The sequence below is a fragment of the Pistacia vera genome, unplaced genomic scaffold, assembly GCF_008641045.1.
Source record: "Pistacia vera cultivar Batoury unplaced genomic scaffold, PisVer_v2 Contig312, whole genome shotgun sequence".
NCBI classification, from domain to species: domain Eukaryota; kingdom Viridiplantae; phylum Streptophyta; class Magnoliopsida; order Sapindales; family Anacardiaceae; genus Pistacia; species Pistacia vera.
Genome location: NW_022196127.1, coordinates 340722 through 410397, shown reverse-complemented (window position 1 = coordinate 410397; position 69676 = coordinate 340722). Strand labels below are relative to the sequence as shown.

The 69676-nt window shown below is 34.7% G+C and overlaps 8 protein-coding genes across 11 annotated transcripts; 3 read left to right on the top strand and 5 right to left on the bottom strand.

The window, feature by feature from the left end:
• Window positions 1-4277: 4277 nt before the first annotated feature.
• On the top strand, window positions 4278-9768 carry LOC116136366. Its single transcript, XM_031422073.1, has 5 exons — window positions 4278-4763; window positions 5584-6474; window positions 7384-7469; window positions 8166-8306; window positions 8615-9768. The coding sequence occupies exons 1-5, from the start codon at window positions 4434-4436 to the stop codon at window positions 8718-8720; spliced, it is 1554 nt and encodes a 517-aa protein (XP_031277933.1). The 5' UTR covers window positions 4278-4433; the 3' UTR covers window positions 8721-9768.
• A 28-nt stretch (window positions 9769-9796) lies between these two features.
• Window positions 9797-14394, bottom strand: LOC116136367 (protein CONSERVED IN THE GREEN LINEAGE AND DIATOMS 27, chloroplastic). Its single transcript, XM_031422075.1, has 7 exons — window positions 14013-14394; window positions 13406-13558; window positions 12906-12983; window positions 12099-12194; window positions 10691-10726; window positions 10198-10379; window positions 9797-10111 (listed from the first exon to the last, which is right to left on the bottom strand). The coding sequence occupies exons 1-7, from the start codon at window positions 14235-14237 to the stop codon at window positions 9949-9951; spliced, it is 933 nt and encodes a 310-aa protein (XP_031277935.1). The 5' UTR covers window positions 14238-14394; the 3' UTR covers window positions 9797-9948.
• A 3705-nt stretch (window positions 14395-18099) lies between these two features.
• On the top strand, window positions 18100-22267 carry LOC116136376 (probable prolyl 4-hydroxylase 9). Of its 2 annotated transcripts, none has more exons than XM_031422093.1 (8): window positions 18100-18508; window positions 18590-18709; window positions 19731-19888; window positions 20334-20436; window positions 20723-20818; window positions 21215-21280; window positions 21372-21491; window positions 21957-22267. In XM_031422093.1, exons 1-8 carry the CDS (start codon window positions 18389-18391, stop codon window positions 21972-21974), a joined length of 801 nt encoding a protein of 266 aa, XP_031277953.1. In that variant the 5' UTR covers window positions 18100-18388; the 3' UTR covers window positions 21975-22267. The 2 variants fall into 2 exon arrangements, with proteins under 2 accessions (XP_031277953.1, XP_031277952.1); XM_031422092.1 differs by having other exon boundaries at window positions 18103-18508; window positions 22062-22267.
• Window positions 22268-22756: 489 nt separating this feature from the next.
• LOC116136391 (molybdate-anion transporter) lies at window positions 22757-29621 on the bottom strand. 2 transcript variants are annotated; one of them, XM_031422108.1, is made up of 10 exons: window positions 29143-29621; window positions 28902-29046; window positions 28258-28426; window positions 27788-28043; window positions 26708-26796; window positions 25006-25188; window positions 24819-24904; window positions 24637-24721; window positions 24476-24523; window positions 22757-23601 (listed from the first exon to the last, which is right to left on the bottom strand). In XM_031422108.1, the coding sequence occupies exons 1-10, from the start codon at window positions 29336-29338 to the stop codon at window positions 23467-23469; spliced, it is 1392 nt and encodes a 463-aa protein (XP_031277968.1). In that variant the 5' UTR covers window positions 29339-29621; the 3' UTR covers window positions 22757-23466. The 2 variants fall into 2 exon arrangements, with proteins under 2 accessions (XP_031277968.1, XP_031277969.1); XM_031422109.1 differs by lacking the exon at window positions 24476-24523 and having other exon boundaries at window positions 29143-29619.
• A 1404-nt stretch (window positions 29622-31025) lies between these two features.
• LOC116136392 (acyl-CoA-binding domain-containing protein 3-like) lies at window positions 31026-34590 on the bottom strand. 2 transcript variants are annotated; one of them, XM_031422112.1, is made up of 6 exons: window positions 33845-34590; window positions 33349-33808; window positions 32013-32118; window positions 31819-31919; window positions 31649-31724; window positions 31026-31230 (listed from the first exon to the last, which is right to left on the bottom strand). In XM_031422112.1, exons 1-5 carry the CDS (start codon window positions 34317-34319, stop codon window positions 31655-31657), a joined length of 1212 nt encoding a protein of 403 aa, XP_031277972.1. In that variant the 5' UTR covers window positions 34320-34590; the 3' UTR covers window positions 31026-31230; window positions 31649-31654. The 2 variants fall into 2 exon arrangements, with proteins under 2 accessions (XP_031277972.1, XP_031277971.1); XM_031422111.1 differs by having other exon boundaries at window positions 33349-34590.
• Window positions 34591-52780: 18190 nt separating this feature from the next.
• On the bottom strand, window positions 52781-53713 carry LOC116136410. The gene is made up of 3 exons (XM_031422128.1): window positions 53566-53713; window positions 53024-53461; window positions 52781-52980 (listed from the first exon to the last, which is right to left on the bottom strand). Exons 1-3 carry the CDS (start codon window positions 53711-53713, stop codon window positions 52781-52783), a joined length of 786 nt encoding a protein of 261 aa, XP_031277988.1.
• Window positions 53714-54776: 1063 nt separating this feature from the next.
• Window positions 54777-56043, top strand: LOC116136384 (uncharacterized protein At2g23090-like). The gene is made up of 3 exons (XM_031422101.1): window positions 54777-54932; window positions 55035-55075; window positions 55908-56043. Exons 1-3 carry the CDS (start codon window positions 54857-54859, stop codon window positions 56025-56027), a joined length of 237 nt encoding a protein of 78 aa, XP_031277961.1. The 5' UTR covers window positions 54777-54856; the 3' UTR covers window positions 56028-56043.
• A 1303-nt stretch (window positions 56044-57346) lies between these two features.
• Window positions 57347-60622, bottom strand: LOC116136409 (casein kinase II subunit alpha-2-like). The gene is made up of 7 exons (XM_031422127.1): window positions 60569-60622; window positions 60331-60450; window positions 60082-60147; window positions 58697-58779; window positions 58416-58479; window positions 58253-58321; window positions 57347-57592 (listed from the first exon to the last, which is right to left on the bottom strand). Exons 1-7 carry the CDS (start codon window positions 60620-60622, stop codon window positions 57533-57535), a joined length of 516 nt encoding a protein of 171 aa, XP_031277987.1. The 3' UTR covers window positions 57347-57532.
• Between the last annotated feature and the right edge of the window lie 9054 nt (window positions 60623-69676).

The following is a 69676-nucleotide window of genomic DNA, read 5'->3' as shown; positions in this document are numbered from 1 at the left end:
TAGGCACCCATACCCACTTGTTTTACCTGGGTACCCCTAGAGCCGTAGGTAGGGATCAAAGTTTGCTAAGTCTAAGTAAGTCACAAATGTGATAGGTGACTATTTGGTGGCACTCAAACACAAGACCTCATAGATAACCTAAGGTCTTATCATCCGGTCACAAACTAAGTGGTTTTGGAGGTAAATTTAAACTCAGGCTTATGTGTCAGCCATTTTTCATTTCTAAAATCAAGTAGGAATAAACCAAATTGAAAATGTGTAAATAAATGGTATTAATTTGAATCTAATAGTTTAATTAGGTTTGATATATATACATATTATTTTTTCACTAGAATTGTCAATCATAAATGTTGACAAGTGTTTTGAAATTAATGGATTTAATTATGTTGGTTGTGGAAGGATTGTGTTGCACCTGGTCTAAATCGTCAATCATAAATATAAAATATCATTTCTTATTTTCGGATAACAAATTTCTCAATGAGATTTAGATATCATCTATATATCTATATAATCTTGAAGCCAACCCTTGCTATTGATCGCCATTTGGATTCTACATAGAATTCCAGTAGGATACACGTGGAATTCCATGTAGGATGTGTGATGTGGATATATATTAATTATTGTATTGGTATTCCAAAGGTTTAATAAAAAGATATAATGATTAATTGCTGATATTCTAAAAGTTTAATAAAAAGATACAATGATTAATTGTATGCAAGATGCCATAGATTCTATTGAACAACAACAGGTATTGAGTTTTCTGTTGATACATTTTTCCTGTTAAAGAATGTGTACTATGTTCTGCATAACATATACAGGAAAGTACTTGGAACACTAACCATGGACATAAACATTTACCTTGCAGACTTCAAGTTTATTGATTGTCACTTCTGATTTTTTTTTTTCGTTTGACAACTGGAGAAAATGCATTCGGTGTTCCACATCCTCCGTTTGACTATGATTCAAGAGTACTACACTGGACTTTTGATTAGATAAATGTTCTAACTCAAGATACATTGATGTTGAAGCACCTTTAAATCTCATGGTTCTCTAAACTTCTCATGGTTTAGTAGTGTATTTTAGTCCCATGAGACAAAAGAGATCGTTGCTCTAATTGTCTTACTACAAGTTCAGCATATGATTTTTAAAAGTTTTGATTTTTTTTAAACCTTTTGGGTTTTGGGTACTTGATATATTAGTGTTTTTTTTTTTTTTTTTTTTTGGGTATGCTTAATGTGTGAATTTTATTTATTATTTTGAAGGTAACTGAGATGAAAGCAGAGTATTTTCCTCCTAGAGAAGATGTAATTTTGCAGAATGAAGCACCCTCTAACTTCTATATTTTTTGTCACTGGTGCTGTAGTAAGAATTCAATTTGATCTAGCAGATCCTAACATCAAAGGTTTGTTCTAGCACAGTAGTATAGAAGTCGTGTATACTGCTGTGACAAAATGATGTGATGATTTTACTAGACTATTTTTATGTGAACATGGTTTTTCTGCTATTAAAGGCAGATGTAATGATTTGTGGCTTTTCTTTTTACAGATTTAGAAGTGTTCCTTTATGGGAAGCGATATTAGCGAAGCATGAATCTGTGGTTAAAATTCTTGAGCAGAAAGTGGTGCAATTATATCTTCTGGAGATGTTGGTTAGTTTACTGCAATTGAGCAAACAGTTTGGTTTTACTCAAGGACATTGTTTGTCATGGAGGATATTTAACACAACCGAATAGCAAAGGAATGACTCCACTTCATAATGCAATCAGTGAAAGAAATGTTGAAATAGTTAATAAAGTTTCTCATAGATCAAAGAGTTGACATCGATAAGCCAAATATACATGGTTGGACTCCAACAGCTTTGGTAGATCACCAAGGCCTTGAAGATATACAGATTTTGTTGCAAACTAGGCAACAAACCAAGATTTATAGGATGAAGGCATCATCTTGATTACACTATAAATAAATAAAGCTGTATAATACTTTTTTAAACCGTATGTATATAAATATTTAATATAAAAGTTTGCTTCAGGATTGATTTCAAAGATTCATCATTCAAGGTAAACATAGGCATCTTATTCCTATTACTAACAGGATTGTTGAGTTAACCGTATATATCCTCAAAATTTATTAATTGCTACAACAATTTTTTACAAGGTTGAAGGCATAATTGCACAAGAAAGGGGACCAGTGTGATTTTATGCAAAAATAAAGATTGTAATTTTGTAACTTTCCGGTAGAGTTTGCACAAAAATGTAATTTTGTAACTTTCCGGTAGAGTTTGCACAAGAATACGAGGAATTGTAGACAAAAAAAAAAAAAAAAAAAAAAGGTACATGCCAAATTCTAAAACATCGGTGCAATGAATTGTTACAATCTCTCATTGTAGTTCAACGGTTTTGACATAAATAAAAAATTAAAAAAAGGGGAATAGCATTGAGAACTAAATCTCAAACAAAATGAGTTATAAAAAAAGCATAAAAAAAGCATAGACAAACGACAAGTTGAAACGTTCAATTATTCAAACAAATATGGTATCAGAGTCATTTTCATAAACAACCCGCCCAAACATGCAATGAGAATCATTGAGTTAATTTTCCGTCCCTGAGGTTTGGAGCGACTTGAGGTGCATCCAGTGAAATCAGAAAATCTCACAATAGTCCCTGTCAGACAATTGACGTTACCTATTATTAAACAGCGTAAGGTTTTTTTAGTTCTTTAACAATAAATGAATCTTATAAATTAAAAAAACTAAAATATCTACTAAAAACCAAATTATATTAAACAAACTAACAAGCGACGGGTTGGGCCGTTGGGGGTGAAGGTGAGGGTGAGATGGCATGATGGTAAGGGCTTGCTGGTCGAAGTGGGGGTTCCTGGGAGTTAGTGTCTGTTTGCGTCCTTTCATTTTTTTCCTTTTAAACTTTAATTTTATTTGTTTTACAGATTTTTTTTTTTTTTGGTAACTTCGGGTCAGTTTACGTGATCCTTAACTAAACTTTGGGATTTATTGAACATCTTACAAGTCTAAAAAATTAAGTAAATTATAATATTACTGTAGTAAATATCCTTAAAGTTTGAACCTAAGACAGATTTATTAATATACTAATTAAATTAATATATATTTTCAAATAAAAATAGGTTAAATGAGATTAAAGATTAAATTAATAATAAATTAAAAGGGCAATATAGTCTTTTAATATAAAAGATTATTACAAAGTTAGATCTGGATAACATTAGTTGTCTGAAGGGGATTATTCTGATATTTTTCGATTTTTTTTTTTTTTTTTTTTTATGAACTTACTTTCTCCAAACCTCAGGGACAAAAATGTCATTTACGAGAATTATTAGGCTTGTGTTTATGGCTTCCTCAGTTCCCACCGTTAGATTTTATAAGACACCACCTAGTGCTTTAGTATCATTAATTTATATATTGCATATGGATCAAATATTCAAATGAATTGATGATTTTTATTTTACTTCTTCACCAAAATCACCAATGTTTTAGCACAAAGTTTGACTTGGATAAGTAGTTAGATGAAACCCAATTGCATTAATGGAAGAAATAGAAAGTTAAATAAACAAAATCAAGATAAAGCATGTTGCTCAACAACTAGTTTGCAGGAAATCTTGGAAATGCTTTCAACTCCCGGAAAGAGTCAACAAAGAAAAATATGTAAATAACCCATTTAAGTAGTGTATATTTCTGACGAGGAATAAGTACTAGTCTAAGTGATGTTTTGATTAGAGTTATTAGATATTTTTTTTTCTCTTTTATGCATCACCAGTTCTTCGTGCACCTCTTCGCTCTTTTGTTTGTTCATGGATCAAGCTTGTGTTCATGGCTGTTTTCTAAAGTTGAGACTTGAGATGCTATTCACACTCCACCAATTATATAATAAGACTTAGATTAAAAAATAATATCAAATTATAAAGTTTGTATTTAAAATAAAATAAATTTATTTAAAGGGGTTAAAACAAGTTTAGAAAAACACTATATTTTGAAGATATCATTTATTTATTTTTATGAGTTTAAGGTATTTCAATATTTTTTTTTGTAATTTTTATAAATTCTGTACATTTTCAGGACATTTTTGAAAAAAATATATCAAAATCATTAAAAGGATTTTTTTTTGGGTACGTTTAAAAATTATGTACATTTTTGGGACGTTTTTGAAAAATTATACCAAAATCATTCAAACTCCTAAAAGGTCCATCAACAGTCCAAATAAGTACCTTTGGCCCAAAGGCTCAAGGCCTCGCAACCAGGCATCGCCACGATCAAAAGTATCAGATGCTACGTGTCACACTGTGCAATGGACACGTCTTTCCGTCACGTATCACCGGCCCAATTCCAAAATCTCGCACAATTAGCATCATCATCAGTTCAGTTGCATCTTATTGCAGAATCCTAATTAAATTATAAAATAATAAGTCATGGCATTTCTCGCCGGACTCTTTCGTCACCGGCAACTTCTATCTTTTCAAGTTCGGCCGAATTGTAGCTACTCTTGTAGTTGGCGATATCTCTTCTTATATCCGAGTTCTAAAACTAGGTGGTTCAGTAGCGGAAGCACTGAGTCGACTCAGTCAGAATTTCCCTTAGAAAATGCGTATAATATCTTAGGAGTACCGGAGACCAGCTCATTTTCTGAAATCAAAACTTCGTTTCGAAAATTAGCCAAGGAAACTCACCCGGACCTTGCTGATTCAAAGAACCACTTGTCTGCTTCAAAACGTTTCATTCAAATCCTTGCAGCTTATGAGGTACTATATGTATATGTTTACATATTTTTTAAAATTTGAGTAGTCTGATCATGTGATACGAATGGGGAATTAGTGCTAATATCTGGAGTTTGAACTTATTAAAGTTTTAGTTAGTATAGTAAGGGACTAGAATTAGTAATAAAACTTGGAATCTCTAAAGTTAGTAATAAAACTTGGAAAACTTTAGAGATTGATTTTGAGGGTTGAATTCTGGAATATTAAGTTCTGATTGCCTTTTGATATTATGATTGATTAGACTCATTGCAAATAACAAATGTTGATGGGAGATGCTTTGTTAAGAATCTTGCTATTGATATCAAGACTTTTAGGTTATTTTTGGAACTTCATTGGGACTGGGACTGCATTTTGATCGGATTTTATAGAAATGTCCTATGTTTTGTTGGGTGTAAATAAATAAGTGCGGGACTAAATTGAATTGTTTTTGGAGAATGAGTGCAAACTCCGCCTATGAACCTATTGAAATCAGTTTAAATGAAAAGCAATTATATTTTGAGTTTTAAATCAAAGTATTTTTTTAATATCATTGAATAATTTATGTTTAATTAGTTAGATTCTATTTAAAATATTTATTTGTGAAAAGAATATAATTTGGATTATATACAACCAAAATTTGTTCTCCAATTCGTAGGTAGTTGTACATTTGCTGCAGTTGATAGTTAGATGGAGTTATGCATGTAAATAATTTATTTTTTCATGTATTTACAATGTGACTGCTTGTAGTTTAGTAATATTTCTTATTGTGGTGTTTTTGACATACAGGGAATTCTGACAACGAAATTTGATCAATAATGCATTGCAGATACTTTCAGATTCTGAGAAGAGGGCTCACTATGACCTGCATCTTCTATCCCAAAGGAAGCTTATGCAAAAAAAGTCTGGACAAGGTTCAAAATTGTACATGTATGAATCCCACATGACAGCAAGCAAGCAAATGGAAGTTGTTGAATGGTTAAAGTGGTATAGATTTGCTATAAATGATATAGTGTCAGAGAAGAAGGTTATAGCTGGAACGGGCTACTTTGATGTACTTCAAGCAGATTTTTATTCAGCCATACATGCAGCATACTATGGCCCTTTAATTGAGTCCATGGACCTTCTTCCTGATCGCTTTGAAGCTGAGGAGAGGTCTGTGTATGAAACTCCAGAGGTGCTGCACTTGGTTTCAGGGCGTGATCTTTTTGGAATGGTCTGCTTGGCTAATAATAATCTCAGATTGTCTTTTGCCTGCAATAAAAAGCTGACTCCGACGAACATTGGTTTGGACATGTGTTGGTCTGTTGAGAATGCAGGCAGTTGTATGAATTCTAATGTAGTAAATGATGTTCTAATTTCTCCCCAACAAGCCAATAATAATACAAGTCATGAATCAGATGCATATAAAGATTTAGAATTGCATGTCTCTGGACGTGTGGTTGCTGTGGCTACTAGAGTCCCTCCTAAAAGCTATTCTGATGGGATTCAGAAAGAAGATGTTGAAGATCACATTCATGTTTTTCTTAGTTCAGATGAAGGTCCCTTCCATTCTAGCGCAGGATTTTCCAAGGATTCCCTTTTGCATGTTGCAGTTGGATCAAGGATTCCACTTGGAACTATAACTGGTTTGAGGACTAGCCCAGAAGAGGGGTCATGCTTTGTCTACAATAGCAGTGGTACAAAAACCCATGTGATAATGAAACATAGGACAATGCTGGTCTGTAAAATTGATATCCTTTTGTTTGCTTTCTTTTTCACTTCCATCCTTGATATGCCATTTTCGGTCTATATTTTAGATGCTTACTTAAAGATGCAATTTTCTTTGTGTCATTTTTCCTATTAAATAAAAAAGATAAACACTAGATTCAGATCTACAACTCTATTCTGGGTTGCTTCCTGAGTGGTGCACATTGTGACTATTTGGCTTGTAATTGAAACAATGATTGGGTTCTTGATGATTTTGCATGTAGTTACCTGCCTAGATTTGTTGATTTATTAATACTTAGAAAGTAATAATAATGATTTTTGGTGCTTCTTGCATGAACAGATATATAAGATGACTCAATTAATTTTGCTAACAACTATTTGCAACGTTGGAGCAAGATTATTGTAGAAAGTGTTCTTTGTGACGACATGTATAAGAACAAGAGATTTCGCCCTTAAAATTTAGAATTTGGTAAAATTGCATCAAGATTTACGGCAATCAGGTTTAGGGGCAGGTAGCAATCGACAGTCGCGCATTCTTTTTGAACCATGCATCTCCTCTATGGTGTTTACAGTTTTTCATATATTCTGCCTGCATTATACTTGAATTTAGGTGTGTCTCGGTGTTTCAATCTTTATAACTTCTTTGATTGTGGGAGACACATCATTCAATGAATGTCTTACCCTTAATCTGCATCTCGCCTGACAAACTGCTCTCTGCCAATCTTATACTAAGGCATCCCTTCCGGTTGCTTAAGTTTCATTGTGAAGAAAGACATTTGACTTCTTGAAAACTTTTGGCTGTCACTGCTGCTAAGCTTTAAATTATTGTATCTGTTTGCATCACTGTATTTGTGTGATGTATTTAAGGAAATTTTTATTATTACTTGTTTTTCATATTTCCCTCTTGTTTATGTTTCAGGTTAAGCATATGCACTGGTATCAAGTAGGAGATGAAGTTTCTGTTTGTGAGTGTAGATGTAGTAGAGCCCGGTTACCACCTAGCAAGTAAGTTGTGTCAGTTATTAGAGGAGTCGTTTGACAATATTTGTATCCCAACCAAGCCTTGCCTAACCATTTGAAGTTGGCTAAATGAAATTCACTTTTTATTATGGTTAATTAAAGGATGTTGTTTTTGACCAACTTACAGTCTTTTGTTTGGGACTGTTGGATGATTTTTACATGTGCGAGAAAATAAGCTTTGATGCCTCACATGAGAATGTTATGCGTGTCTTGCCTGGTCTTCTTTTTGTCTTGGAATTGTGTCTGTTCTCTTATCTATACTGTCTTCAGCTGAAGATTTTATTGGATTTCTTAATATGCAGGCATATTGCTTTATATGTTTTGTCAAATCTTGGAAGTATTTTGTGCTTTATTGGTACAATTAATATGATCCTTATTCGAATTAGCATAAGATTGGTTTTGATTCTAATTTCTGACTTAATAAGACTGAGCTTGTTAGTTCAATGCAGTGGATTTGGTTGGGATTTGATAAAAAACCTATGGGGTCAGTTGGGTCATGCCTCATTATAGTGGCTTGAAGCTTCTTCATCAGAAATTTTATCATTGTAAAATTAAGTTGATTGGAGAATAAAATTAGTGGAATTTTAAACTTAAATATCATGTATTATCTGTAGCATACCACGGGAAATCACTCAGATCTATATTTTCATTTACTAAATCTTTAATGGATTATTGCAACAGGTTTTGGCTGTTCGAGCCCCGCTGTGGCGTGCATGATATAGGTGGTTGGTATATTGAAACATTTGGCAGAGATAAAAGAGGCCACACTGTGTTGTCCCAAAGGTATTGGGATGGTTTTGATGCTAGCGAACAATTTGACAAGTAAGTGCATTTGATGCAGGACAAGACAGAGAAAAGGAGATTAAATTTTAAAATGAAGTTTAAATTATAGTATCACTTGGTGTATTGCAACAAATATTCAAAGATAATTTTCAACATTATAATTTTTCTTTTAGTCTAGGACTTTGTATTATATGCTTATAAGCCAGCAGTTTCACCTGGATTTATTTGTCGTAGTTATCCTTAATAGGTTCTTTTGGTGTATTATGTCTTAATTGACCATGGAAAATTAACTTAATCTCCCTAACTCTTAACTTTGTTTTCTTCTGTTTTATTTATATGATCTGCAGAAGGCTTCATCCAGCAATGTATTTGCTTGCACTTGCATATAGAACTCTAGATCTTGAAGATGCAAAAAGAAGGAAGCGGACCTTCAGGGATATTTTTGACGTATAAATGTTCAGAATTCTCAGCTGGTGCAAGAAACTTGTTTAGGAGGTGTAAAGTTGGGTACTTTCAGAAAGTGTAAATGCTTCAGCTCTGTGGCATATCAGAAATGCTTCATTTCTAATGTCAAAGGATTGGTTGTTGGGATGCATTTGTCTCCAATGGATCAAGGCCGTATTAGGTATTTCTATGATATCTTGGAGGCTTTAAATTCTTAGCTATTGTGAGGAAGTCATTAAGTGATATAATCCAGGGCTTTCAAGTTCTGGCATTGTAAATACTTCAATGCTTCAGTGCCTGGAAAATTATAAAAGGTTCCAGTCAAAGCATTATCTATTGATTTTGCTTTGATATCCTATATTGAATCAGTCACAAGAAATCTTAGTTTCACTGGTGGTGATTCTGCTGAATCTATCTTCTTGAATCCTGTTATGCTTATTCAGAAAGATGACTGATAGAATATGTTGAGGAAGATTGGCTCTTATCCTGCCAATTTATGTGTGAGCTCTGGTCTTCTCTAAAAGCAAGCCCTTTTGCTCACTTCTTGTGACAATAGTTCCTGAAGTTGTTATTCATCAGGCATGAATGTGAGAGGAAAATTGGTAATAAAAAAGAAGAGCCTACCATCATCCTGTTATGATTGTTCATAAAGATGATTCATGGGATATATCGAAAGAATGGATTTCCTCCTGTGCTGCTATAGTTCTTTCAACAATAGTTCTTGAAGTTGTTCACTGTAGTTGTCCGTCAGGATCGGAAAGGGAGATGACTGTTTAAGTGGCGGTCAAAAAGGAAGAGCAGAAATTCTATTGAGAGTTCATTTGGCTACAATTTTGTTCAAATGAAGGCTCACATAGTAAAATGATAATATAGTTAAAATCAAATTATATGATGTAGGTTTATATATGCTGGATTCACTTTTTTATTTTGTTGTATATCTTGATAAGCCTCAAGCCTTACGACTTACATGGCTTCTCCATTTCAAGGATTTAATACGCATGCAAGTTGTAAATTTGATATATTGTTCTCCTTGATACTGATCAATAAGTTATCTGTTAGCTTCTGTATCATTTGTTTCTTTCACATTTCATTTTGACTTCCCTGTTTCATAAATCATCTAAACGTTTTCCTTAAACGTGACAGAATGTTGAACTTTTAAGAAATGCTCCTGTCAATGCGAAATACAGATCCATTGATGATATGAAATTATTGTTGATCCATGCCTCCTTTTTTTCCTTTACTTCAGCATATCTTCCCATTTGCAGTACTGTCCACCTGCTAATGCACGATAATATCTATCTCTACAGTAGACAGGTCTTCCATCAGCAGCCTCCGCTGCAGCTGCTGCCAAATCGTCATCAGATTTGACCTCCACTGGCAATTTTAGCAGCTCCTCTTTTCTACATATATAAGAAGAAAGTTGGAATGTAAGTGTCCAAAGCACTTGAGAATTGAAGGGTTGGAATCTCTATTTTTCTGTACATACCTTATATTAGACTTTTTTTCAATCTTTTCAACTGGAACATTGGAGGGGTTCTCTTTTGTGGAAAAGGCGGTCTGAAAAAAATGCTCCACTGGTGTAGCAAAGATAAATAGCGACACTGCTGTCACAAGTAATGCCCCAGTTCCTACCAGTGTTTGTTTTAGCAATTTGATGACTGGTTTAACCTAGAGGCATAAATTCCCGTATGAGATTCTCATTCATTTTAAAAGCACAAAAATTGCACCTCATGGTCCTGTTAAATATGCTGTAGAATGTGAGTAGGCATTTTTAGCAGAAATGCATGTAAATATTCATGTCTTCAATGCTTGATGCTTATATAGTATACGTGTTAAAAGTATGAGTAAGTGTACTTCTGCATGTGTTGTATGTGACTGTATATTGTTTGGTTTAGTACATAAATTTTCCCAGGACATGAACCATATGCTTCTGTTTATAAAACTTCAAAAATGAATTTGATCAATTGTGTTGATAGTACCTTGTAAGCACCCAATAATCTATCACGAGCTAGGACCTGCGAGGGAAAAACAAGTTAGTTAGTTCTCAGTGGAGTTATCTAATCCACAGAGATAATATCTGCAGAAGTTTTGTCTTTATGTTTTTTTTTTTGGGTTCATTTTTCAGAATTTTTTTATTCTCTGCTGACTCTATGTCATCAGGGGCAAGGCTTTTTTTTTATACCAACCCTGCAGTTGAGCTTCTTTTTTGCTTTTTTTTTTTTTAATAAATCTTTCTAATTATCTATGAAGGATAACCCTCAGTCATTTTTACTCTTATTCCATCACACCAGATTACTCGGTTAGCAGATAACACTGGTCAACTATAATAGAGGTCTTATAAACAACTAAATTTGTTACTTTTCATTTTTCTCTTTTTCATTTTAAGTTTTTCTTATCTTAATATAAATTTTACTTTTTCGTGTCAAGATGCTAACTTTTATTTGTTGGATTGCAGATATAAGTTCAAGATTAGATGCTCAAACCAAACTGCCATTGTTCTTTACGTAGGAGTTATTGGCTGTCAGTTAATTTCTTATGGTAGCCAAGTGGTAACTGAGCTAAGTTAGTGCAGGTAACTCCAACAGTTACCCTTTTCTGCATTTTTATTTGTCAGCATGGTGCTTATCCTGATATCAAATGTTCCCTTCCATGTGGCCCTATGACATATCTCTTAAATATCATGGCACTCAGTAGGTTATTAAAGTTCCTTGACACTTCTGTCTCAATAGTTTGATTGCTACAGGAAAATGCATGGTTCAGGATCTATTCTGTATTAGTTCAGATATTAAATGATCTCTGGCATTTATTCCACTATTTAATTTTTGAATGTCATCATTTAGCTTATCTAGCTAAAGAAGAAAAAAATATTGTCATCATTTGATTTTATTTTCTTCAAAATTCCTAGGTGTTATGTTTCCTACTTCAAAACGTTTGCCATCTCTGTCATCCTATCAATAAATGGACACAGTGAAAGATTGTAAATTGTAGTCAGCAGCTTTAGGGTGCATAATAGAAGTTAATTCTCAGCTGAAGTAAAAAAGAAAAGAGGCTTTTTAGTACCAAACATCTCAAAATATTTTCAAGTTTTTTCTGACCCTATTTATCTTTGTTATACAAACCTATCTTGAGTCTCTTGACTCGTGGTCTCCAGCGTGTCTTTTAGTTGAAAAGTTTTATATGATTTGTGAGTCAATTGGGTCTCAACTTCTTCATCAGTGTCTAGATGTTGGGAGTCCCTTGTTAATTTTCATTTTCTGGAAACCCAGTATGCATGAATTAGTAAGGAAAGCGCTGCATGTTTCTGACTTACAATCATCCTGTCAGCCAGATAGGGAAGGAAAGTGAAGGAGATGGAGAAACAGAGAGATGTGTTCAAAATGTGCTAACCTCTGGTGGCTTTACCCACATTTGTCCATCATACCACCCACTTTCTTCATATGGTATCACAGCTGATAGAAGTCTGTCACCAACATAACTCCATCCCTGCAATATGCAAAATTATGGATTAATATTTTGTTAAATTACCATGGAAACCTTATAATTTTGTAGTCAATTAAATAGATTTTGAGTTCTTGAAAGAAAAAATTACATCATTGAATATAATAAGCTATTGGATAAAATAAAAACTGTGGGAGACGCAAGCAGTTGGAATTCTATGTTGTATCTTGTTTAAGAGCTTGCCATATATCTCATTTTATGGTACATTTGCCTCTTGTGATACTTTCAAATGTGTAATTAATTTGTCGCAGACTAGCTCTGCCTATACCCTCATACTTTGATCTGTTGGATAAATCATCTCCTTGCTATATGCAAGTGTTTGAGTTTAAAATTACAATATCTCCCCGTAAAAGTCTTGACATGCCCATGTAAAAGCCTAATTTCTCCATAGACTTTTGCTATTGAATCCTTCACCACAATATGTGAAGTCAACTCGATAAACCCAATTGTCATTTGATATGTTACTAATTGTGCACAATCAACGGTTAAAATGTTTGGCTCATTTATTCATTTTTACTTGTCCACTTATATAGAGATCCGAGTCTCATGTATATTTGTGTTGCAAATATACTGTTCTTGGCATGGTACAGCTTTTCTCTCCTAAAAGTGTTTTATTATAGTAAATGACTACTGCATAATCAGCATAATAACTCGAATAGTAAAATGATTATAACATGAAGGAGGAGGTATCCATACCAGATATATTCGTAAGACAATTAGTGATACAAGGAAAAGAGTTCCTGTTCCAGCAGCTAGCACAAATCTTAGAGGTTCCTGCAGTATTTGAACATCTGATATTGTAAGAAAGTAGCCTGCTTCTCAGAAAATGGAATATGTCTAGCCAGTTTATATTTGTACTCTTCCCTTGATAATTTGTATTATCACGTGTCAATGTGATCTGTGCATGATAATTTTTACTTTACAATATAGTTTTGACTTTTGACTGCCATAACATGAAGACAACGTGCCTCATTCTGCAGAACCCATTGTGACTGCTTTTTTGTTAATCAAGAATCTGAATTTCTACTTAAATTGCATCCATTTCTTGCCACCTCTTTCAAGGCCTTGGAGCCAACCAGTGTAATTGAGAAATGTTTTCAGATCTATGATAGCAGTGGCACAAATAGGTTCTGCCTTTATCATTATACTATTGATGTACTGTGTACTTAAAGAAAATTCTAGAATTTTCAACTTACCTTTGAAGGATCAAAGCTCGCGGCTGCAATTGGAACTCCAAGGATTGTCAAAGTAACTAACCAGAGACCCCCAAGTCGAAGGAAAAACTGCCCTGGTCCCAGTTCGCCCCATGAATACAGAACTCCATCTTTCAGAGATGAGTATTCGTTCACCTAATATAGAACAAATCATTGTAAGTGTTGGTTGACTATCCTAAATCACAGTTAGGTCACAAAACGTGGTATGCATGAATGTGCCTGAAAATACTACCAAGTGGAACCAACTAGTGATTAAATGTGAGTATGAATTGATTATTTTGTACAGCATTCAAGACACAAAATTCCTGAATTTACTTGTAGGCTTGTAGCTTTTCTTTCTACCTGTGATACTTTTTAACTCTCATGCTTCTTTTATTTTCTTCATCTGTTCTTTTGATTTAATGTCTTTCCAGTAACATATGTACAGAAATTATATTGTGTAACTATAGTATGGTCTACTTGATTGTTTGTGCCATAGAGAATTTACCACTCAGACTTAAATATTCAGCTAACTGACCAATTTAATCTTTCTAATCTACAGGGAGCAATGAAGTTACCACTACTAATCATAGAAGAAGCATCAACCTACCGGCCTTTGTTCATAAGGAACCTCAATTTCCAAGCCAGGGTCCCAGCTCCTGCCTGGAGAACTGCTTGTTCCCCCATCCGTTTCATCTTTCAAGGCCCTGACAGAAACCCCGCAAGGTGACTTCTGAGCTCTGTGATACTTAATAATCCATGAACCCCTGCTGCTCCCAAGCTTGACTTGTGTTGCACTAGGAATTATAGAGCAATACACATTTAGTCTGAGCATCTATATTTAGAAAGCTAAACTTCTGTCGATGCAGCAGAGTAAAAGCTGAACTAATTAGGCCGTTCAATTCTTGGTGAACATTGAATACAATAGAGGGAAGAATGATCTTGAGCTGTCTAGTTAAAAAGAGAGCTGTACTATTATTGTTTGAGGGACCACTTATTATTTACGTGGAGGAAAATAATACATATAAAATGTTTTTATTGCAATTTGTGGAGTAAGGGAGTGTTGAGACAGGGACCCTTTTCGTAGCAGAAGAGTTGTTTGTGTTATTAGGTCGTTTTGATTTGTTGTGCACCATCCAAATTAAGCTTAAGATTATCCATTGATTTAGTCCAGCTGTGGTTTTATTATCTTATTATTTGTGGATAGAAAGAGGGTCGCCAGTTCAACGTGGCAATTGTTGCCTTGCACGAAATTTTGTATGTGTCGCTCGTGCTTCCACAAGCACGATTACGAATGACTTTTGATCAACACTAGCTGTTTGTTTGTTTTATATCCAAGTAGAACAATGTGTTCTGAAATGTATAAAATGCAAGTAACTGGAATAAAAAAAATCACAATCCCATTGATTTAAGGATCCTTAGTAATCATGTACGTGACTAGCGGGTTCCCATTAGCCAACCAACGTTATCTCAGAAAAAAAGATCTAACATGATCTTCCAAATTTGAGTCCATTTGAGAGGGTAAATAACAAGAGAAAGTTTAACATGGTTTTCTCAAATTCAAGTCTCCACAGTGCTAATAGGAGTGACATTAGAATTTGTACCTGACTTGTAGTTCTAGAGTCCCAAGAATATTTGAGATACACGTAAGTTGGCATAGACATTTCCAATCATTAAAAAAAAAAAAAAATATTACGGTAGACTATAATGAGTTGAATGTAAATTAATACATTTGCTTAATTTGACATGCTTTTGCTAATTTAATCGTAATCGACACTAATTAGTTTGAATATTCTTTATAAATGGGATTCACAGTGATTTAAGTCAATCTAATTTGATTCTGAGTTCAATCAATCGAACTGAAATTAAGGATTTTATTTGTTTGATGAAACTTTTTCCTGGAATCAATCCAATGTATTTTAATAAAATGCTTGAATTTTGAAATTTAACATATATATATAATGGATCAAAATCGGTTCACTCAACGTTAGATTACATTGAAAAAATTTAAATTATCCAATCAACATATTAAAATAAAATTCATTTAAATGAATGTATGAATTTCAAACACCCAATCTCAATTCCCTCCTTGTCTTTTTGTTATCCCTGCATTGCTGAGCAAGGTAAGCTCTTCCAATGAGAAAACTATTAAAGTTATAACATTTTGCTTTTAACATTAAATAGAAAAATGTTATCTTTATAAAGACTCATACAAAGAAGGTTACAAAGTGACATCTCCAAGAGAAAAACAAAAAAAAAACGAAAAAAGAGAGGGAGAGAGAGAAAAAATCATGAAAATCAGAGTGGGGATTGTCTTTGTATGCCCCTTTGTTTGTGTCTTGTAAAACTAGCATTTTTAAGTACTTTATTAGAAAAAAAAATTCAAATTTTTCTTCCATGTTTATTCCTCACACTTTCATGCCTTCACTCTAGCAACTCTAGCGCTAAAGTGCTCTATTTTATTGACAGTCATTAGATTTTTTTTTTTTTAATTATTATCCAAATCTGTATTAGAAATTAAATATCAAAATTTCTTTAAACTAACAAATACATTAACTAATTATATTTTATCAACAAAATTAAGAAATAAAATATAATGTCTTTAAAAGGAATATTAAATGGATATAAGAGCTATTTTAATATTCTCAAATAAGAAATTAAAAAAAATTTACTCTAGTGAGTTGATTGGACTGTGCGACTCCAGAGTCCAGAGCACTAAAATGATTTTCCCTCACTGCCAGAGTGAAAGAAAGTAAAAGTGGAAAGAAATTGAATGAAGAGTCTTATCTACTAAACCAATTAAATTATTAAAAGAAGATTAGATTTCAATTTGACTCTTGAAAAGGGTTTTGTATGTAATTATTTCCGTTCGAAAATTATAATATTAAACTGTTTACTGTTATGAGATTATTAATATTATCAATTTTTAATGTTGATCTAATTATTTCTATGTAATCAATAACTCTTATCAGTCCAATAAAAAAACAATTTTTGCTTTAGGGTGCCTTTGGAGTTTGGTGTAATACACTAGATTAATTTTTTTTTTTTTTTTGAATAAAAGTGAATTGGATGGAATTGGATTGCATTAAATTTGATACTATCATCTGTTTCGTGGATTAAATATATAAATAATTATTTAAAAAAATTAGGAAAATAATTATTATTATTTAAATACAAAATTTGAAAAGAAAAATATTTAAAACTAGATGGTGGAGTCGCCAACCATAATAGTGTTATGCGGTGAATCTATACAGCATGGATTCATGTCACGTGTCCCATGACTGTGTAACTGTCTAAGCTGCGTGTCACACTGTGAAAGGATTACTTCACTTATAAGTTTATTACAAGTTGCTTCACTTGTAATTCTTAGGATGAGTTGTCTCTTAGGTCGCGTGTCACCCAATGAAAGAGTTACTTCCAAGTCCCTAGGAATGGCGGTTTGTTAGGCCACATGTCATGTTATGACTCATGAGAGGGTTACTTCATGTACAAGTTCACCTATGTAACTTTATAAAAAGAGGTCTCTCACCCCAAGGAGGAAGAGGGGAATTTGGATAGCTGAAAGTAATTGTCTCATTTGAAGCAAATAATTCTTGTACACACACAAAACTACACAAAAAAAATAATAAGATAACAGTAGACGTAGGATTTACGCTTTGCATCCGAACTATTTTAAAAATTCTTTTATTAAATTCAGCATCATAATATCAGTCTATTGCAGAACTATGTGCAAGTTTCTCCAAAGATTTGCATACTTCTCATTGGTGCGAAAAATCGTAACAACGAATAGCTATTGTTGCTGGTGGTGTCACCAACACCCTTGTGGCGGTGGTTGGCGGGTGACTTCATTAACCTGTTTCTTATCGTTTTAATATTATTTGAATAGTTTTTATGTTAAGTATGTTTTTAACATTTTTTTTTTCCAAAAAAATTGTGTAATACGGATGAAACCAGGAGGCAGTGGGGACTAATTTTGAAGAGAAAGTCAACCAAGATATAAAATTTTAATACAATCCCACTCACCTAAAAGCATAGTTTAATTTGAAAATAATATTATACAGAAGAATGGTGCCAGTCCAATACACTCAACCAAACATACCCTTAAATTTTAATATTCAAATTAAAGTTGTTTGCTGTGATGAAATGAATGATTTGTTCAAATTATTTGTGAGTTTGATAATATTATAATGGGTGGATTTACTCAACCATGATTAGGAGCACATATTACTTGCGTCCAAATACGAATCAATCATTGTAATGACAAAAACGTTCGTGTCAGTATCTTATTATGGCCACTCATGCTTACATTTACTTATGCTGGCAGACCCAGCTATCAACATTATAATTTTGCTCAATGCGGTAATGGTAATGGAGTCCAGCAAGATCCGGTAACTCAAATTTGGCCTTTGCCCATCCATTCGCACTTTCTCCACTTTCATTTTTTACTTTTAATGTTTGGCTCTCATTCTCATATTTTATTATATTCTCTTATTATTTATATAGTAATGTATTATATGTTGTTCTAGTTATTAAGTTTTATTAATTTTAATTTTAAAATAAAATAAATGAAATATTAATATTATAAGAATGCATTTCAAAAACCCTGAGACTGAGATTGATAAGAATAAATAAAGTTGGATAGTATTGCCAACTGTGACTATGGGCTTAGAAAAAGGTAAAAGCAGTAAGAAAAAGGAAAGCGTTACAGGTGAATCACCCGTTACTAGATGTGAATTGGATTTTGTGTCGGAGCAATTTATTATCAAATCTGGCAACAATTTGGTAATTTAACTCGCCCGTTGTCTTTCTTAAAGAAAATTCCCGCCGCGTCGTACATTTGCAATCGCTAGCAAACACATTCTCAGAACAATAATTAATACTCATTTGACTTCCCAAACAGACACACACCAATTCTCCCAGCAACAGCGACAGCAACGACGACAGAGACCGATCAAGTGAGCCAAATCGAACCAACCAGAAAGCAAAATGAAAGCCAAAGCCAAATCGAATTGGAACCTCAAGACGAAGCTAGGATTGCCTGTCGTCTTTCTTGCTTGTTTGTTCTTCTTCCTCGCTGGTCTCTTCGGTTCTTCTCTCGTTTCTCAGGTATTTGATTTGATTTCACTTTTGATTGAAGTTCTTATTAATTCCAATGGTCTTTAAAATTCGTTGTATGTTAATTTTCAGTGGCAGGATTCTTCTTTAGCGAGGCCGAGAATGACAATATTAGAATCGGTGAAAGACAAGTATGATTTATTGCCTCATGGACACACAGGAGATGATTCACTTGCTACCATTCCTTTTCAGGTTCTTCATTCTTCAATCTTCTATTCTTTTAGCCTATTATTTATATGATCGATCGTTTCATAACGCACTTCTGGTTCTTAATTCATTACTGATTCTTTAGAGTTGGTTTTTTTATTATTAGCGTAATTAGGCGATTTTACTTTTTTGTTTTTTCTGCTACGAAAACATTTTTAACTGATTTTGAAGGCTTCTAATTCTTCAGAGGTTTCTGTGATTTTTTTTTTTTATTCAAGTAATTCCGATATTAGTGTTCTTTTTATCAGGACGAACAATGAATTGAAAGCTATTTAAGTTCGTGAGTGAGCCGCATAATTTGTTATTTGTTCATTTCTATTGATTTTACTTGGTTTAATGGAAGTAATTAATGGTGAAATAAGGTTGTAATCTGGTGAATGACGTAATTTTCTCATGATCTGTTTGCCTTTATTTTCTTACTTGTAGGTCGACTATTACAATCAGACCATATGTTTGATGAGATTTGTAGGGTTTAAGATGTAAAGTATTAATTAAAAGCTCGCTTCTGGTTGAAAAGTGTGGTTAGGAAGTTTCTTTATTGGATTAGGTAGTTCTAGGTCTTGAAATTAATTTCATTAATGTTCTAATGCTGAATTACACTTAGTTGGGCACTTTCTGAACTTTTTGAAAAGTAATTTTATAATTTATAATTAACTAGTGATTAATTAGGTAGAGATATGAAAGGTTATGAAAAGGAGCAAGTTTTTTTATGCTCCCACAATGCTATGCTTTTTATCCAGAAATAGTGGATCCCACATTAAAATTAGATAGGTAGAAAGGTGCAATTTGTTTTTAAATTAGTAAAGAGCACATAATCTGTAAGCATTAGATAGTTAGACATGAAGAAATCATTATATGAATGGAGTTAGAATTAATATATGTACGGTCTATCAAGATTTTTTTTTTGTCTTTCAATAAGCTCAACCATACTGAAAACAACGGGAATCACCTTTCTTACATATTTCAAAGAAAGTATTCTCATTTTGATGTGCTACCTTTCATATAGGTTTTGAGCTGGATGCCACGGGCTTTATATTTCCCTAATTTTGCAACTCCTGAACAATGCAAACACATAATTAATATGGCAGAGCCAAGCCTTAAGCCATCAACCCTGGCTTTACGTGAGGGAGAAACAGAGGATAACACAAAGGGAATCAGAACAAGGTATAGGCTTTATGCACGCTTGAGGTTTCAAAAAAAAAAAAATGTATTCGATATCTATGTCAATTGGTTGGCTCCATGGCTTTCTTTTAGTGATCCTTACCAATTGAATTGCCTGTTGGTATAACTTGTACAATATTTTACCAAACTCATCTACATTATGCGTGTGATTGTGAAAACCTGAAGTAAGCCCTGAACTTGTCTTTGTCACCCTCCCTATAAAAAATTCAGCTATATTATAGAATCCTGTATCTCAACCCATGCAACATCTTTTTGACATATACAGGGCATCTGACAGTAAGGATTCAGGATTAGTAACTGTGCATGTATAAAAGCTAAAAACCGATAAACTTTTTTTTATTTTTATTTTTTTGGTCTTTTAATCTTGAAGTTTCTCTTTAGAGAAATCATAGTATAAGCTTGCTGTCTCTGTTCAAACTTCAAACAGTTCTGGAATGTTTATTTCTGCTGCTGAAGATGAAACTGGAACTTTGGATGTCGTTGAGGAAAAAATTGCAAGGGCTACCATGCTTCCTAAGGTTCATGGAGAGGTACTGTTCACAGTAAAGTTGATAAACTTTTAATTCCCAAATTTGTAATCTTCAACTCCTTTGAAATTTCTTTTTCCTTATTTATTGCAGTATCCTGTTATATGTTTAAACAATCACCGTCTACAACTGTTATATGTTTAAACCTTTAAGCTTTCCAAAAAAATTTAAGACATTAAAGAAATGTTTCGTTTTTGGTTTTTTTTTTTTTTTTCTTTTTTTGTTGAATTACTTAACCTTTTATTTCAGGGAAATATTAAAATTGTCTGAGGATATCCACATGTTTCAGGCATTCAATGTATTGCGTTATGAGATTGGGCAGAGGTATCACTCCCACTACGATGCGTTCAATCCAGAAGAATATGGCCCACAAAAGAGCCAAAGGGTACATTTTAAGCCACAGTATTGCTGTTATTTGCTCATTCTTATCATTACTAATTTTTAGTTTTTAGAGTTTTATGATTTATATAGCATTCATGAATTGAAACATGCAAGTGCAACTGTGCTGTCACTTCCAACCAGAATTTGTGATGTTTGTCCCAAATGCAATTACAATAGGCTGTAGTTCCAGACATTCCATATTTTCTTGATAGTTACTCTAATTTGCATCTCTTATTTAGCTTCTACATTCTAGAATTGTCAATGAGAATATGCATGTGGATAGAATGTGCAAAAGTTTTCAAGATAGACTAGGTTGTACAATTCAAATACTTAACTATAATCACACTCAGTTAAAGTTTCCCAAATATGTTAATAATATTCTCGATCATCCTTCATACAGGTTGCTTCTTTCTTGTTGTATCTATCTGATGTTGAAGAAGGTGGGGAAACCGTGTTTCCTTTTGAGGTAAGATCAACACCTAAGTTCTTCCTCCTCACTTTTGGTCAGTCTTTTTTATTTGATGTATAGGCAGTCATCCTATTCTTTTGATACACAGGATGGCATGAACATGGATGGAAGCTATGATTACCGGGAATGCGTTGGTTTAAAAGTGAAGCCACGCCGAGGGGATGCACTTCTATTCTATTCATTATTACCAAATGGCACAATTGACCCGGTAAGTGTTCCTTTCAGTTATCAACGTTTTCATACTTATTAATCAGACTGATTAAACTCTATTTATCAGTGGGAATATTCCCGGCATAGAAAGTCAAAATAATAATAAGCTGATTGGCTTAGGGATTTGTTAACTTTCAACAGATCTTGGAAAACAGATTTCTTCTATTTAGTGGTGTCGATAAACTGCCAAATTAAACACAAGATGATTCAAATAATATCCTATATATTTATATCTTAATGTCTCGTGGTTGTGTCATTAATTAATGGTAAAAATAAAAACCTCCACGATGCCAAAAACCGTGACTAAGCGCACTTTCATATCGCAAATCTTATTTCTTTCTGTTCATTTGTGGGCATTTTTGGTATGTATAGAGATTATGTTCCGCTGCTTTTATGCCAACCTGTGAACATTTTCTTTCATTGATCTCATTATTGCTGTGATGAGAGTAATATTGGTTTGCAGCTGAAATCCCATGATTAAGGGTTTGTTGTTCTGGAAATTCATAATTGCATGGACTGCGATAACCAGTTCCATCCAAGATGTCATAATTTGTGGATGCTTTTGCAGACATCTCTTCACGGGAGCTGTTCAGTAATAAAGGGGCAGAAATGGGTGGCTACAAAGTGGATCAGAGATCAAGAACAATATGATTAAATCATTGTACATTTAGTTGCGATAATTTTTGTTCCATTCAGAGAAGCCAAAATAGATGGTTATGTTTAACTTCACTTATAACATCTACCATCTAATACCAATAAGAAAAATTGTTCGAATAATAGTGCCAGTATTATAAGAATGTCTATATGCCAGAGATTTACAGTTTACAACATGAATTTATGGTGCACTAGATCATAACTCTTGTACCCATGACCTAAAACATCTTTAACATCTGCTGTCTTACTATTTACCCAATATTAATTAAATTAAGATACACAAACCAACTTTAATTTTATTTTTACAGCTACTTAACTCTTGTAGTTTTCAAGAAAAAGGAAGGTTCAATAGTTATCCAAGGGGTCTGCCACGAACTTCAAATCTTCTATTTTATTATCATTATTGACAAGTGCAGCCCGCATTTTTATCAAACCATGAATAAGAAGGGAAAAAAAATGTGAATACAGGGGCCAGCCTTTCAGTAGGAAGAAGAAACCTGAGGAAGAGCCAGATCTCCGTCCTCTAAACAACTATGCAACGCATGATGATCAACTCAAGGATGACTATCCCGAACAACAGAAGTGAAAACTTGCCTAGTTGGCGTCTCAATTATAGAAAAAAAAATAAAAATTATACCACTCTTTTGCTAACACTGGGAATACAAGATTCAAAGCTCTACGAGCTACAGAACTTATCAAGGCAGAAGAGAGGAACCTCCTTCTCAAAGAATTAATATAACAATTAAATAATGTTTTCAACTCAATTTTATTATACATACCATGAATCACAAGTCTTTCAACTTCGAGACTAACTCCAGGTCCATTACTGTATTCATCTGAGAACATCAGCTTGTATTAGTTGGCGGCTTAGTCTTTCCCAGTTTAACACACCCATCTAAAAGCTGAATGTATCAGAGGCAAGCTTTTCTCTACAGCTCAAATATCATCAATTAGTTTGGCTTAGCTGCAAGGTTCTATATCCGCCTGACAATTTATATCTCAAACTTGAAAGTCAAAACTTGCGGGATTCAATGACAAAAAATTACTTACGTATAAACTCCTTGCTTGTAGAGTAACAGATATTTATGAGATTATGAACCTAAGTTTAGCAAGCCTTAAAACCGAACTTGTTGACTTCATGGTCTCTTCCCTATTCTTGTAATCAGATGCCTCTTTGCATACTTCAACCGGAATTATACAGCACATGTTTGAGTTTCACTACCGTAAATAAATTTCACTTTCATGTCCACCAATAGGTGATAGATGGAAGACACCAAGAATCCACCAACCGGAGCTTGAAATGAAATGGGGTAAGGAAATCATAATTTGTGGGAATCTTGGTATGGTTGCTTTCCCCACCGCTTCAATAAATACATACATCCAGCTGCTGAGAACAGCCCAAGGGCTGCAAAGGCTATCATTGCTGCATTCTCAATTTTCCGATAGTAGCCTCTCTGCAAGATTATCAACGCAAATATCTAAGCTCATATGTAATAAAAATAAATAAATAAGCTCAATGATAACGTTCATATGTAATACAAGAAATAAATGAATAAATAAGCTCAATTATAACATTATTGTGGAATAAAGCAAACATCAAACTAAGCTAAGAACATATAAGAGTCTTGTCAGGACTGAGATAAAACACTTTGAGAAGCAAGATTATCCAGCATCACAAAGAAACAGTAATATATGTAGTGAAGTTTAACCCAACTTCTAACCGAACTCACACAGGCTTTTTTTCTCCCCTGAAAGGATGGCATCTTCAGATTAGAACATATTCTATCTTTTTTCTGAAAGCTGGGTTTGTTTGCTGGGAGTAATCACCAGACAAACTAGCAGGCAAACATCAGGGCAAACAACCATATCTACTGATAAAAATGCATACTCTACACTTAAGCAAAAAAATTCAAAGTGGCTGTAGTATAAACATCTTCCAAACAATGGATTTGGAAGCTCATTGCTAAGCCAAACCACTGATATAATTAGTTAAGAAAATTCTCATATAAGACCAGATTCAACATGCTTGAGCCCTAGGTTGATCAGTTCAGCCAGGTTCCACAAAGGTTTATAGTTGCTTTATTGTGATTAACTAATGTGAAAAAGTATCTTCTCACAAAGGTCACCTCAGCCTAGTTACCAATTGTTTATTATAAATTGACCATAATGAAGAAAACATAGAAATCTTATAAGATCAATTATGCCAGTCAACACAGTATTTTTCCTGTCATAAGAATTATCATCTGTCCACCATTGTGGTCTACATCAAAGCCACAGATATTTGGATATAGCATTGGACAGGACAATCCTCAAACCCAAGTATATTACCCTCAAGTCTCCAGGTAGACAGGCATTACACCAAGAAAAGATTGATTGCTGCATTGAAACCAACAGTTCTATCATAGTCATCATTGGTGCATTATACAACACAAATATGGAAGTCAATTAGTGTTTCCCATGTTCCAAGATCTTAGTTAGAAAATACGCACTTGCAACAGAAAAAGCAGAATTGCTGCATTTGCAGGAGCTAGAGAAAGGCTTATCATCCCTCCACGCAACTCATTTGGCACATGCCTGCAAAGACAATGAGAAACAGATTATCAAACAATAAAAGTTCACTAAATAACTTAGTTACCATAACATTAAAAGAAAAAAAACTAATTCAACGTACATGGTCCTCAATCTAGCAAGTGAAGGCAGAATCAAGCCAACACAGGCATGAAATAAGCAGAACAATGTGACTAAGACTCCAATTTCCTGCAAATCACCGATAGATGATGTAAACTTCTATTTAGTGCCAGAATCAGAATGGGTAAGCATAAGTCTTTTTCTTTTTAAGATATGTGCCATGTTCATACCTGATAATCATAGGCTATTATAGACAAGACAAACCCCAGTACAACAAATGCATACAATAGGCAGTCCTCAGTTCGAATTGAAGATGGTCCACTAATGAGCCATGGGAATACAGTGCTTCCTAGCATTCTTGCACCAAGCAAACATGGATATATCAATCCTAGATGCACTTCTCGCCCATCAGCCTAAAATACATGAAAAATATATAATCACTTAGCATGAAATAACTGCAAGTTAGCTTCTTAGTTTTTTTTTTTTAATATTTTGTAAAAGCATCCTTTTCAATTGAATAATTAATTTGACCAAATTTGTAATTGTAAAGCATATATGACACAGAAAGACTTGAGACTTAATAAGACATCAGTTCTTTCACATTTAATTACATATAAGTCCTTAGCTTTTTACTTGCTAGACAAAAAGACAATATGAACACAATTTAGTGAATTTCAACTCCACTCTTACTTCAAAATATGTATACATTCTGCTGTTTTCTTTATTTATAGAAAATTGTCTTTGAGAATTCCTTTTTCAATTTTATTACTTAATAAGACATCAGGTGCACAATAGGAAATTACCCAGAGAAAGGAAAAAGGAAAACAGAAAGAAACAACATTCAGTAACAAATATATGACATCATTGTGTGACATTGGTTAGGGTGTTTAATATTCTCTTCACATTCGACCACTAAGCACTTTTACCCAGTAAATTTGACAAGGTGTAAACAAACAGTTTTCTTTTGAGCGCTTAACCTGTGTTAGAGAACTATTTATCCTGAAATTTCAACAAAATTAGTACACTTTAGCACCAAAACCTAGATTTCACCAAAATTCTATGTCATAAAATGTGAAGAAAAATCAAAATAAGACTTTCGCGAAGCTAGCCATAATGCCTAAAATTCTTGAAGTTACAAGAATCTTCAGTAATGAAAGGAAGAAAATGAGTAATGAAAACCAAAAGTGAGAAGCAATTTTTTAACTTTTCCAATAAGATGTATGATCATACCACCAATGTTGGGGCCCACAGAATCCAGAATACTGCAATCGAAAATTGGAGGCAAGCTTGTGCCCAAATCAAGAGCCATATCCTTTTATCTGGTTATCATACACAATTCAGCAACGATATAAATTATAATGTGAGATGATATTTTATTCAAAGTAGTCATAGCAAACAAAAATTCACTCTATGCTNAATTTAGCGAATTTCAACTCCACTCTTACTTCAAAATATGTATACATTCTGCTGTTTTCTTTATTTATAGAAAATTGTCTTTGAGAATTCCTTTTTCAATTTTATTACTTAATAAGACATCAGGTGCACAATAGGAAGCCATAATGCCTGATGTGTGACATTGGTTAGGGTGCTTAATATTCTCTTCACATTCGACCACTAAGCACTTTTACCTAGTAAATTTGACAAGGTGTAAACAAACAGTTTTCTTTTGAGCACTTAACCTGTGTAAGAGAACTATTTATCCTGAAATTTCAACAAAATTAGTACACTTTAGCACCAAAACCTAGATTTCACCAAAATTCTATGTCATAAAATGTGAAGAAAAATCAAAATAAGACTTTCGCGAAGCTAGCCATAATGCCTAAAATTCTTGAAGTTACAAGAATCTTCAGTAATGAAAGGAAGAAAATGAGTAATGAAAACCAAAAGTGAGAAGCAATTTTTTAACTTTTCCAATAAGATGTATGATCATACCACCAATGTTGGGGCCCACAGAATCCAGAATACTGCAATCGAAAATTGGAGGCAAGCTTGTGCCCAAATCAAGAGCCATATCCTTTTATCTGGTTATCATACACAATTCAGCAACGATATAAATTATAATGTGAGATGATATTTTATTCAAAGTAGTCATAGCAAACAAAAATTCACTCTATGCTATAGGGTTTTCATATGCGAATAAAACTATGTGCAAGAACCAATGTGTACTAATCCAAGTACTAACATTGAAAATTTGAAATTCCCCCAAAAATAAAAATTCAAATTTTCAATGTTAGTACTTGGATTAGTACAAATTGGTTAGTGCACATAACATTACTCTTTCATATGCATCCCTAAAATTCTTGGACTAGGTGACTCGTAGTATGCCATATTGATCATAATATGTATTAGAAACTAAATTAAGGTATGCGCAGGTAATTCCTTTGGTAAATCAATAATCAAATGGATATTCACTTTGCTAAGCATTCTTTTTTAGAAGTAAAATGGCGGAAATTCTATAAAAGACCAATTCTATAAAAGTACAATGGCACAAAAAAATTCAAGAGCACATGATGAGTGATCAGTGGTTGAATCCTCATATGATAGAATAACACCCTCATATAATCAATCTAAACTGAAAAGAAAAGCTAATGCTACATCAAGAGATTAAAAGCAATGCCATGACTTTCAGGAATAAACTACAAGAAACACTCTAACTCTCTTTCACAAAAGCAAATTAATGAATTTGATTTAATCATAGCTAGAATGATAAGCAAAACAGTCCATATGAATGATAAATGCAAATTAAGTGCAACAAATTATAGAATAGTCTCTTATCAATAGCGAATGAAGTACAGTCACAGTAAAGCAGTGGCTCCAAAACATGTTTATCTAAATCATGGATGATATCATACATGTCCAACACATTTGACAATGCTTTCCATGCATTTGACACCACAACCATCGAGCTTAAATTAAAACTGAAGAACTGTCCCACTGAAAATATCAAAAGCACTATGTATTTGTTTTTGAAAACTAAATTAGGCACTAAATACAAAAGTAAAAAGCTTTTACCACCAAAAATATGTGTAAAGAAGGATGTCTTATAATCCTTAAATTCCACTTGTGGATTTTCTGTCCATCCTCTTGTGACGAAGATGACTCCTAATATTGCCAGGAAAATAGATGCATTGGAAGGAGATGCAATGCCTTTCTCTACATTAATCCCCACCAACCAGTTCGTGAGTATTTGACTTCCAATTAGGGATGCAGACTCAAAGAAAGTCATTAACCAAAAGGTGTCACTCAAAGAATCTTGCCTGTGCCCTTGCTGCAAAAAGGAAACACATAAACAATCATGAAAAATTTATCTACATGTGCAGATGACGTAACATGGTAATGGCACCAAAATGTTAAGGGGGTAAAGAAAACTGAAACCAATCTTTTGAATACAAATTTATTTAAAAGAAAAAAACAAAAAGGTATATTCACCACGTCTGTGTGAAATGCAGAAGCAGAAAACAAAAAAGATTATATACACAAACCTTTTCATGTTCAACAACCACCCATGTCTCAAAATTAAAAGAAAATACTGAGGAGGCAAGTGACAAACATATATTTGCAACCCAGATGCCTGGATGCACTGAAATCTTCTTCCATATACCAACAAAGAGGTGCAGGATGAAGAACACCAAACAAACTTTCTTTCGACCTCTACAGTACACAAACATGAAACAATCAGTTACAGAGCCCCATAATTTCCACATAAGAAATCCTAGTCCATGAAGATGCTGTCAAAGTGTAACACAAAATAAACTCTACTTTGTCAAGCTGTTCCAATACCACATCCAATTACTTCATCAATCCATTAAAATCAATATGTAAAATATTATAACTCAAACTAAGGATATTATTCATGGATCCCCAAAATATCAATGAAAAATTATTTTCCCTTTCACTCACAAAGACGATATCATATCTTAATTTTTCCCAATTTACACCCTACACAATACAAGCTCTTAAATTCCAAAATAATTTATACATTATTACTCTTCTTTTACAACTGAATCCATAATAATTCACAATGTTGTTGGAAACAAATTAACAAGTTGATCACTCTGAAATTTCTACCGCTTCTAGCAAACTTTGCATGATTGATTAACGAAAACACAATAACAAATAAACTTACATTAAATCAGAGAGCATGCCTAGAAAAGTTCCAACAAAGAGAGCAGCTGCATAACCAAGACACAGAAACAACACCATCTGTTCCTTACTAACACCGTAATAAACCAACTCATACTCTCCGAACACCGACCACAAACCTTCCATTACTGAGACCAAAACATAACAATGCAATTGAAAAATAATCAATAACCCAAATTAAAAAAGATTACTTAACTCCACAATGAAACGGAGGCTAAGGTTACCTGAAGCGAGGGAATAGATGAAGAGAAAGTTTCGTTGAAAGTGAAGAAACGAAGAGGAGAGTCCAAGGTCGAAAACAGAGGAAGGTTTGGTTGATGAATAAGGAAGGACAAATATGGAGACGAAGCACGAGAGGAATATGAATATATGGAGAAATGGACTTGGCTCCCAAACGGAGCTTTCGATTACGACGGCCATTTTTGCTTCTTTAAATTTTGAAGCGATAATTGAGAATAATCAGATCTCAGAGAAACCCTAGATCATAGATAGTTAATAAGAGATATACAGATTGTAAAAGTAAGTGTGTTAAATAAGAGTGTCAGATCGGTATGGTACTTGATGAGAATTCTGTAATAGCAACTGCTAGTGCAGCAGATGTAGTAACAGGCTGGTAAAGAAGAAAGATGAATTTATGTGAAACGTGCCGTTGATCAAGACGGTGCGTATTACCCCAAAAGAACTTAAAAGGATTGTGTTTTGTTTTTCCTTTTCATAGTTTCTTTCTCCAACATCTTGTGTAGTTTTCCTTGTATTATTACTTTATTGGAGCCACATAGATTAATTTTGTGTGGATATAAATGTCATTTTAAGGGAATATTTAAAAAAAGGGGATTGGCCTTGGCCTTATGGATGGAATATTGGAATGCGAAATAAGAATTTAAGAATGGTATCTTTAGAAAGCATTTTATAGATGTTTTTGGACTCAAATAACATTTTATATATATATATATATCTACGGAATCGGGACTCAAGGCCTTCACGGGGTTGAGTTACCAAATTTTGATTATTCATAGCAAACCCTAAAGAGGAGAACGATGATAGACGAGTAATTGGTGGCTGAAATGTTAGGTGTTCTGAATAGGAATGGATGATAAGTTGAAAGGTGACGATGAAGGTGATTTTTGATAAGTGAAGCAATCGAAAATCACAAAAATTGTGCATTGTTGCCGACGATTGGAGGTGGGGTGAGATAGGTTTTGATCAAGAGGCTGAGGAGAGAGCTTTCGTGGTGATAAGGTGTGTTGTTGACGCTGAAAACAAGCCCTATTTGACCTGGGTTGTCAACGCCGACGATGTAATTTGAAATGTTTTTACAAGATTTCAAATTTATAGGGACTTCTGTGTAATTTATTAGGGATGTTTTTGTTAGATTTCAAACTTTTAAACATGCTAACATCACCAGTTTGACCCGCCGGTGAAACCAATTCAACTGATCAAACCCAGACTCGGACCACTTTGTCGGGTTTCAACCCGAACCAATTTTAAAACCTTGACATATATATATCTTGTCCATAAAATGAACATTAATAATTTAAAACTTATACTTTAATATCAATTCTTTCTAATCACTAAAAAATCAATCATCTAACAATCATAAAGAGAATAAACATTCCTACAACAATTAAGAATTGTTATTAGAATAGAATATTGACCACCCACCATCAACAAGATCAAGCCTTAACTATCACGCAAATTATATTGCTCCAATAAAATTCCTTATACAACTAACTGAATAAGACCGTTCATAGAATTGTAATAAATGGTTGAATGGTGACGCTTACTTTATATGTAGGACATTAAATTAAACTTCATTTTCAAAAGTTTAATCAACAACCCTCTCTATAAAAGCCACCACAAACCCATAGTTATTTTTACATTAAAACTCCAATTTTAAAAGCTTTATTCATACATCATGAAAGGAAATATGCTAAAAGTATAAAATCCAACTACCCTGTCATAAAAAACAAATAAAATATTTTCCTAATCCTGGACTTACCTGGACAAAACTTGGTTGAGCCTGTTAAAAGCAATTCAAATTAAACTATACCCAGGCAATTGAGGAAATCCCCTACCCTAAAATCAATATAATTATATTAAGCTCATAAGAAGCTGGAATCAGTTGGAAAATATTGTAATAGCCATAGGTACAGTGTGGCACTGAAATACTAAGATCTACTTGCTTATAAACATTTCTAATACTAAGCAATATATGAAGTGAACTCCACATCCTTCACACTTGTAAGCTGTGAGATTTCTGGAGAGCCCACTTTGTTGATGAAGCAATTGACATTGAATGGCATCTCGATTGCCTGAATTAAACCAATTTATGTTATTAAAGGCAAGAAAATACATTGTCAGAGCTGTTAAAGTTTTGAATATGCAACTCAAGAAAACACCCAACTTGGGAGATGTGATTCTGCTTAATTGTATCTTGTCAAGACCGCGACTATTTTCTTACGGAGCAGCAGTAGGCAATTTGAAGTATGACTTGGAAGAATAATGAAACACTGAAAATATTCATACTTTCGCAACAAATTTATCAGGAAACATGTCTGTTTTGCTATTGACATCCAATAAATAATGACTTTCTTATAAATCACATGCAAGGCACAGAGATATCAACATAGATATCATCTTCGCTGAGTATTTGCCTCATACAGTTTGGCATGCTGGGCATGAAGAAGTTAAAAGTCATGAACATACATAAACAAACAACCACATACACACCTTGGTTCAAGGTGACTCAACTGAAGATCCATTCACATCTAAACCTTCATGACATGGTATTAGCTCATCCTTGATCCTGTAGTGGAAATGAAAAGAACAAGCGAAGGACTAAGGAACTTCAAGAGCCTCATATAAATCAACCTAAATGCAAGTATTTTAATCAAAACTACCTCTCATCTACAGCAGCTAGTTGGTTCTTCTTCCATGTGTTTAGATCAGAAGCTAGCTTCCTACAAGCGTCAGCATCAACAAAAATATGCTTACTATCTCCCTGTACATCAAAAGAGCATGATTCAGAGTTTCTCAACTGTTGAAAGCACCAAAGAGACTGGTAGCAATACATGCTTCAAGAGGAAATACTTACACTGACTTCATCTTGGTTACACCCAGGAATGCTTCTCAAGAGAACAGTGACATACTGCTCCATAGCAACCTCTGGATCCATGTCCCCCAGCTGTTTCCACGCATTCCTATCAGAAAATATTTTTCCTCCATCATTGAAGCCATGAGCCTTTTATATGTCTAGCAATCAAGCTATAGCCACAAAGGGGAGGCCTTATTTGGCTATTTCACAATTTACACTAAGTTCATCTGTCCTGAGCCTGATTCAAATTTTGCTCTATGCCATAACATTCAGGGTGCAAACAACCATTTCTTCGCTCTCTTCCCTTAAAATGAAAAGCTAATATGACAAATTGAGATTCAAGATAATGATCATTGATTTTCCTAATTTTGAATTGACTTTGCACGGTATTTGATTGGTAAGAAAATTACAGAAAGTGTGAAAAAGTGCAATAAATTGGAACAGGCTCCTGAGAATCTAGAGAGGATTTTAGAAAAATATCTTTTCAATTGATTCTTTGTCCCCCTTTATTGTATCCCCCAGCGAGTTTTAATAGTAAGATTGATGACCTGAACTCCATCTCATGTTCTCCTAGCTGATGTGGTTTCCATGAATGTAATGCAAGTTCCGACATAACAAACTTCAACCATTTTTTAAAGTAATAATAGTTAAAAATAAGTAACCAACAGAAACAGAAACGAGAAAGAATATGAAAAGGTAACTCAGAAAAGCATTCATAACAGAAAGAGACAGGAACGTAAGTGAAACCATTCAAACATCCCATTATAGAACACCATTTCTTACAGAATGCAAGTTCAAACTTTGTGCATACAAATTCTAAAGTAAGGAATAACTATTCTCATTCAGTTATCTTACCCAATCAAATTTGCCGTTTTTATTTTTGCCTTTTCACTCATTTCCCTGTATATCAACATTGCATTGCTCATTCCTGTAAGCTATTTTATTATATAGACATCAATATCCATTTATTGAAATTCTCAACATACCACCAGCACATATTCTCCACATCAGAGTTAAATCACCAACAACTGATTCTGAGATCAGCGAACCAATCATTTCTCAAAACTTGAGCTTATTCAAATTCCTATACATGTGCCGCTAATCAACTCCGTGGCAGTACTGGACCTAACTGACCAATAATTTCTATACAATTTTAGTATTCTAATGAAGACATATTGGGAACTCTCCACCCCTGAACCCAAAAAAAGATGGATAAAAAATACCCAATATAGACATAATCATTTTTAAGCAAAAAAAAAAAAAAAAAAAAAAAAACAACCAAGCATAATATGATATGTAAACATAGATCTCAAAATCCAGAGAAGACGCCTAATACCAGTTTGCGCGAGCAGAGACCTTCAATGCCATCGGTTGGGGCTCATGGCAAGGGCCTTCAGTGGCAATCTTGTGAAGTCCATACAACTGCAACTTAACATCACTGCCAAGTCTTGAAATCCGATCAGCATTACTCTTATTCCCAACAAATGCCACCGCAACACCAAAAAGCCTCTCTAACTCAGTTGTCTCTATTCCTTCCCAATCATCCTCCTCGTCAAACAACACCTCCTTAACGCCATCTTGGTCTGCTTCTATTATCTCATTATCACTTTCACCCTTTAAAATTTCAGTCTCTCCACTTTTGGCCACGCCATCTTCATGTTTATTAAATTCTGTTTCAATTTCTGTAATTTTTTCATTCTCACCAATTTTATTTACAACGATCTCTTCACATTCAGACAAACAACCTCTGCCATCATCCGCTTCTTCCGTCAAGTTTTCACCCTTTAAAACTTCATCTTTGGTTAAAGCTTTCTCACTCTCCAAAATTTCATCTTTAGTTAAATCTTTCTCACTCTCCAAAACATCATCTTTAGTTAAATCTGTCTCAAAGTTGGCAATTTTTTCACTCTCAACACTTCCCACCGCCAAATTCTCTTCACATTCACAAACACCATCATCAATTTCTTCAACAATTTCAACCTCCACTTCTCTCAAAACTTTATTTTCATCAATCTTGACATCATCACATGATCCGCAACCATCCTTCAAGATCTCTTCAGGTACTAACTTCTCTTGCCTCGACTCACCCAAATCAGCAACTTTCACAACTTTTTTAACAAAGCCAGTTCTTCTCTCACATTCAAAACCCTTCCTTTTCAGCTTAGCTTGGAATTTACGCTCTCCACTGACCAAGTCATCAGTGTAAGCCGAACGAAAAGAAGAAGACCCTGAAAGAAACTTGGCGAGCAAAAAAGAGAAAAAAAGAGAAATAGCAACAGTGAAGACAAGTTCAAGAAAAAGTTCCATGGTCGTTTTCTCCTTTGAATTGGGTTTTACAGGAGAGAAGAAAAGGTAGAAAAAAATCAGAAAAAAGAGTGTTATGGGTATGAAGAGAATTTTAGGGAGAGATAAAAGTATATTGGTGTTGTGGGAGTAATACAAGTATTAGTTGTCGGCCCCATCTTGCAGGTAAGGAAGAGGTATTCGAAAGGGACTCTCCACTAACAGAGAGAGCGCTATGCTGTGAGAGACGGTGGTTACCAATTTCTGTTTCTTGTTCAGGAGAGTCAAGCTATGGAAAAAAATGTTGCCCTTGGACTGCTTCATACTATGTTTATGTACGTGGCCAACTGGCCACTGGGGCTCCGTTGTAATTTCAATTACAAAACAAGCTATCTATTACTTCAATAAAATAATTAATTCTTAGGAACAAAAGAAAAAGAAACGTACAAAGTTAAAGCTTAAAGGTTAAAGAGAGGATATGCTGCCTATGAATAATCCAGTTTTTCAATTAATTTATATCTATTTAAATAAAAAAGGAAAAATGTTTTTTACATAATAAATCAAATATTTTTTAATTATTTATTCAATGCAATTTCAAGTATTTACACCTAATTACACAATCAGAGTTAATATTAATAATTCAAAGAAGTTTCGATATAGCAGACGGTAGAAGATTTCATTAAAAAAAAAAAAAAAAAACTAGTAATATATATTTAGATAATAATTAATTATAAATATGATGAGATAACTGACATATAATTCTGCAAATTATTTTGAACAGTTTCCAGCTCAACAAATTTGATCAGAATAAGGAAATATCCTGTAGCTTCTCTGGAGTAAAATAAATGGTTGTGTCCATATAAAATCAAGCACATTCATTTCATCTTCTGGCTGCCGTATTTCACATGGATTCGTTTAGACTTGTCACAAATAAATTCAGGGAAAGGTAGATGCGTTCTATCTCTCCAATATTTGTCATTGTCAAATTTGTTCAGCATGTTATACATGTTTATTATATAAAATTTATTATTCAAAGTTTAGGGGTTCGAATTCACGACTATAATCACTAAAAATTTATCTAACTATTAATTTTAAGGTTTTAAGAGAATAATCAAGATACGCACAAATTTGTCCAAACACACCTATAATATACCAAAAAAAAAAAAAAAAAAAACACTTGGACAGATCTTATGGGGATATTAACTATATTTATTGCAGTAAATTTAATATGTTAAATAAATTTTAACCATGAAATATACTTATTAATTTTCATGAAAATCCGAGCTAAATAATAATAAAAAAAATATGTTTAACCTATACTTAGTAGAAATTTACTAAAAAGGAAACATGGCAGCATCTAAATCAATGAACTAAACTTGAAAAGAATAAATAAAATAAGGAAAACGAGAAGAGATAGCGCAGCAACGTCGCAAGGTAGATGGTCCATTCAAGTATTCAACTTGTTTTAATAAGAAAATGGACTGTACTAACAATTTCTTGCAGGTAATGTGAATATATCATATATAATTAAGCAAGGCAAAAAGCACGTGTGCGAAAGAATTATGCAACTTGCATGGTTGCATTATCCCATCAATAAAATATGAGGAATACTAAGTCTATAATTTTTTTTTTACAAATTTTCTCTCATAATCTTAGGTGACAGCTAGCAATTGATCAGTTCGACTCTCATTTGATAAATTATAGCTAACCAATTACAAATTGTTACGTTAGAATTATGAAAAGAGATTGTTGGTGTAATATTACTCATAAAATATATTATCATATAAAATATGCTACCTGTGCAAGTACAATTATTATTATTATTTTTAACAGGTGCAATCTATAACTTGGTGCCTTAAAAGGCTATTTGGTTAAGGGTTGTCTTTCATGAATCAGGTAATGTTATCTTATATTACTATATTATTATGTTTAATTGTCAAGTAATATAAGATTTGGATAATCTTCCAAAACTAATAGTAATCCTTATTGGTTATATAGGTGATAATCTGAATACTACCATTTTCTTTGATATTTTGAGATTATTTGGTAATCTTATTTTTGTTACAATTTTATCCCTTATTAATAAAATTTTAGAATAAAAATGTCCTTGTTATCTAAACAATTTAAAATAAATTTATGGACAATTTTAGCCTTATACTCAAGATTTTTAAGAGATAATTACCCTTGTACTTCAACCAAATTACCCAAGACCACAACCAACTCCAGCCACCCAAGAGGACAACCGACCGACTGTGTCAGTACTCTTGGGAAGGTGGTTGGGGTGTTTTTGTTAAGTTTTAAATTTTTTTATTGTTGGGGTGTTTTAGCTAAATGTGAAATGTTGGGGTTAAATAATAAAAAATAAATCAATAATAATATTATAATACAAGGACAATTTAGTAATCTAACCCTAAAATATAACATACTCATGAATTAATTCCTCCTAACCAAACATATCAATATAATATACTCACCAATTTAATCTTATCTAACCAAACATATTTTTAATAAAATTCTCAATAATCTTTAAGGTTATCAATCTTTCTATTAATATAATATTCCAAGTAATACAATATTTCCTAAACCAAATGCTTCTTAAGAGTAAGTTAGGTAGGGTATAATGTATGGACTGTTGGACTATAATGTCATTGAATTAAAGAGATTATTTATCATTGTATATGCATAGGGTGAGTTTGTTTTGCAGTGAGGTAAACAATGTTGCTACAGTTATTTTTTAAAATTTAGTCTGGTTTGTTTTCTGGGGAAGGGGACTGCATTAAAATTTAATTTCTCGGGACTATTTTAGAAAAATCAAGCGGCGTAAAACCAATTACCTCCCTTCAACTTTACGAAATATAATTAGGTCCAAACAAATGGCATATTACACATGAACTTCTCCTGCCATAAGTTTCGGCTGTTGAAATTGACAAAAAAAACAAGTTTGGCCAATATAATGACTAAAATGCCCTTGAACCCACGAAACGCTTTCTTTGAACAACCTAACATGGTGTCAAATCAATTAGCTCAGCTTATCTTTATTCTTCATTTTCCAAATATTATTCCTTTCCATGCACTTACTTTCTTAATTCTCTTCCATACTTGAGCACTAGATCAAGAAATTGCACTGAATAGTAGCGCCTTTGACATTAGAGAAATCCCTTAGGTTTATGGTGTGATCAATAATTCTTTAAATATGATAAAATGTTTTCCTTTTTTTGACTTCAACATTAGTTTTAGTATGCAATGACCTCTTTACCCTTTGAACCATTGTTAACCGTTGTTTAACGGAGAATATTGACGACAGGAGAGGTATTTGTGTAATATGCCATTTGTTTGGACCTAATGAATTTTGGAAAGTTTAAGGGAGGTAATTGGTTTTACTCCAAATTAAGCCCCTATCCACCATGGGTTTAGTCTGCACTGCCTCAAAACCTTTTTACAATTTTTTTTTTTTTTTTCAAAATATAACTTCTTTTCAACATTGATTTCAAAACTAACCCACATGTTATCGGTCGTTGGCGAGAGTGTTGGAGGCGCTACCAAAAACACCATTGACACCATTGGATAGATCGAAAGGTGGTAACAGGGAGAATGCTTAGTGGCTAAACACAAATTTGATGTTTTAAAGGCGAACATTGTTAGTATTTGTTGGAAAAAGTCAGAATAACAAATATTCTAATTAATCCCAAGATCATGTTAATAGTCACCCATTGCAATCACATTTTACATAAACGAATTACAATGAAGTTCATAGTATAAATACATCTTCTCCTTTAACTCTGAAGCAAAAAAAAATTGAATCTTGAGAGAAAACCACCGTAGTGTATTTTTCTTTAACAAATATTTTAGAGAGAGAGTGAAGAACCTTTCTAAAAGAAAAAACTTCACTTATATATGGGCGACAGTTGCCAAGCAGTTTTTTTTAGGTGAAAACTGTCTTTGGCAGTTTCCACTTGAAACGTCGTTTGGGTGGGTCCCATCATAGGTGTCCCACCCATATCTAATATCTTCCACTCACACATGATGAGACTATTTCTCTATGTGCTTCTTCAAGGTTCATCTTTAGTAAATATACCCTGTGACCATGCATACTTCGAGAGCATATTAGTCATATATCTGTTAGGAATATATAATTTCTCAAATTGTGAAATTTAGGTTGTATGTTGTATGCAATACCCTAGATTACTTATCACATCTTTTTTCTAACAATCTCATTTATAATAAACATCAATTGCATTCATAATTATGTTTTTTTTTTACATAAAAGTAAAACATAATTGGTCGACCAATGAATACACATGATTATAGTGTGATAATCCAAAATTGTAATCTTCCTCTTTTCTTGATTCTTGCAACTTTCATTTAACTTGCTTTTCTAGAAATGTCCCAACAGATTAAATTTATCTTAATCTTTTGGCAACACTCTAAGATAGCAATCATTAAATAAGGTTTTCAAGAAATAGAATAGAGTAACAAGGGTATTTTATGAGATTTTATTCTTAAAATCTCAGGGTCTCACACAATGTCTAAGAGTATGAGACCCTAAGACATACCTAATGTCTAACTTGAGTTCACTTTACATACTTTTAATTCATCATAACTCTAATCTGGCAATTAGACATAAAATGATCATTTATCACTTATGGTCATATTTCATTATGACATTATTTTTTAGGCGACGTTAAATATTTTAAGCTTGGCTCTCTATTATCACCTAGATAATAAGCTTAAATTCGTCTCATCTCCATTCCTACGAAGTAATAGAAGCGATTGCCTGTGTGAGAAGGCCAATCTTTTAACTGTCCAACACGCTTTTCAAAATAAACATATATAATATTTACATATATATATATACTCCTTCATGTATGTTCCATAATAACTGAAATTGAGCATTGACAATATTGCTATTTAATATTGATAAGACAAACGTGAACAATTTTGGGAAATCTCAAAGTATAAGTACATTCAACATCTACGTAAGCTTAGAGATCTAACATGTCTATTGAAAGTATCTCTTGGTATAGGCTTTGTAAATGGATCCGCAACCATGTCATGCGTAGATATGTACTTCATGTTCACCTCTTTTTGTGCCACCAAGTCTCGCACAAAATTTTATTTGATATCTATGTGTTTTGTTTTACCATGATATTTGGGATCCTTAGTGTATGCTATTGCTGCTTGACTATCACAGTTTACTCTTACTGGTTCAATAGCAACATTAATTATACCTAGATGATTCATGAACCGTCTCAACCAAACGGCTTCTTGCACTGCAGCTGAAAATGCTACAAACTCAGCCTTCATTGTTGATAAGGCTATACATGATTGTTTCTTACTGCCTCAAGATATGGCCCCACCCTTTAGTAAGAAAACATATCCAGAAGTAGATTTCTTTTCATCTAAATCTCCCCAGTTAGCATCGGTGTAGCCTCGTAAGTGTAAATCATTTCCTTGATAACATAATGAGTAATCAGTTGTTCCTTTTAGATATCTTAAGATTCTCTTCACTGCTTTCCAATGTGCTTGTCTTGGGTTGGACTGATATCTGCTTACCAACCCAATGGCATAATAGATGTCGGCTCTAGTGCATATCATGGCGTACATGAGACTTCCAACAACACTTGTATAAGGAACATTCTTCATTTATTCTTTTTCTTGTGGAGTCTTTAGACACATGTTACGACTCAAAGTCTCGCCTTTCGCGATAGGGTTGTCTATGGGTTTACAATCTTGCATATGAAATTGTTCAAGAATTTTCTTAATGTATGGTTCTTGTGAAAGAGATACTAATTTTCTTGAGCGATCTCTTGAAATCTTGACTCCAAGAATATATGCAGCTTCACCCATATCTTTCATCTCAAAATGAGATGATAACCATCATTTGATTTCATTGACAAATCCCTTATCATTTCCAGCTATAAGTATATCATCAACATGTAATGATAATATAACAAATTTGTTATTGGATCTCTTTGTATATACACAATGATCTTCATCTATCATTTTGAAATTGTATGACATTATCAAATTATGAAATTGAATATACCACTGTCTTGAGGATTGCTTGAGGCCATAAATTGACTTTAAAAGTCTACACACTTTGTGTTCTTGACCTTCTCTAATAAAACCTATTGGTTATTCCATATAGATTTCTTCTTGTAATTCTCTATTGAGAAAAGCAGTCTTTACATCCATTTGATGCAATTCAAGATCCATGCTAGCAACTTGTAACGCCCACATTAAGGTACGTAACTTAACTTATGCCCTTATACCCTTAGTTGATTTTTTTGTTAAAGTTATTTTGAGAAAATGTGAAGAAAATGCCTTAAAATTTCATTAGGGGTAAAATGGTCTTTTCACTCATAATTAGTTGAAAAAGTGGGGAGTGAAAAGAGATAGAATTTCATGGAGAAGTTAATAAAAATAAGGGCATTATTGTAATTGATTAAGGGACATAGATGAAATTTCATAGAAAGTGCAAGGGCAAAATGGGAAAGTAGAAGTAATAAATGAGATATTTTGAGTTCATTCTTGAAAACTCCATCATTCTCTACTCCCTCACACGCCACTTTCATCTCCAAATTCTCTCATTTTCTTCATCAAATTTCCAAGGCAATTTAGAGGATTTTTGGTTGGATTTTGGTAGATATTCAATCCTAAGCATCCAAAGGTAAGAGTTATTGCAATATGATGTGAGATTAATTTTTAAGGTGTTGAATTCTTATAGTTTTATGCTTAGGGTTTAAGAAGGAGAGGAGATCTATCCAAAGAGAGCGTTTCTAGTGTAGAACTACCCAAGATCAAGGTAAGTAAATCCAACCCTAAGTTTGATTTGAGTAAGTTTGTAGGGATTTGTACATGTATGTATGTGCTTATGCTTTTGAGAAGTTTTGATGAGATTGATACTTGATGATAATTAAAATTCAGCCATGAGAATGTAGACTTTGCCTATATGGTGATTGATGGAAGTTTGGTTGAATTTAGAAAGAGGTTGAGTATACTTTATGGAGTGTATTTTCCTGGCTAAGTTTAGTGTTGATTTAGGGGATTTTTGCTCTAAATATTGGTGGCTTGAGAAAGAAGTAGAAGTGTAGTCAAATTAGAGTTTGAGTAAGCATGCAATTTGTTTGATGAAAATCCTAAGAGAAAACATGTTACTATGGTTGCCCTATCACAGGCGTGACATTCTTAGTGATTTTTGGGTATCTTACCGATTGAATTGGGTTGAGACCTAAACAAGAAAGTTGTAGCCCTGTCTCCAAGCTTTAAAATGAGACCAGGATCGTAGCAATCCGACGTGTATAACTCGAGATATGCCTTTTTGAATATGACCTGTGCAGAATGACTATCTCAAAATATTTTTAGTCTAATAATCTATGATTGATTTCAAGTATGGGAATGTTGTTGGTAAACAATACTAGTTCTCTAATGATATTTTTATATGCCATAATGCATTCTCACATTTGCATTTAGAAAGAATAGCAAAGAATGAGCATAGTTCCATGCACATACACATGGATGAGAATAGTAAAGAATAAAGAAAAAGAAATAAAAGAATTAAAGGTAGAAGTATTATCTAAAGAAATATACTTAAAGAAGAATTCAAATTTGAAATTTTACTTAAAGAAATGTAAAAAGAAAAAAGAAGTGAAGGTTGTTGCGATGGGGAACCCGTGAGTGACAAAGAAGTAGTCCTACATACATGCTGCCTTTAGTGAGCGGCCTCAAAATCAGAAAGAAAAGTTGTACAGTCCGATAGAAGTGCATGTAGATGAGGACTGTACCCACTCACATGGCCAGGGTTTCGAATCCATGCCTCAACCGAGTCCGATCAGCATAGAAAGAAAGAAAAGAAAGAAAGAATAGAAAGATAGAAAGAAATAACATAATAGAAAGAAAGAAAGAACAAAACAGAACAGAAAGAAAGAACAGAATAGAAAGAAAGAAAGAACATAACAGAAAGAAAGAAAGAATAGAACATAGAAAGAAAGAACAGAATAGAAAGAAAGAAGAGAAACCGAAAACAGAAAAGAAATTGCATTCTTTATGCATTTATGCATATGCATCATGGCATTCATATTATTCAAAGTTAGTTTCTCCAATTCTGCTTACTCGTTAGTAAGTGAGAAACAAGAATATAGAAAGAACAGAGAGAAAGAATAGAGAGAAAGAAAAAGAGTAGAGAAAGAACAGAGAAAAAGAAAGAAATGTGTTGTAAGGAAAGAAATTCAGAAGTTGAACAACGGAGAGAAAGGAGTAGCCTAGTGGGTTTACTTACTGAGCAATTAGTGCTTACCCCATTGTTTTCAATGTTTTTGCAGGTAGTAGTTGAGAGGCGGTCGAAAGGAGTGTCAACAAGCGGAAGGAGCGGGCAACACTGTCGAGATTATTTTGAGAAGTTTTATTACATGATGTAAAGTTTTGTTTAAAAAAAAAAAAAATTGGGCCCATTATTTTAAACTCATCTACATGTATATTTTCTTATATATATTTAGTGAGTTTTACTGTTATTTTACGAGTATTCTAGCTAGAAAGAAAGCATTACACAACTATAGCTAGAATAAGTCAGATTGAGGTAAACCGCACAATAGGCGAAAAAGTTTATTCATAATCAATTCCTTCTTGTTGTGTATACCCCTTCGTGACTAAGCGAGCTTTGTATCTTTCAACACTGCCATAAGCTTTACGCTTGATTTTGAGAACCCACTTGTTCCCAATGGCTTTGCGTCTTTTCGGTAAATCAACCAATTCCCATACTTGGTTTGATTTCATAGACTCCAATTCTTCTTCCATTGCTTTCATCCATTTTTCCTTAGAAGGGCAATTAAGAGCCTCATTTACATTCCTTGGCTCTTCTTCATCTTGTGAAGTAACTAGAAAAATTTCCCCCTCAATCTCAAATCGTCAACGTGGAACTTGTTTCCAGTTTGAACGATGTATTGGAGATTGATTAGTGTTACTCCCACTTGGACCAGCTATCATAGTTGCATCGTCAGTGGAGAATGATGGAGGATCTGAAACTAATTCATCAACTTCCATATCGCTCCCACTGGGATGTAGTATAACCAACTGGTTTTTGGCAACATAATTGCCTTGGTCTTGTGTTTCATATAGAAACTAAGTCTTGACCTATCTCGCCCTTCTTAGGAAAATCGGTTTCTAAGAATATGACTGATCCAATTCCAACCAATTTGCAACAACAAACAACACAAAAATATGCCCTAAACTCAAGCTTAAATTCGGCCAAACACAAATGGAGGCAATGTCACACTTACTTGCAATTTTAGGTTAAGACAAGAATGAACACTTCAAGCATAAAGGAATTCTCCACCAACTTGAATCGATTCACCACCAAATCTCCTTGCCAAGACTTGGATAAAGAAATCTCAATAAGAACACAAAGTTGCTCTCAATGGTTAAACCAAGTTTTTGATATTTCATGAACTAACTTTTCAAGGAGAATAGTTGTCTTTATATAGGCAATTAGAAGGTTAAAAGTGTAATCAACAATTACAATCAAAGAAAATGAAAAATAAAAAATTACACAAAATAATTACAAGCCTTCCATTCAAAAAAAAGGCCATACCCATTTAATGCAAAAGGGACATGATCCTTAATTCTAGGGTTCATGTCTTAACCACCCCATTAGTTGAAAAAACTCACTTTATTAGCCCAAAACTTGATCAATGATCTTAATCAAGTCTACTAATAGGGTGTAAGAGATTGGGCCTTGAAGATCTTGCAAATGATCCAATAAGGGTTAAGTGGACTTTCCCCTTTGGAATGAGAATTGGGCCGAATGGGTTCACTTCAACACTTGGGCTTCTCTCTTGGTAGACTGAGCTTCCTTTGTTGGGCTTGGACTTGGAATGGTTTGGGCCGAAGTGCTTGGGCTCTCTCTCCCCTTGGAACTTGCTTGGGTCGAATCTCCTCCAATGCTCCACATTCCACAATCCAAGTGTTTTAGGACTTTGAATGAAACTCTTTGATTCAACCGAATTAGCTGTTTTGGACTTTAATCTTGTCCACTCATGTTTACAAGTGTTTTAGGACTTATAAACATATCAATGATATCTCGTAATTCAAACTCAGTAATGCTACACTTTCTTGTTCTCCTGTGAAGACGTATCCCTTTGAATGTTCTGAGTATCTTATGATACATTTCTTCCCCTTGAACCTAATTTTTCATATTTATGGGAAGTCATGAACATAGGTAGCACATCCCCATGGCTTCAGGAGACTCAATTGGGTTTCCGATTTGTCCATAACTCATATGGTGTAGTAGTAAAGATTTGAAAGGTACTCGATTGAGAATATATGTGGCGTCAATAAGGCATCACCCCAAAAGGTGATGGTAAGTTTGCTTGTGCCATCATAGACCTTACCATCTCAAGTAGTTTTTTGTTTCTTCGTTCTGGAACACCATTTTGTTGCAGAGTTCTTAGAATAGTTAATTGACGTTCTATTCCCATTTTATCACAAAATTCTGAACTGATCAGATAAATATTCACGACCTTGATCGGTTCGTAGAACTTTTATCTTTTTATCTAATTGATTCTCAACTAAGTTTTTAAACTTCTAAAAGCATTCTAAAGCTTCTGATTTTTGAGAAATAAAAAAAAACATAACCAGATAGAGTGAAATCATCTATAAATGTGATAAAATAAACAGCCCCATGTCTAGCCCTCACATTCATTGGACCACATATGTCAGAATGAATTAGTTGCAATGGAACTTCAACTCTTATCGCTTTTCCAAATGGTTTTCTTGCTGTTTTTCCAGCTAGGCAATGTTCACAAGTAGTCAAGTCTACTTTTGTTAAGGTTCCTAACAAGCCTTCTCCTGCTAGTATATTCATTCGTTGTTGGCCAATATGGCCAAGCCGTGCATGCCATACATTCACATCATCATTATTGGAAGATGTAATGAAGGAAAAACAAGCATTACTATAATTATGAGCAATGTCAAGTACGATAAAACCATCAGAAATATAACCACAACCATAGTATGTTGTGTCCAAAAATAATTAGACACCAATACTGGAAAAGTTTAAATTAAAACCTAGTTTAATAAGTTCTAACACGGAAATCAAATTTCGATGAATATCGAGTGCATATAATACATCATATAGGTATAGGATTCGACCTCCACGCATGATCAATTTGCATGTGTCGATCCCTTTAACTTCCACTTTTGAATTGTTACCTACATATATCCATTTTGTTTCCCGTGGTATTCGTCGAAATTCCACGAAAGCACTCTTGTCTTTCGCTATGTGGTCTGTTGCTGCTGAATCTACAGTCCACAAAGGATGAGATTCAGTTAGAAAAATGGAACTGGAAACATTTATAAAACTTACTTTTGCAAACAAGTAATTTACCTTCTTCGGCTCGCTACAATTGCGAGTAAAATGTCCCTTGTTGCCACAGTTATAGCATTTCACTTTTGTTATGTTTCTCTTCCTGGCAGGCAGGATGTTTTCCTTTTCCATGTTTATAAAACTTTCTTTTCTTCCCTTGAGCCTTGGTTCATCCAGATCAAGTAAATATAAATTCTTTTGTGATTATTGTAAACATCGCAACTACACCAAGGAAAATTGTTGGAAATTACATGGCTGTCCAAAGGATAAATCAGGGAATTTTACTGCCAATCATGTGAGTACCAATCAGAATCTAGGAAATGACACCACAACTCCTGTGCTTAGTCCTGAACAAATCAACCAGCTTATCCAGATGCTCAATAAATCTACCAGCAATGCTTACATCACATATGCAAGTACATCTTTTGTTTTTCACAATTATGCTTCCAAAGATATCTGAATAATTGACTCAAGGCTAATGATCATATTATTTGCAATCACAAGTTTTTTTTTTCCAAATACACACGTTAACACTCCAATCTCCGTCCATTTACCAAACGGCAATAACACCTCAGCCACACATATTGGGACTGTGATACTAGAAAAAAAAATAGTGCTTAACAATGTCCTCCTTGTTCCCACATTTGATTTCAACCTCATATCTATGTCCAAACTATGCCATGATAATAATGCACTCTACAATTTCTGCCTAATATGTGTCTATTTCAAGACCCTTTGACTAGCAAACTAATGAGCTTGGGTAAAGCTCATCATGACCTATACTACTGGGAGCCCTCTTTTAGATTTCCTATCTAGAATAAAGAGTTTATCAATTGTATTACAAATAAATACAAATATTTATTTAATACAAATATCAATACAAACTTTTTATTTTTCATCAACGTTTGGGTCATAGTGCATCTATCCATCAACCAAAGTGTCCCACTTGTCCTACTGTAACTTGTTTTCACCTAAACAATCAATAGTACGTTTTCACCTAAACACTTCCTCCAAAAACACTCCTTTTGTCTTAATTCACTTAGATATTTGGGGACCCTATCACATTCCAAATCATGATGGATCAAGATATTTCCTCACTATAGTTGATGATAATTCTAGGGGCACATGGGTATTCCTCATGCAATAAAAAACATAGGCCGTTACCCACATCTAAAACTTCCTGTCAATGGTCCAAACCCAGTTTCACACAAAGGTCAATAGAGTCTGTACCGACAATGCCCTAGATTTTTTCAACAAATAATGTTTAACCATTTTTCTTTCTCAAGGAGTTCTACATGAGAGTTCATGTACTTACACTCCCCAACAAAATAGGGTGGTGGAACGAAAACATCGTCATCTCCTAAAAGCTTCCCGAGCCCTCAAACATCAAGCCCATATACCCATAAACTTGTAGGAAGAATGTGTGATCACTGCCACCTATTTGGTCAATCGGATGCCCACCTGGGTGCTTGAGGGAAAAAACAACCTATGAGTTACTTTTTGGAAAAAGGCCAAACAACAGTCATCTTCAGGTATTCAGATGTCTTTGTTATTCGACAACAATTGGTCCACGTGACAAATTTGGGCCCCGTGCCACAAGATGTATCTTTATGGGATATCCAATGTTGCAAAAAAGGTATCATCTCTACAATCCCGAGCTACAGAAATTCATGATCAGTCGGGATGTGGTATTTCATGAAGATATTTTCCCACTCTTTGATCTTGGAAAGGAATCTACCTCAGTGCCTCTTACTCTTGCCTGTGATCCAACTGATCCTAAGTCATTCACTGGTACTCCTCTAAAACTCATCCCCATTCTAGAATATCAACCTCCACCAACAGTTGATATTCCTCAAGAGGAATCAATTAAAGATACCACAAATGTTCCACCCACCACTACAGTAGAGGATTCCTCAAATAGCTACATTCCTGATGGTCCCGATCCACCTAGTACTGTACCAATACTTGTCAAACGATCTACTAGGGTTTTCAGACCACCTGTTTGGAGTTCTGATTACATTTGTTCCAACACCACAGGTATTGCCTATCCCACATCTACATATGTCAGTTTTGACAGTTTTATCTCCTCAACACAGGGCATGTATTAGCAACATTTCTACCGACAGATAACCTTCCTCCTATTCAGACACCATACATCATTCCCAATGACGTCTTGCTATGGAGGCAAAACTTAATGCTCTTGCTACAAATCATACTTGAGATCTGGTTGCTCAACTCACTCACAGAAAACCCATTGGCTGTAAATGGGTATACAAAATCAAATACAAAGCAAATGGTTCGGTGGAATGATACAAAGCCTGATTGGTTACCAAGGTTTTACTCAAAGAGAAGGTTTCGACTATTAGGAAACTTTATCCCCTGTGGCCAAATATGTTATTGTCCGGGCCTTTCTCTTTGTGGAATCTCACTGTAATTGGAAAATTCATCAAATGGATGTTCATAATGCATTTCTCCATGGGGACCTCGATGAAAAAATCTACATGGACATTCCACCGGGTCTTTGTAATTAGGGGGAGAATCTTGTATGTTGATTGCGAAAATCCCTCTATGGACTAAAACAAGCATCCCGATAATGGAATGCCAAATTTACAGAGGCTCTTACTTCTATAGGCTTCATACAGTCCAAACATGATTATGCTCTCTTCACTCGACATCAAGGTAAAACCTTCATCAATCTTATAGTTTATGTCAATGATATTCTTATCACAAGAAATGACGAGGTTGCCATCAAAACCTTAAAAGAGCAATTACAATAAGTCGTTTTACATCAAAGATCTGGGAGCACTCAAATATTTTCTAGGCATTGAAATTGCAAGATCCTCAGTAGGAGTATCTCTCAGGCAATGGAAATACGTAATGGAATTAATCTCAAATTTAGGGTTATCAGCTTGTAAGCCCAGTATTATTCCCATGGAACAAAACTTGAAGTTTACTAATCAAGATTCAGAAACTGATCCACCCCTTGAAGATAGTTCTAGTTATCAACGTTTGGTTGGTTATCTCATCTACTTGACAATGATAGGACAAGATATCCACTATGCAATCTAGATTCTCACCCAGTTTATGCATGCTTCGAAGCAATCACATATGGAAGCAACAACAAAGGTCCTCAAATACCTGAAAGGATGCCCAGGGTTAGGACTTCTCTTACCTTAAGGAGAAAGCTTGAGTCTCAAAGCATATTGTGATTCAGAACGGGGATTTTGTCCTATGACAAGAAGATCTCTCATTGGTTTGTGCATCAAATTAGGGGGATAATTAATCTCATGGAAGACAAAGAAACAAACAAGAGTCTCTCTTTCATTAGCAGAAGCAGAATACAGAGCAATGGCCAAAGCCACATGCGAAATCACATGGATCATTGGGTTGTTAAAAGATCTAGATATTCAGATAAGAAGACTTGTTGAGTTTTACTATGATAACAAAGTAGCAAATGACATTGCAGCCAATCCCGTATTTCATGAGAGAATGAAACACATAGAAATTGATTGCCACTTTGTCAAAGATAAAATATAGGAAGGGATGATCAAGACTGAACACATATGAACCATAGATCAGTCAGCTGACATCTTGACCAAACCTTTAAGTCACAAACAACATTCACATATTCTTAACCAGCTTGAGGGGGAGTGTTGATATATGAAATGAAGATTTGGCTTGCTTAATGGGATTGATTAAAATGATAGCTGGATGGATGGAATTAATTAAATCAGCTACATTTGATAGACACAATCTTATCCTTGATTGTGTAATGCTACAATTAATCTCATGATTTTGTAATTAAACTTTTTCTTACATAGCATACAATTTTTGTATAAATTGACACTTTCTGTACAAGCAATACACAAGTGAGAAATACAATTTATAAGCTAAGACTTTCTCTCCGTCTTTTCTTGGCATACTTCGACACTATTGTTACCTCTCTTGCCCTCTTCTAACCGTACGTGACAATAATAATTTTATTCAATTCTATCAAATCCACTTAAATACAATACCAAAAAAATAACTCAATACAATGCTACATACAACTGCACGGTCCGCAGCCATAAGTTTTTCACTTACCACTAAGGTCCCTTTATAATTTATTTATTCATTCACAATTGATGGCTGGCATAGCTTGGATTGGATAGATTCTAAAAGCTGCTTTTGTTGGGCATGCATGGTCACATCACTCACAAGCATCCGCTTGCTATGCTGATTAATGGTACAACCTTCGTTAGATAAAAAAAGAAAAAAACAATAGGCAAAGCCTAATTATATACTCCCTCTGTTTTTTTATATATGTCGTTTTGAGGGTGTTAATTTTTTTCAAATTAAATGACGTTGTCTTTTCTTGACCCACATCTCCATTCTCCACTTTGTCCATCATCTCCTCTCTCCACTTTTTCTATGGTCCACATCTCCTCTCTCTCTCTCTCTCTCTCTTTATCTATCTCTTCCCCTCATCTCCTCTCTTCCACATTTTCCATCGCCCACATCTTCTTTCTCTACTCTGCCTCTCATCTTCTCTCTCCACTTTTTTCTATGGCCCACATCTCCTCTCTCTTTTTTGCTATCTTTTCCCTATCTCCTCTCTTCCACATTTTCTATCACCGATGTCCCATTTCTCTCTTTCTCTATTCCGCCCCTCATCTCCTTTCTCTCTTTATCTACTAAGATTGTAGAACCTGCAAAAAGAAAGGAAGCACATTTCAATTAAAAGCATGTATGCTATGATCTCGTGTACTCTGTAACCTCTCCTTTTTTTTTAAAAAAAAAGATAAAGTTGCATTTTTGTTTAGGTTATTGAGATTCTCAAACGTGAAGTGGCTGCCCTTGCTCAATTTGGTCAGACCTTGATGTTGTGACTCTGTCATTACTCAATCTAGGAGTCCGAAAGACGGTTGAGTGGCAGGTATTTCTTCCTTGCTTTGATAGCATTTAATTGCATTGTCGCCATTATTTTGTGCTTTGTTTGTTTATGAAGTAAAATGTGTGCGACAAAGAAAAAATGTTGTGGTTGATGTTGTTGCATTATTGTGTTCTGCAAATCGAGGTTCTGTAAATACATCAGGCTGTAAACGTAGTGGAGATTATGAGTCGTAAACTTTCGAATGAAGAATTAGAACAAATGAGGATATGGGTGCCGTTATCATGTAAGTGCCTTTTTTGTGTTTTCTTAAGGTTATTTATTCTTAAAAGTGATAACGGTACATTGTTGCATGACTCATTTGACTCTTTAATTTATGAATGATTAGGTTTTGAAGATAATCATAGCATCAACAATGAGGCTAAATTAATTGACACCGAAGGCAGTACAAGCATTGCAAATCAATCTGGAATGGTGGATATCAATAGTGGAGGTTTTATTTGATTTTTTCTTTGGTTGATGTCAATACACTTTTTTTTTTGCTTTCATCAATTCAGTTAATTAGTTACAATATTTTCTCTAATATAGTACATGTTGCAAAAAATAATGTAGAAGGTGCATCAAGACCGATTGTCAAAATTGAAATTTCTGGAGTTTGGAATAACCAGGAAAAATCAGCAGTGGGCATTGTAATGCATGATACACGCTGTGGAAATTTGGCTTTACTGAAACAGTATGTGTCAGCTTCTAATACACTACATGCCAAATATCTTGCCTTGTATCATGGACTGTGTGTTGCCCGTGAAAATTGTGTTAAAGAAGTCCAATGTTTGTCCTACTCTCAAGAACTAATTGACAGCCTTAATAGGAATGATGAACAAAAATGTGTATTGGGTGATTTGCTTGATTCCTTTACATATGTCGAAGTCTATAAAGTGTCTGTTAGTGTGGATATGTTCGCTGATGTTATGGCTCGCATGGCTGCCAGGAGATGATCGAGCCTTGTACTCCTTGGTGAGAGTGATTGTTGGGTGTTTTATGTGTTTTAGTTTTTCTCAGTCGGTTGCTACTTTTTATTTGGGTTTTGGCTCAATTTTTGTGACTTTTGCCTATGTTTTGTTTTAGCCTATGCTACGGGGCCTTTGGTGTTGAGAAGGGCATGTGGCTGCCCCAAGTTGCAGGTCATGGATTTGATTACAAAACCTTCTTTGTTGGAGTTTCCATTCTTGCCAGGAGGTGCTGCTTGTTTTCTCCTATCCTTGGGTCTGTGCTTTGCAGGAGTTTTGCTATGGTGAGTCTTGGTTTTTCTAGTAGTTGGGGATTGAAGCTTTTTTTGGATTTCCTTGAGGGTGGTTGGAGTTTTTAGACTTTTTGGCTGTGTACCTTTATTTATATATTGTGCAGTTTGCTTTGTGCCTAGATGGCCTGCTTTTTTAACTGCTGACCTTTTTTGTCTAGTATTTCTTAGACTAACTACATGTTTTGTTAGGACTTTAATCCTTTTTTTTTTTTTTTTCTTGGGCTTGTTCAAGGACCGTGACTTTGTAGGGTCCTTTGGTTTGGACTTATTCTTATATATTACCATAATAAAAGCTTATATTACAAAATAGAACAAGTTCTTTTCTTGTACGTTGGAATAGAATTTCTTGACAGCAAAGCAAAAAAAAAAAAAAAAAAAAAAAAATCCAAAAGGAAACACAAACTACTCCTAAAAGACAATATCTTATTAGAACCCATATGAACATCATAGACAGAACAAAAATAGTCTACAATACTAGATAGGTCAATTGTAACACTTATTGATATTGTGCAATTGCTTCTCCAATTAACGCGGGGTCAACATCTAACTGCCTAGGAAGGCAATTTTGTCTCTCCAACCTATGTTTTTTCATGTGCGGAACCTTATATTTGTTCGAACCTCTGGCTTTCAAAATTGAAATCATACATGACTGTAAAGTTAAAAATGTATGATTCAATTTTGTTGGCGAGTATTCATCAAATGACTTCTAAACAGCCTCTATGAGCGCATCTACAAAGTTGGGCGCCTGTTGGTATTATAGTCCCTATATCGCATTAAAAAACCAAGGTCTAGAACATTCATATCTAGAGAATTCGGAGGTTGACAAATCAAACGTATGTCGAAGCCATCCTTAGTAGTATTACTTTGAAAATACTCATCATCCAAACCAATATGAGGTTTCACATTGTCTTGTTGGATAAATATTGGATTCCTGCATCAATTCTTGGCCACTTATCTCAGATAGCCAGCAACAGTTTCTCAACTATGTAAGATTGATAAATTTCTTTATTGATAGAATTGATTGTTTTAGTCTCCATGGTTCCGGCAGAACGATTTTTACTACTCCTCCTTGCAGGTTCTTTATTTATGAAAGGAAATACCCCGATTTTTTCAGAAAATAATTCATTCCCTGATTCATCAAACCTTGGGCGTGTCACTGCAACCATAAACATGACTTTAGTAATAAGTCTTACTCTTACATGTGCGTAAAGGCTTGTCTTCGTCAAGAAGGAGGTAATACTTCTCTGACTGCTTTGTCTTGTAGAACCACTTCTCATCAACATGAATAATATTTTCCATGGTTACAAACCTCAAACAATTGGGGTTGTTGCCATGTTCAATCATCGATAAACAAAAGCGTATTCTAGCTTTCATGTTTTCCACATTTAATAAAGGTTTTATAGAATTTGAATGACGACGTATGGAGCCCTCTTTTAACCGCCTAAACAACGTTGTCACTGACAAATTTGTGGTAGCAGATAAAGACCTCAATGTCGTCCTTCTTCGTAATGGAATATTTTGAAATTGATTGACGTCAATTTGATGACGCTTGCGCCCGCAATTGAGTGCCTTTTTGCTAAACACATTAGTGTTATCCAATACTTCATTTTCTTTTCCTTGTTGCCAAATGCGTTGGACTATACGCATACTAATTGAAAATAATTGAGCCACCTCAGATGTAGTGTTTTTCTTCAATTGTCCATTAACACTTCGCTTCAATAGAGATTCAAAAATTGCTTGCCTTTGCTCATTTGTGAGGTTTTTTTCTGGCTCACATGTGTATTAACTTTCTCGGTTATGTCATCAACTTCATTTGTAGCTTCTAATGTTGGAAGAACATTCAAATCAATTTCCCCAGGCACACCTCTACTATTACATTGTTCGGCCATGGTCTATGACGAACAAAATCACAGAGATGAAAGTCAGCAAAAAGAGATAGTCATGGTGAGGGATGAACAGAATAAAAGAAATGGGAATGAGTGATTAACAGAGTAAAAGAAAAGTAAGTGACGAAGACGAACAGAATAAAAAAAATGGAAGTAGGTTAATAATAGGTGAGAGAAAATGACAATATATATATATATTAAATTATTTCAATATTTCACTTATGTGTGCAGTGGGAAACACAAAGTTTTTCCCACATGCAAAATCAAGAGAAAAGTTAAATTGGGGAGAGATAAAATTGTTTCATTAAAAGCTGTGTAAAAACTTAAAACGACACTTATATTGAAACAGAGGGAGTATTATATATGCATAAATATTATACATATGATATTTTTATTATTGGACAAAAGATTAGTAAGCAAAAGTTTATTTTTAATTTAAAATTAGTTAATCATATTTTACTACATAATACTGTACAAAAATATTACATGTATAGTATTACTCATTACATATACCCCCATTCCCACGGTTTAACCTAAATACAAACTCATACCTTCATTTTGAAAAACCGTGTGTTCCACTCACTTAATTTTAGAAAAAAGAGAAAAGTTCTTATTAAGTTAAAAACAACAAAAGTATTCAAAATATAAGTTAAGAAAAACATGTTAATAAGAGTAGACATTAGAACTCTTATTCAGCTGATAGTTCTAGAGTCTTGAGGAATTAATTAAGGTGTCCGTAAGTTAACCCGAACACCCCGGGTCAAAAAAAAAAAAAAAACACACACACACACACAAACATAGCCCTTGTAGCTAAATGAGTTACAAATAAAATATATTTCTTAAACGAATAAAATATAATCTATTGTTTATCTTATAACAAGGTGAATAATTACAATTTAAGAGTTGACCGAGACCAACTGAGAACCAATAAGAGTAGCTCATTCAGTTGAGGTGAGCGCGTACAAATAAAAACACAACGGTGCAATACAATTGGCTGGGGACAGTACACGACCTGCGGGTGAGACACACACAATCACTTTCTCCGAACCACAAATATAAAGCGCAATAACTCTTTCATTCAATCATATGCCTCTTGATTTACAGTTGTTTGCGAATTAGGGTTTCCGATCGTTCAATAGGGCAGCCATGGGAGGAGGCAACGGCCAAAAAGCCAAGATGGCACGTGAGAAGAACTTGGAGAAACAAAAAGCCTCCGGCAAAGGTCAATTTTTTTTCTCTCTTACGCGCAATTTTTTGTTTTAAATTTTTTTAATATAATACAGGCTCTGTTCAAGGTAGTTTCTGTCCTGTTGAATTTTCCCAGGAAGTCAATTGGATTCGAACAAGAAAGCGATGACGATCCAGGTAATTTCTTTGTGCTGTTGTCTTTAAATTTCTTAATTGATTTGCTTTAATATATGCACTTCAGTTGTTTTTCTTAACTTTTTAATCATTTAGTTATTTATTGTCATCTTTGTGGTTGTTTTGTTGGTCCTATTTGATGGGGGTTTATAATGTATGTTGTTTTTGTTGACTGGAAGATTATGTTAGACTCAATTTAGATGATAGTGAGTATTGTTATTTAACGTGCAATGAACACAATTTCTTTGAACAGTGGAATCATGGTTGATTGGTAATAGCCTAGCCTTCCTCGCTCAACACGTGGGGTTGGGTTTGCCAAGTACTCTTTTCTAATTTTTTTTGGCTGCGCATAGCTTTATGGTGTCTGTTACTCTGTTAATACCAGTTTTCAATGTTAGAGACATATATTTGAAGATTTTGATTTCACCGTAAGTTATTTGTGGTAGCAATTTCTTTTTTCCACTAGAAGAAATTGGGATTTCATTAGGGATTGTTTTTCTTGTATAAGAAAAGTTCTCTTTGCTGATAATCTGCTTGAGATTTATTTTGTAGAGAATCTCGTTTCATTCAAGCATATTGTGCAGTTTTGTTAACATGTTATAATTAGCTGTGGTAATATTCCTTTGTGCATTACATATGACTATAAGGTATCAGTGGTGCTAGCTTTCCCCATTCTGTTTTTTAACAGGCTTGATCTATATTTTGTATTTGGGTTCACTCTTTCTAGTATAGTTATACCGTATGATACTGTTTTATTTATGTTGAATATAACCCTAGGACATTCTGTCTTGCTGCTTTCTGATAATTTGATTATCTTGATTAATTGCAAATGCAGTGCAAGGTGTGCATGCAGACATTCATGTGCACAACTTCAGAGGTGAAGTGCAGAGAACATGCTGAAGCAAAGCACCCTAAAAGTGATGTTAATGTTTGCTTCCCTCATCTTAAGAAGTGATGGAGTTGGAAAATACCATGGGAACATCATCTCCCTTTATGTATAGCATTTCATCCCAGAATATTTTCAGATCAGTACTCAACGCAGTTACTAGTTAGTCGAATGTGTTTGTGTATGTGAGAGAGGGGCCGGTTGATCACCATCTCCTTTTGTGGAACTTGGTGTGTAATGATAATTGCATAATTTGTCTGTTGTTTTCTATGTTTTCCGACTTACCTTAAAGGTAAGGGTGGTGTAAGAATTATAAGAGACTATATTAGTGTGATCGTCCAGCCGAATTTGCAAAATTGGCTCTGAACTTTGTCACCATGGTTTTCATTAATGTTCTAAGTAAGATTAAATTGTGTCAAGTAGGGGTGTTCAAAAGCGGTACCGAACCGGATTTTCGGTTCGGGGAAATTCTCGAACTGAAACCGAACCGGTTTTCCGGTTAACCGAAAAATTGGTTAACCGTTTTAAAAAAAGTGGTTAACCGATTTTGAACCGATTTTCCCCTTTTGTTTTATAAAACATTTTTTTTTTAAAATTTTGTCCTAAATTTAATTGTAAATATAGACAATACATTGGGAACTAAGAAAAAAAATTTGGGTTGGGATTTTAGATTGAGTGAATTAGAGATTTATTTTAGTTTAGGTTATTATTTATTTATTTAATATATATATATTTGAAAAACCGGTTTTCAGTTAACTGTTTCTAATTTCTTTCGAACCGGTAACCGAACCGAAAATTCGGTTTTTTGAATTTTTCGAACCGTAATTGAACCGTTTTTTCAGTTAACCGGTTTTTCGGTTCGGTTAGCGGTTCGATTTGGTTTTTGTATTTTTTTGAACACCCTTAGTGTCAAGTAGTTAAAAGGACAATGGATAGAATTGTGAATGCATTATACATTCCATGGTTTGTAATCACTACGTGCACCGGCCCTCTGGTCTTTGAAGGAGCATAGTGAATAATGTCTTTTCGCTACATTTTTTCCAGCATATGTTAAAAGCTTTTGCAACATTTTGAGAGCCCGCCTGTTGAATTTCCGGCATGCAGTGACCTGTTTTTCAAAATACAATTTTTTTGGTTAAAAACTCATGAAACATTACGTTCAGTTTGTTTCTAGAACAGATTTGTTTAAGCTGTCTCTTTCGGGTATGTCTATTTGATATCCTAAATTACTAAAACATTTTCTAAAATTTAATAACTTATTTTAAAATGGCAAAACCAAATGCTCAGACTTTTACAATGATCTGTCGTTTGCTATTATTTTATTTAGCTTTAATTTGTTAATTTAGTTCCCACTCGAGAAGATAGTAAAAATGCAACCAAAAAGAAAGTAGGGAAACACAAAGGGTAAAAATAGTTTTGAGATCTGTCTTACAAACTAACTCGATCAAACATTAAACAGCTATCCACAACCCTTAATCGGACAATAATGATACGAGCAGCCAAGACTGTTTTCTAAAGTGTGTGATTGTAAGCACATTACATTTCTCAAATGCCCAGCAACACCATCAGAAAGGTTACTGCATCCGTGTTCTGCTACTTTCTGCAGCCCTAACTTGTGCAAAATAAGGATGGCCCTGCATTTGAAGCAACAAATTAGTACACCCGTGAATCATAGTACCAAAAGTGCCAACAAAAGTTTGCAGAAAAAAAAATTAACAATAAAATAAAAGATGAAAATACATTATTTCTGTTGTACTTGTTACGTTGCTGCAGGGAGGGAGAGTGAGAGAGAGGGAGTGGGCAAAGAATGAAAAATATCAAATTCATGTCAATTAGAACACAGATTAAATCTTATACAAAGCAAAGGTTAGTTAAATTCTACAGAAACTCTGGACCCTCAGCCTGAGGAGCACTTTGAATTTGGACGGTCAAAATTAAACAAATTGATCTATCATATAGGAAATTAATGCTTTTAACAGCCAACCATGTACTATTTACCAAAGACAAGTAGAAAACAAGAACATGAAATAACAAATCAGACACAAGCTTTGTGAAAATTGGCATCTAGTGGATGATAATAGAGACAGAAAGTAAATAAGGAAGTCGTTTAGTGGCACATAATACCACGAACTTTTCAACCTACAATTAGTCACTAAATGTTTTTTGAAGGGACAGAGTGACAATTGGTCTAGAGGAAATCGACAAAAAAAATGGAAAGAAAAGATAGGCAACATACAAACTCAATATTCATGCAAGAAAACAGAGGCAAGTAACAAATAGCTAATATAAATTACCATTGCTTCTCTGGCAGTTAGTCTATCCTGGTGATCATAACGAAGGAGCTTGTCAAGAAAATCAATAGCCTGCATGTCAAATACCTTTAAGAATGAGTATCAATTATTGGGCTAAACTAAAAATGATTTGGCAGGTTTTTTTCACAAGCAAAAGACAACTGACCTCTGGAGAAACCAGATGCTGATTATCAGCATTAATAAATTTGGACCAAGGCTTGCGACTGTGCCTGCATAATATTAAATCAACACATCAATTAAATTGAGGATATGTAAGTTTCATCTATTGATCTATTTAGATAAGGTAATTAAATCCTATTTGAGACTTCCATCCTTCCACAGGGCACACAAGATGTTCCCACAGAAGATCAATGTTAAGGTAATTACATTTTTGTGGTATAATGAAAGATTAAATCAAAGCAAGGAAGAAACTCATGTTCAGTATACCTCCCAACAAGTGCATCAAGTTGAGGTTCAAGCTCTAAATGATATTTGTTCAGGTATGCATTTAATTCATCAGTTCCCAGCACCTGAAATGCATCAAAAACATCATACAGCAGCCCTATGGCATCAAATTTGCTCATCAAGATTTCATTTCACAAACAAATGATGCCTGGTAATGCCTGCAGTGAAATGTATATAGAATATATGTATGCCTATAGTGCCAATATCATACATGAATTATATTGAAACATGCAGGCAGTGCAGCACCAGTCAATTTTAAGAGGACCAAAATCATCAAATGGATCATGTACTGGTACCAAAAAATATTAGGACACAATATTCAAACCAGTATTCATTGGACTGTTAACACAGCAAACTGTGTATATTAAAGTTTTAGGCCACAATATATCATATCTTTGGCTTCAGCTGGCTTGATTCCCATCCTTAAAAATTAGTAACTTCCCACTTCACCAAGGGAAATTCTTGAGCATTGGGCTCTCAAAATAACAACACTTAACACTCTGCCTGGTTGTGTAAACCATACCATGCAGAATAAAAAGAATATACCTCCGCCAATAGGCCGTAATTTTGGACCTAATGTGTCATTATACTAATCCAAAATTTCTGGGAATGTCCTCGAAGACAGCTGAATTTGAAGAAGTAAATCTCACTTACAGCATTAGAACCTGTCAAGATTTACAAGTTTGTTCGTTTTAAAGCAATCATACTATAGCAGACATCCTGCTTAGTGACTACTGCATGCTATATTGATAGAACCTTTCAACAGGGTGATTACAACCTGGTTATTGTAGTTTACATGTCTTATTCTCATAGTTTAAACAGAAATTTATGTTCCAAATATGCATTTACGTATGACAGTATAAGCCAATCTGAACACTACAACAAATTTCTAATAGATAATTAATGCAAATGCAAAACAATCAGCCATTTAATAGACTATAGCAAGAGAATCATAAAAGAGTGATCTGGGTATTAGCCCAAAAGATTGACTTGCAGTCAAGGAGAATTGAGTTGATAGAAAAATAAATAGTGAAATTGGAGGAGATAAAAATTCTTATGGCATATGCATATGCAATAGGGCAGCATAAGTGTATAAACACCCAAATTCATATAATTAACAAATTTTTTTTAAATATTAATGAAATTTTTTTACTGATATAGTTACATGCCAAAAAGAAACTAGAAGAGGAATTGAAGCCAAATAAAGTACCGAAAATAAATTCCAGCTCACTGAACAATCCTAGAAGATATGTTATGATACACAACAATATAAAAAAATAATGAATATATTTCACCAGCATCTCAACAAATTAACCATCATATTCCATGAATTGCAAAATGAATTCACTGTATGCTAGTGGCATTACCTTAGCAATTTTGACAAGCTGATCATGGTTGTCATGACCATAAAAGAATGGTTCCTTTCGGAATATCTACAAAAAGAATAACCATAATGAGAAAATAAAGCATGATTCATGTTTCTCTTCTAAGAACATTTAATAAATAAAAGAGAACAAAGGAAAAAGACCACTGAAAACCAAATCCATAGAGTAGATAGCACTTCAAGTGAAAATTTTACATTATTACAAGTAGAATCTAGCAAGAGCAACCCTTACCATTCCAGCAAACATGCAACCAAGGCTCCACATATCCAAAGAATAGTCATAGTCCTGCAAATCCACAAGAAGTTCGGGTCCCTTAAAGTATCTGCGCAATGAGAAAAGAAATTTCAGTCCCTTGAAAAAGATGAATCAGCAGTATGAATTATAAACATTTAAAGGGGCCTTCACAATGTGAAAATCATAAATGGAAATTCCACAACTTAGCCCAAAAACCACCCACAAGCACACTTACTGCATACCCAATATTAATCAAAAGAAAAATAGAAGCAATGGTACATGACAGCATTATCCAATACTTCACCCAAGGTTTAAAATTAGAAATTTGAATTTTTGCCACAAATGCTCAAAAGATAACTTGTTAAATGCATGCAAGTGGAATGACAGGTGTTAGGGTGGATGGCCTAGGTGTACAACAAGGCTCTACCAGAAACTTCAGCCAGTGCTGTTCAGAGTTCATTCTTTGAGATTGATATGATTAGAAATTTTAATAAATAGATTACTATTTAGTTTAGCTGCTCAACAGAGAAAATCCTAGTTCATTTTCAGGAAAGTTATGTCTCCAAGAATTGTAAATCCCAAGAGNTAACCGTTTGTTTAAATTGATATTACTCTTGCTTTTTAATCTTGCTTTCATTATTTCGTTTTTAATATTTAGTAAACTTTGTTTTTAGTCAAGTGTTAATCTCTCCCACAAATCCAAACAATTTCGGTTTCTCCAACTTGAAAACAATTAGGAAAATCAGTGATTAGCAACCAATCCTCATGGGAACGATACTCACTCATCACTTTATTACTTTGTGCAACTAGTACACTTGCTATTTTTGCATGTTGTAGTAACAACGCATCAAGTTTTTGGCGCCATTGCCGGGGATTGATTTTTGTGTTAACATTGAGTTTTTCTTGTGTTAGCTAGATTGGAGTTTATTTTATTTTATTTTTTTTGTTCTAATTGTTTGTTAGTTTAATTTTTGTTGTTCTTTTCTGTTGATTTGTGATCTCAATTTTTTTTTTTCTCTCTTTCTATGTAGTTTATGTGAAGAGCAAGACATCAGCCAGTGGTTCCTGTTGATCCAAAGATTGAAAGAACCGCTAGAAGGCTTAACGAGAGAAGAGTACGAGAAGCTACAGTTGAACCAGAGGCCATAGTTGTTGAAATGGCAGAAAATAGAACATTAAGGGAATTCTCAGTTCCCACAACTGATGGCAGTGGTTTGAGCATTACTAGACCAGCAATACAAGCCAACACTTTCGAAATAAAGCCGACAATCATCTATATGATCCAGCAGTCGGTACAGTTTAAGGGAGACTTGAAGGAAGATCCAAATCAGTACATTGCAAACTTTGTAGAGATTTGCAACACCTTCAAGTCAAACGGAGTGTCAGATGATGCCATCAGATTAAGACTATTCTCGTTTTCATTGAGGGATAAAGCTAAGGGATGGTTAATGGCACTACCATCAAGACCAATCACAACATGGAACGAATTAGTACAGAAGTTCCTGACCAAATTCTTTCCTCCAGCAAAATCAACGAAGATGAAAATGATATCACATCGTTTCTATAGGAAGAGTCTGAATCATTATATGAGGCTTGAGAAAGATACAAGGAATTACTGAGGCGGTGTCCTCACCATGGGTTGCCAGTTTGGATGCAAGTCCAAACATTTTATAACGGATTGATGGTTAATGTGCAAACTATGATGGATGTAGCATCAGGAGGAGCTTTGCAAAATAAGACACCTGAAGAGGCCTATGAGTTACTTGAAGTATTGGCAAGCAACAACTATCAAAGACCTAATGAGAGGATGTAGCCAAAGAAATCTAAGGGTCTTCATGAAGTTGATGCATACACGACCATTTCAGCCCAACTCACAACACTTCAGAAACAGTTAGGAAATATGCAGGTAAACTCTATTCAAGCACCTCAACTAACTTGTGATTTTTGTGCAGGTAGTCATGTGAGCAGTGAATGTCAAGTGGAGAACACGTTTGCTTCAGCGTCTTCACCATCAGAACTGGTTAACTATTTGGCAGGAAATCAAAGGCAACCAAACAGTCCATTCTCCAACACATATAATCCTAGTTGGAGGAATCATCCAAACCAATCTTGGGGCAATCAGAATCAACAGAATCAGCAGAACAATCAATGGAACCAAAGAGCATTGCCAAAGAACCAAGTAGGGGTGAACAATCAACCAAGAGAGCAAAGAGTGACAAAATTGGAGGACATGTTTGGGAAGTTTATGCAAGAGACCACAAGCTGCGTGAACGAGACCAGGATGAATTTTAGAAACCAAGGGGCATCCATTCAGAACTTGAAAGTACAGGTGGGTCAATTGGCTGATAAGCTAAATGAGAGACTACAAGGTTCCCTACCAAGCAACACAGTGACTAACCCATGTGAGCAAGCAAATACAATAATTATGAGGAGTGGGATAGCCTTGGAAAAGGTGGAACAATCAAGGAAAGAAGAAAGGCCATCAAGGGAAAAGGAAGAGTCTGATGAGGAAGTTGACGAAGAAATAGTTTCTGAAGAGAAACTAACCAGTTCTAGGGAAGATGAACAAAAGCGAGAAGAGTGGCAAAGACAAAAGAAAGAGAAATTGCCATTCCCCGAGATACCACCAAAGTTAGCACATCACACTCCTCTTGTGCCTTTTCCTCAAAGACTCAAAAAGAAGAATTAAGATAAGTAGTTTTCCAAATTCATTGAAATATTTAAAAAACTGCACATTAACATTCCTTTTGCAAATGCATTGCAACAGATGCTAAGCTACGCGAAATTTCTCAAAGAGATTTTATCAAACAAACGAAAGTTAGAAGATGAGGAAATAATGATGCACAAGAAGGAGTGCAGCGCTATTCTCCAGAAGAAGCTGCTGCCAAAACTCAAAGATCCAAGGAGTTTTACTATCCCTTGTATTATAGGAGACATTATTTTGATAGAGTTTTATGTGATTTAGGTGCAAGCATCAATCTAATACCTTTTTCTGTTTTCAAGAGATTAGGAATTGGTGAAGTGAAGCCAATGACCATGTTGTTATAGCTTGCAGATAGATCCATCAAACATCCGAGAGGTATCGTTGAAGATGTGTTGGTGAAGATGGACAAGATTATCTTTCCGGCAGACTTTGTTGTATTGGACATGGAAGAGGATAAGGAAATGCCTCTCATTTTGGGAAGACCATTTCTGGCCACCGAAAGAGCTCTTATTGATGTGTAAGAAGGAAAGTTACTATTAAGAGTCCAAGATGAAACAGTAACATTTAATGTTTTTGAGGCTATGAAATTTCCATCTTAGTCGGATTCGTGCTTTAGTGTAGACATGGTAGATAAACTAGTAGCAGAGGCTATTGAAGAAAACACTCTGTAACTACCTCTAGAATCATGTATTGCCAAATTGAAAACAATAGAGGTAGGTGAGCCGGCAAAGAATGAATGTGCCAGATTGTTGGAAGCACTTTAGCCGATGGTTGAGAGCCAAGATCTAGAATTTGAGGAATTTGATTTTGAGAAAGAGAAGGAAAAGGAAAGAAAGGAAGAACCTCCAAAACTTGAATTGAAACCTTTACCTTCTCACCTTAAGTATGTGTATCTTGGTGAATCCAAAACCTTCCCAATAATCATCAATGCAAGGTTGAGCAAATTGGAAGAAGAGCGATTGATTTGGGTGTTAAGGGAACATAGATCAGCAATTGGTTGGACTATTTTGAATATTAGAAGCATCTCTCCATCTTTTTGCATGCATAAGATACTTATGGAAGATGATGTCAAGCCTAGGGTATAACCATAACGGAGATTGAATCCTTCGATGAAGGAAGTGATGAGAAAAGAGGTGGTGAAACTTCTAGATGCCGGCATAATTTATCCTATTTCAAACAGTTCATAGGTGAGCCCGGTGCAAGTGGTTCCGAAGAAAGAAGGTATCATAATGATAAAAAATGAGAGCAATGAATTGATACCACCTAGGATAGTCATTGGTTAGAGAGTGTGCATTGACTACCAAAAATTGAATGAAGCGACAAGGAAGGATCATTTTCCACTTCATTTCATCGATCAAATGTTGGAGAGATTGGCAGGGCATGCTTACTATTGTTTCCTGGATGGTTTTTCAGGATATAATCAAACTGCCATTACTCCTGAAGATCAAGAGAAGACAACTTTCACTTATCCCTATGACATCTTTGCTTATAGAAGGATGTCTTTTAGATTATGCAATGCACCGGCCATATTTCAGAGATGCATGCTGTCTATCTTTAGTGACATGGTGGAACGGTTCATAGAAGTCTTCATGGATGACTTCTCTCTTTTTGGTTCATCTTTTGACAATTGCTTATCTAATCTCTCATTTGTTTTGCAGCAATGTCAGGAGATGAACTTGGTGCTCAATTGGGAGAAATGCCACTTCATGGTACAGGAAGGAATAGTATTCGGTCACAAAATCTCAAAGGATGGCATCAAAGTGGATCGAGCAAAAACAGAAGTGATCGAGAAGCTGCCACCGCCTACAAATGTTAAGGCAGTTCGGAGTTTCTTGGGGCATGCGGGGTTTTATAGACGGTTTATCAAGGATTTTTCTAAAATCTCTAAACCCCTTTGCAATTTACTGATTAAAGATGTTACTTTTAATTTTAATGATGAATGCATGCATGTCTTTCAAACTCTAAAAAAATTATTAATGTTTGCACCTATCAGTGCAATTCCCGATTGGGGACTACCATTTGAATTGATGTGTGATGCTAGTGATTTTGCACTAGGAGTAGTTTTAGGACAGAGAAAGAACAAAGTGTTGCATGTAATTCAGTATGCTAGCAAGACACTCACTAATGCATAGTTAAATTACACCACTACTGAAAAAGAGCTATTAGTTGGGTTTTTGCATTTGAAAAATTTTGTTCATATTTGCTAGGTGATAAGGTGATAATCTACATGGATCATTCAACACTCAAGCATCTTTTGGCAAAGCAAGAAGCAAAACAGAGGCTGATAAGATGGATCCTATTACTACAAGAGTTTGAGCTGGAGATCCGAGATAAAGGAGTCAGAAAATGTAGTGGTGGATCATTTGTCAAGGATTGAATGACCAATTCAGGGAAGTGAAGAGGAACCCCATATCAAAGAAACTTTCCCGGATGAGAAATTGACGAGAGTGGAAAAAGCACCGTCGTATGCAGATTTTGCAAACTACTTGTCATTGAGAGTGCTTCCGAATGGCATGACCTTTCAGCAGAAGAGGAAGTTTTTCTTTGACTTAAAGTATTACTTCTGGGAAAAACCAATTCTGTACAAACATTATGTTGATCAGATGATACGTAGGTGTGTACCGGAAGAAAAGATGGAGAGTATTCTACGGTATTGCCATGAGAGAGAAGTAGGTGGTCATTTTGGAGGAACTAGGACAGCGGCTAAGGTCCTTCAATCTAGATTTTATTGGCTAACCCTTTTTCAAGGATGCCTTCCGGATGGTTCAAGAATGTGATCAATGTCAACAGAGTGGAAATATTTCAAAGAGCGATGAGATGCTGTTAAATAGTATCCTAGTTGTTGAGTTGTTTGATGTGTGGGGAATTGACTTCATGGATCCTTTCCCAAAGTCTTATGGGAACATATACATTTTGGTAGCAGTGGATTATGTATCGAAATGGGTGGAAGCAGTTGCATTGCCGTCCAATGATGTCAAGGTGGTGGTTAATTTTGTGAGAAAAAACATTTTCTCAAGATTTGGGGTACCACGGGCAATCATCAGTGATGGAGGATCGCATTTTTGCAATAGGCAATTAGATGCGCTGTTGGGAAAATATGGAGTGAAACATAGAGTAGCAACACCATACCATCCACAGATTAGCGGGCAAGTGGAACTGTAGATTAGAGAACTTAAGGGAATTCTAGAGAATATAGTTAATGCATCTAGAAAGGATTGGTCATGGAAATTAGATGATACATTATAGGCCTACGCACTGCATTTAAGACTCCAATTGGTATGTCCCCATTTAGGATGGTCTATGGGAAGGTATGTCACTTGCTGGTGGAATTAGAGCATAAGGCATACTGGGCAGTCAAGCAGCTAAACATGGACTTACAAGCTGCTATGGAGGAAAGGATGCTGACTTTGAATGAACTCGATGAGTTCCGTCAAGAAGCGTATGAGAGTGCTCGGATTTACAAAGAAAAGACAAAAAGGTGGCATGACAAGCATATCAGGAAGAAGAATTTTGAAGTGGGTCAGAAAGTATTGTTGTATAATTCTAGACTTAGGCTCTTCCCTAGAAAACTTAAATCTAGATGGTCCAGACCCTTCATAGTTACAAGAATTTACCCGTGCAGGGCGGTAGAGGTGTCACATGAAGAAAAGGGCACATTTATGGTCAGTGGATAGTTATTGAAGCCATACATTGATGGGGTGATGAGTTGCAAGTCATTCCCCATTCGACTTGACATCCCGACATGAAGACTTGAGAAAGTCGAGCTTCCGACTATAAATAAGCGCTTCTTGGGAGCAACCCAAGTGTTTTCAATTGTTTTTCATTTGTTTTGTTATTTGAATTTGTTTAGTTTTCTTATGATTTAGAATGCTTTTGATTTTGTGTTTTGGGTGTTTCAGGTGAATTTTCAAACTAAGGCGAAAAAGGGAAAATTTTCCAGTTTTCGCAGCAGCGACATATTTTCTTCACCATGCTGAAGCACTTTTTTCACAAAACGTAAGTCAAAAAGTACCAGACTTCGCCGCGATGAAATTTGTTCTTCACCGGGGTGACGTACTCCCCGGAATTTTTCGCTGCGGCAACACAATTTTCTTCGCCGCGGCAGAAAGGGTTAAGCGAATTTTAACTAAGGAACTTTCGCCTTGGCGACGTACTCCCTGGAATTTTTCACTACAGCTTTCTTCGCTGTGACAGAAAGGGTTGAGTGAATTTTAACTAAGGAACTTTCGCCCTAGCAAAGCACTTTCTCCACCGGGGCGAAGTACTCTTTGGAAAATTTCACCGCGGCAAAGAATATTTCTTTGCTACGGCATCGACTGGGTTGAATTTTTAACTAAATGAAGAACTTTGCAGCGGCAAAATTTGTTCTTCACCGCAGCAAAAACTGCTGTTTATAAATAGTGAGCCGCAACTCTTTATTTTCGCGAAAAGCTTCAAACACATCCGAGAGCTTAACTTTTTCATCTTCAATCCAGAGCTTCTCCAGTGAATTTCCATCACTTTTCCTCACTCTTTAACCTTCACAAACACCAAAACAACTCATTTTAACTAGGATCTCTATGAAAATTTGAAGAAATTCGTTGGAAACCCTTAGGTTCAAGAATTTGGGGATTTTGCGATCTAGGCCGAATCTGGTTAAATTGGTGGTGAATACATCTTGGGTTTGGTAAGATTTCGAGTTCTCCAAACTTTTAATTGATCAATTTTGATTATTAGAGTTTTAAATCTGAGATTTTGATTGTTTGAGTGAGTTGTGGATTTTTAGTGTTATTTGTGCTTTGATTTTGATTGAAGAAGTGTGGATATTGAATTGTGTGGTGTTAAGGAGGTTGGGTTTTCAAATTTGGGAGTGTTTTGTGGAGTTTAGAAGAATCGTAGTTTAGGGGTCTAGGTGTAATTTTTTAAAATTTGGTGTTTTTGCAGGAGTGATTGTGGTTAATAGTAAGGTGTTTACCATTGAATTATCGAGTTAGATTTGTAGTTTGGGGAAAATGCCGCTCAAAGCACCGTCCCGGGGTAAAGGAAAAGGGAAAAATGTTGACAATTGATTTGTTAATGACAAGGCTCGGCAACGATATGAAGGAGCAATCCAAAGGAAAGATAAGAGATTTGTTGCCGAGCGCGGATTGACCACGAGCCACGCTGTTGAGTGGAGTCGAGGGAGAAATTGGGGGTTATTTATGAGTGAACCTTCACACGCGGCCATAGAGCCGATAGTGAGAGAGTTTTATGCCACCCTCCCTGATTGTGATCTTGGTCATGTGTTTGTGAGGGGTACTGATATGCCATTTGATGCAAAGGACATCAATGATTTTTATAACTTGCCTCAAATTGACCGTGACGAGTATGGGGAATTTAGGAAGAGACGGTTTAAGGATGAGATGATACTTAAGGTTATAGCAAAATCGGATACCTCTTGGGAGATTTCGAAGAAGGGCAGGAAGAGCATTAAGGGAATTAATTTGACACCAATGGCTAGGTTGTGGCAATACTTTGTGTGTACGAGGATGATGCCGGAAACGCACTATAGTACAGTGACTTATGAGAAGGCATTGTTGCTTTATTCTATTGCCACAAGGAAGAGCATTGATGTGGGAAACATTAGCCTGGCTAGTATCCAACATGCAACCAAACCAAGTCGAGGGAGCTTCCCTTTCCCATATCTCATTATAGAGCTGTGCACTCGAGTAAGGGTCGAGGCGGCTGATGATGAACCACTTATCCATCCTGCCCCAATCCTTGACACCAACTACTTTCATAAGCATCTTGAACATCCAACTAGTGAAGGACCCATATCCAGAACGAAAAGACGAAGAACCACAGCAGCTGCCACATCATCCAGTTTAACAGCCACAATGAAGGAGTTGCTGCAGAAGATGATGGATACGATGAAACGGATGGAACGACATCAAGATTAGCTAGCAGAGCAGACCAGGATGATATATAATTTGCAACAGAACTGCTACACCAAGTTCGACATTGATACTTCAAACTTCCAATGGGAAGACTAGGATTCAGAGGAATGGATGGGCTCCAACTCAGAAGATGACGACACTAATAGAGAGGAAGAGGCCGAAGAATGAAACCTGAGCACCTGTTTTGTAGTTTATTTTTTCTTTATTTTAGTTGTCATCTTTTTTTATTTTGAACATTGAACTAATTTGCTTTTTGTTTTGGATTGTTTAAATTTTGTTTTAACTTCCTAGTAGTTGTAAAGGCGAGATTAGGATTGTAATATTTTCATATTAGTCAGTGAAATTTTCTAACATAGTAGACACTACAGTGTTTCAATTGTTTTACAGATTAGGTGATGAGAAAGCCAAGGACCGAGTGTGCATGCTGTTGAGCAAAACTCCAACTTCACGGATTAATCAGGGAACTATCTCGTACCTTTGTAAATTCTGTTTTTCTATTCCTAATTTGTGCATAATGTGACATAGGGACAATGTCATCTTTAGTTTGGGGGTAGGAAAAATTTGAAATTTTTTTTTATTTTTTGTTTAGATGTTTAGTTATTTTCATGTTTGTTGTGTTATGCCAATGATGAATTACATAAGTCCATGAAGAGAATAGGATTGTTGGGATTTTGTTGTTGAAAAATGTTAAGCCTTGCTTCAACTTTATGTTAGGTTGACTGAA

Coding starts and splice junctions, on each gene's coding strand:
- LOC116136366 (XM_031422073.1), top strand. CDS start 4,434: ATGGCATTTCTCGCCGGACTCTTTCGTCACCGGCAACTTCTATCTTTT. Junction 4,764..5,583: donor AAATCCTTGCAGCTTATGAG/GTACTATATGTA, acceptor AATGCATTGCAG/ATACTTTCAGATTCTGAGAA. Junction 7,470..8,165: donor GCCCGGTTACCACCTAGCAA/GTAAGTTGTGTC, acceptor TTATTGCAACAG/GTTTTGGCTGTTCGAGCCCC.
- LOC116136367 (XM_031422075.1), bottom strand. CDS start 14,237: ATGCTCAGACTAAATGTGTATTGCTCTATAATTCCTAGTGCAACACAA. Junction 13,559..14,012: donor TTCCTTATGAACAAAGGCCG/GTAGGTTGATGC, acceptor GTTCTATATTAG/GTGAACGAATACTCATCTCT. Junction 10,380..10,690: donor GATTATTGGGTGCTTACAAG/GTACTATCAACA, acceptor TTATGCCTCTAG/GTTAAACCAGTCATCAAATT.
- LOC116136376 (XM_031422092.1), top strand. CDS start 18,389: ATGAAAGCCAAAGCCAAATCGAATTGGAACCTCAAGACGAAGCTAGGA. Junction 20,819..21,214: donor GCCCACAAAAGAGCCAAAGG/GTACATTTTAAG, acceptor TCCTTCATACAG/GTTGCTTCTTTCTTGTTGTA. Junction 21,281..21,371: donor AAACCGTGTTTCCTTTTGAG/GTAAGATCAACA, acceptor TTTGATACACAG/GATGGCATGAACATGGATGG.
- LOC116136391 (XM_031422108.1), bottom strand. CDS start 29,338: ATGGCCGTCGTAATCGAAAGCTCCGTTTGGGAGCCAAGTCCATTTCTC. Junction 28,427..28,901: donor GGCATGCTCTCTGATTTAAT/GTAAGTTTATTT, acceptor TGTGTACTGTAG/AGGTCGAAAGAAAGTTTGTT. Junction 24,722..24,818: donor CTTGCTAGATTGAGGACCAT/GTACGTTGAATT, acceptor TTGTCTTTGCAG/GCATGTGCCAAATGAGTTGC.
- LOC116136392 (XM_031422111.1), bottom strand. CDS start 34,319: ATGGAACTTTTTCTTGAACTTGTCTTCACTGTTGCTATTTCTCTTTTT. Junction 32,119..33,348: donor GTCTCTGCTCGCGCAAACTG/GTATTAGGCGTC, acceptor ATTTTCTGATAG/GAATGCGTGGAAACAGCTGG. Junction 31,920..32,012: donor GTAACCAAGATGAAGTCAGT/GTAAGTATTTCC, acceptor TTTGATGTACAG/GGAGATAGTAAGCATATTTT.
- LOC116136410 (XM_031422128.1), bottom strand. CDS start 53,713: ATGGCCGAACAATGTAATAGTAGAGGTGTGCCTGGGGAAATTGATTTG. Junction 53,462..53,565: donor AACCTCACAAATGAGCAAAG/GCAAGCAATTTT, acceptor GTATGCGTATAG/TCCAACGCATTTGGCAACAA. Junction 52,981..53,023: donor AGACAAGCCTTTACGCACAT/GTAAGAGTAAGA, acceptor TTATGGTTGCAG/TGACACGCCCAAGGTTTGAT.
- LOC116136384 (XM_031422101.1), top strand. CDS start 54,857: ATGGGAGGAGGCAACGGCCAAAAAGCCAAGATGGCACGTGAGAAGAAC. Junction 54,933..55,034: donor ACAAAAAGCCTCCGGCAAAG/GTCAATTTTTTT, acceptor GAATTTTCCCAG/GAAGTCAATTGGATTCGAAC. Junction 55,076..55,907: donor AGAAAGCGATGACGATCCAG/GTAATTTCTTTG, acceptor TTGCAAATGCAG/TGCAAGGTGTGCATGCAGAC.
- LOC116136409 (XM_031422127.1), bottom strand. CDS start 60,622: ATGCTGTCATGTACCATTGCTTCTATTTTTCTTTTGATTAATATTGGG. Junction 58,780..60,081: donor AGCTTGTCAAAATTGCTAAG/GTAATGCCACTA, acceptor GATGCATTTCAG/GTGCTGGGAACTGATGAATT. Junction 58,480..58,696: donor CTTGATGCACTTGTTGGGAG/GTATACTGAACA, acceptor AATATTATGCAG/GCACAGTCGCAAGCCTTGGT.